The following is a 72,089-nucleotide window of genomic DNA, read 5'->3' as shown; positions in this document are numbered from 1 at the left end:
TGCTGGGCAAACAGGTTTTGCAGCCGTTTGAGCTAAGATTTTAAAATTATTCACATAATGAAAACCTATACTTTGTCTCGGGCGAGTTTCCCATTCAAATGCATGTAACAGTGAGAAACACACTGTCTTGGCGAAAGAAAGCGTTTTCGTACAACTTCATATAAATCGCTGTAACTTTTGATAGAAGACTCAGACAAACATGTTTATGGCTTTATCTTATAGAACTCAATATCCCCGTGCTGGGCAAACAGGTTTTGCAGCCGTTTGAGCTAAGATTTTTAAATTATTCACATAATGAAAACCTATACTTTGTCTCGGGCGAGTTTCCCATTCAAATGCATGTAACAGTGAGAAACGCATTGTCTTGGCGAAATAAAGCGTTTTTTAACAGCTTCATATAAATCGCTGTAACTTTTGATAGAAGACTCAGACAAACATGTTTATGGCTTTATCTTATAGAACTCAATATCCCCGTGCTGGGCAAACAGGTTTTGCAGCCGATTGAGCTAAGATTTTAAAATTATTCACATAATGAAAACCTATACTTTGTCTCGGGCGAGTTTCCCATTCAAATGCATGTAACAGTGAGAAACGCATTGTCTTGGCGAAAGAAAGCATTTTCGTACAACTTCATATAAATCGCTGTAACTTTTGATAGAAGACTCAGACAAACATGTTTATGGCTTTATCTTATAGAACTCAATATCCCCGTGCTGGGCAAACAGGTTTTGCAGCCGATTGAGCTAAGATTTTAAAATTATTCACATAATGAAAACCTATACTTTGTCTCGGGCGAGTTTCCCATTCAAATGCATGTAACAGTGAGAAACACACTGTCTTGGCGAAAGAAAGCGTTTTCGTACAACTTCATATAAATCGCTGTAACTTTTGATAGAAGACTCAGACAAACATGTTTATGGCTTTATCTTATAGAACTCAATATCCCCGTGCTGGGCAAACAGGTTTTGCAGCCGATTGAGCTAAGATTTTAAAATTATTCACATAATGAAAACCTATACTTTGTCTCGGGCGAGTTTCCCATTCAAATGCATGTAACAGTGAGAAACGCATTGTCTTGGCGAAATAAAGCGTTTTTGAACAACTTCATATAAATCGCTGTAACTTTTGATAGAAGACTCAGACAAACATGTTCATGGCTTTATCTTATAGAACTCAATATCCCCGTGCTGGGCAAACAGGTTTTGCAGCTGTTTGAGCTAAGATTTTAAAATTATTCACATAATGAAAACCTATACTTTGTTTCAGGCGAGTTTCCCATTCAAATGCATGTAACAGTGAGAAACACACTGTCTTGGCGAAAGAAAGCGTTTTCGTACAACTTCATATAAATCGCTGTAACTTTTGATAGAAGACTCAGAAACACATGTTTATGGCTTTATCTTATAGAACTCAATATCCCCATGCTGGGCAAACAGGTTTTGCAGCCGTTTGAGCTAAGATTTTAAAATTATTCACATAATGAAAACCTATACTTTGTCTCGGGCGAGTTTCCCATTCAAATGCATGTAACAGTGAGAAACACACTGTCTTGGCGAAAGAAAGCGTTTTCGTACAACTTCATATAAATCGCTGTAACTTTTGATAGAAGACTCAGACAAACATGTTTATGGCTTTATCTTATAGAACTCAATATCCCCGTGCTGGGCAAACAGGTTTTGCAGCCGATTGAGCTAAGATTTTAAAATTATTCACATAATGAAAACCTATTCTTTGTCTCGGGCGAGTTTCCCATTCAAATGCATGTAACAGTGAGAAACACACTGTCTTGGCGAAATAAAGCGTTTTTGAACAACTTCATATAAATCGCTGTAACTTTTGATAGAAGACTCAGACAAACATGTTTATGGCTTTATCTTATAGAACTCAATATCCCCGTGCTGGGCAAACAGGTTTTGCAGCCGTTTGAGCTAAGATTTTAAAATTATTCACATAATGAAAACCTATACTTTGTCTCGGGCGAGTTTCCCATTCAAATGCATGTAACAGTGAGAAACACACTGTCTTGGCGAAAGAAAGCGTTTTCGTACAACTTCATATAAATCGCTGTAACTTTTGATAGAAGACTCAGACAAACATGTTTATGGCTTTATCTTATAGAACTCAATATCCCCGTGCTGGGCAAACAGGTTTTGCAGCCGATTGAGCTAAGATTTTAAAATTATTCACATAATGAAAACCTATTCTTTGTCTCGGGCGAGTTTCCCATTCAAATGCATGTAACAGTGGGAAACACACTGTCTTGGCGAAATAAAGCGTTTTTGAACAACTTCATATAAATCGCTGTAACTTTTGATAGAAGACTCAGACAAACATGTTTATGGCTTTATCTTATAGAACTCAATATCCCCGTGCTGGGCAAACAGGTTTTGCAGCCGTTTGAGCTAAGATTTTAAAATTATTCACATAATGAAAACCTATTCTTTGTCTCGGGCGAGTTTCCCATTCAAATGCATGTAACAGTGAGAAACGCATTGTCTTGGCGAAATAAAGCGTTTTTGAACAGCTTCATATAAATCGCTGTAACTTTTGATAGAAGACTCAGACAAACATGTTTATGGCTTTATCTTATAGAACTCAATATCCCCGTGCTGGGCAAACAGGTTTTGCAGCCGATTGAGCTAAGATTTTAAAATTATTCACATAATGAAAACCTATTCTTTGTCTCGGGCGAGTTTCCCATTCAAATGCATGTAACAGTGAGAAACGCATTGTCTTGGCGAAATAAAGCGTTTTTGAACAACTTCATATAAATCGCTGTAACTTTTGATAGAAGACTCAGACAAACATGTTCATGGCTTTATCTTATAGAACTCAATATCCCCGTGCTGGGCAAACAGGTTTTGCAGCTGTTTGAGCTAAGATTTTAAAATTATTCACATAATGAAAACCTATACTTTGTTTCAGGCGAGTTTCCCATTCAAATGCATGTAACAGTGAGAAACACACTGTCTTGGCGAAAGAAAGCGTTTTCGTACAACTTCATATAAATCGCTGTAACTTTTGATAGAAGACTCAGAAACACATGTTTATGGCTTTATCTTATAGAACTCAATATCCCCGTGCTGGGCAAACAGGTTTTGCAGCCGTTTGAGCTAAGATTTTAAAATTATTCACATAATGAAAACCTATTCTTTGTCTCGGGCGAGTTTCCCATTCAAATGCATGTAACAGTGAGAAACACACTGTCTTGGCGAAAGAAAGCATTTTCGTACAACTTCATATAAATCGCTGTAACTTTTGATAGAAGACTCAGACAAACATGTTTATGGCTTTATCTTATAGAACTCAATATCCCCGTGCTGGGCAAACAGGTTTTGCAGCTGTTTGAGCTAAGATTTTTAAATTATTCACATAATGAAAACCTATACTTTGTCTCGGGCGAGTTTCCCCTTCAAATGCATGTAACAGTGAGAAACGCATTGTCTTGGCGAAATAAAGCGTTTTTGAACACCTTCATATAAATCGCTGTAACTTTTGATAGAAGACTCAGACAAACATGTTTATGGCTTTATCTTATAGAACTCAATATCCCCGTGCTGGGCAAACAGGTTTTGCAGCCGATTGAGCTAAGATTTTAAAATTATTCACATAATGAAAACCTATTCTTTGTCTCGGGCGAGTTTCCCATTCAAATGCATGTAACAGTGAGAAACGCATTGTCTTGGCGAAATAAAGCGTTTTTGAACAACTTCATATAAATCGCTGTAACTTTTGATAGAAGACTCAGACAAACATGTTTATGGCTTTATCTTATAGAACTCAATATCCCCGTGCTGGGCAAACAGGTTTTGCAGCTGTTTGAGCTAAGATTTTTAAATTATTCACATAATGAAAACCTATACTTTGTCTCGGGCGAGTTTCCCCTTCAAATGCATGTAACAGTGAGAAACGCATTGTCTTGGCGAAAGAAAGCATTTTCGTACAACTTCATATAAATCGCTGTAACTTTTGATAGAAGACTCAGACAAACATGTTTATGGCTTTATCTTATAGAACTCAATATCCCCGTGCTGGGCAAACAGGTTTTGCAGCCGATTGAGCTAAGATTTTAAAATTATTCACATAATGAAAACCTATACTTTGTCTCGGGCGAGTTTCCCATTCAAATGCATGTAACAGTGAGAAACACACTGTCTTGGCGAAAGAAAGCGTTTTCGTACAACTTCATATAAATCGCTGTAACTTTTGATAGAAGACTCAGACAAACATGTTTATGGCTTTATCTTATAGAACTCAATATCCCCGTGCTGGGCAAACAGGTTTTGCAGCCGTTTGAGCTAAGATTTTTAAATTATTCACATAATGAAAACCTATACTTTGTCTCGGGCGAGTTTCCCCTTCAAATGCATGTAACAGTGAGAAACGCATTGTCTTGGCGAAATAAAGCGTTTTTGAACACCTTCATATAAATCGCTGTAACTTTTGATAGAAGACTCAGACAAACATGTTTATGGCTTTATCTTATAGAACTCAATATCCCCGTGCTGGGCAAACAGGTTTTGCAGCCGATTGAGCTAAGATTTTAAAATTATTCACATAATGAAAACCTATACTTTGTCTCGGGCGAGTTTCCCATTCAAATGCATGTAACAGTGAGAAACGCATTGTCTTGGCGAAATAAAGCGTTTTTGAACAACTTCATATAAATCGCTGTAACTTTTGATAGAAGACTCAGACAAACATGTTCATGGCTTTATCTTATAGAACTCAATATCCCCGTGCTGGGCAAACAGGTTTTGCAGCTGTTTGAGCTAAGATTTTAAAATTATTCACATAATGAAAACCTATACTTTGTTTCAGGCGAGTTTCCCATTCAAATGCATGTAACAGTGAGAAACACACTGTCTTGGCGAAAGAAAGCGTTTTCGTACAACTTCATATAAATCGCTGTAACTTTTGATAGAAGACTCAGAAACACATGTTTATGGCTTTATCTTATAGAACTCAATATCCCCATGCTGGGCAAACAGGTTTTGCAGCCGTTTGAGCTAAGATTTTAAAATTATTCACATAATGAAAACCTATACTTTGTCTCGGGCGAGTTTCCCATTCAAATGCATGTAACAGTGAGAAACACACTGTCTTGGCGAAAGAAAGCGTTTTCGTACAACTTCATATAAATCGCTGTAACTTTTGATAGAAGACTCAGACAAACATGTTTATGGCTTTATCTTATAGAACTCAATATCCCCGTGCTGGGCAAACAGGTTTTGCAGCCGATTGAGCTAAGATTTTAAAATTATTCACATAATGAAAACCTATACTTTGTCTCGGGCGAGTTTCCCCTTCAAATGCATGTAACAGTGAGAAACGCATTGTCTTGGCGAAATAAAGCGTTTTTGAACACCTTCATATAAATCGCTGTAACTTTTGATAGAAGACTCAGACAAACATGTTTATGGCTTTATCTTATAGAACTCAATATCCCCGTGCTGGGCAAACAGGTTTTGCAGCCGATTGAGCTAAGATTTTAAAATTATTCACATAATGAAAACCTATTCTTTGTCTCGGGCGAGTTTCCCATTCAAATGCATGTAACAGTGAGAAACGCATTGTCTTGGCGAAATAAAGCGTTTTTGAACAACTTCATATAAATCGCTGTAACTTTTGATAGAAGACTCAGACAAACATGTTCATGGCTTTATCTTATAGAACTCAATATCCCCGTGCTGGGCAAACAGGTTTTGCAGCTGTTTGAGCTAAGATTTTAAAATTATTCACATAATGAAAACCTATACTTTGTTTCAGGCGAGTTTCCCATTCAAATGCATGTAACAGTGAGAAACACACTGTCTTGGCGAAAGAAAGCGTTTTCGTACAACTTCATATAAATCGCTGTAACTTTTGATAGAAGACTCAGAAACACATGTTTATGGCTTTATCTTATAGAACTCAATATCCCCGTGCTGGGCAAACAGGTTTTGCAGCCGTTTGAGCTAAGATTTTAAAATTATTCACATAATGAAAACCTATTCTTTGTCTCGGGCGAGTTTCCCATTCAAATGCATGTAACAGTGAGAAACACACTGTCTTGGCGAAAGAAAGCATTTTCGTACAACTTCATATAAATCGCTGTAACTTTTGATAGAAGACTCAGACAAACATGTTTATGGCTTTATCTTATAGAACTCAATATCCCCGTGCTGGGCAAACAGGTTTTGCAGCTGTTTGAGCTAAGATTTTTAAATTATTCACATAATGAAAACCTATACTTTGTCTCGGGTGAGTTTCCCCTTCAAATGCATGTAACAGTGAGACACGCATTGTCTTGGCGAAATAAAGCGTTTTTGAACACCTTCATATAAATCGCTGTAACTTTTGATAGAAGACTCAGACAAACATGTTTATGGCTTTATCTTATAGAACTCAATATCCCCGTGCTGGGCAAACAGGTTTTGCAGCCGATTGAGCTAAGATTTTAAAATTATTCACATAATGAAAACCTATTCTTTGTCTCGGGCGAGTTTCCCATTCAAATGCATGTAACAGTGAGAAACGCATTGTCTTGGCGAAATAAAGCGTTTTTGAACAACTTCATATAAATCGCTGTAACTTTTGATAGAAGACTCAGACAAACATGTTTATGGCTTTATCTTATAGAACTCAATATCCCCGTGCTGGGCAAACAGGTTTTGCAGCCGTTTGAGCTAAGATTTTTAAATTATTCACATAATGAAAACCTATACTTTGTCTCGGGCGAGTTTCCCCTTCAAATACATGTAACAGTGAGAAACGCATTGTCTTGGCGAAATAAAGCGTTTTTGAACACCTTCATATAAATCGCTGTAACTTTTGATAGAAGACTCAGACAAACATGTTTATGGCTTTATCTTATAGAACTCAATATCCCCGTGCTGGGCAAACAGGTTTTGCAGCCGATTGAGCTAAGATTTTAAAATTATTCACATAATGAAAACCTATTCTTTGTCTCGGGCGAGTTTCCCATTCAAATGCATGTAACAGTGAGAAACGCATTGTCTTGGCGAAATAAAGCGTTTTTGAACAACTTCATATAAATCGCTGTAACTTTTGATAGAAGACTCAGACAAACATGTTCATGGCTTTATCTTATAGAACTCAATATCCCCGTGCTGGGCAAACAGGTTTTGCAGCTGTTTGAGCTAAGATTTTAAAATTATTCACATAATGAAAACCTATACTTTGTTTCAGGCGAGTTTCCCATTCAAATGCATGTAACAGTGAGAAACACACTGTCTTGGCGAAAGAAAGCGTTTTCGTACAACTTCATATAAATCGCTGTAACTTTTGATAGAAGACTCAGAAACACATGTTTATGGCTTTATCTTATAGAACTCAATATCCCCGTGCTGGGCAAACAGGTTTTGCAGCCGTTTGAGCTAAGATTTTAAAATTATTCACATAATGAAAACCTATTCTTTGTCTCGGGCGAGTTTCCCATTCAAATGCATGTAACAGTGAGAAACACACTGTCTTGGCGAAAGAAAGCATTTTCGTACAACTTCATATAAATCGCTGTAACTTTTGATAGAAGACTCAGACAAACATGTTTATGGCTTTATCTTATAGAACTCAATATCCCCGTGCTGGGCAAACAGGTTTTGCAGCTGTTTGAGCTAAGATTTTTAAATTATTCACATAATGAAAACCTATACTTTGTCTCGGGCGAGTTTCCCCTTCAAATGCATGTAACAGTGAGAAACGCATTGTCTTGGCGAAATAAAGCATTTTCGTACAACTTCATATAAATCGCTGTAACTTTTGATAGAAGACTCAGACAAACATGTTTATGGCTTTATCTTATAGAACTCAATATCCCCGTGCTGGGCAAACAGGTTTTGCAGCTGTTTGAGCTAAGATTTTTAAATTATTCACATAATGAAAACCTATACTTTGTCTCGGGCGAGTTTCCCCTTCAAATGCATGTAACAGTGAGACACGCATTGTCTTGGCGAAATAAAGCGTTTTTGAACACCTTCATATAAATCGCTGTAACTTTTGATAGAAGACTCAGACAAACATGTTTATGGCTTTATCTTATAGAACTCAATATCCCCGTGCTGGGCAAACAGGTTTTGCAGCCGATTGAGCTAAGATTTTAAAATTAATCACATAATGAAAACCTATTCTTTGTCTCGCGCGAGTTTCCCATTCAAATGCATGTAACAGTGAGAAACGCATTGTCTTGGCGAAATAAAGCGTTTTTGAACACCTTCATATAAATCGCTGTAACTTTTGATAGAAGACTCAGACAAACATGTTTATGGCTTTATCTTATAGAACTCAATATCCCCGTGCTGGGCAAACAGGTTTTGCAGCCGATTGAGCTAAGATTTTAAAATTATTCACATAATGAAAACCTATTCTTTGTCTCGGGCGAGTTTCCCATTCAAATGCATGTAACAGTGAGAAACGCATTGTCTTGGCGAAATAAAGCGTTTTTGAACAACTTCATATAAATCGCTGTAACTTTTGATAGAAGACTCAGACAAACATGTTCATGGCTTTATCTTATAGAACTCAATATCCCCGTGCTGGGCAAACAGGTTTTGCAGCTGTTTGAGCTAAGATTTTAAAATTATTCACATAATGAAAACCTATACTTTGTTTCAGGCGAGTTTCCCATTCAAATGCATGTAACAGTGAGAAACACACTGTCTTGGCGAAAGAAAGCGTTTTCGTACAACTTCATATAAATCGCTGTAACTTTTGATAGAAGACTCAGAAACACATGTTTATGGCTTTATCTTATAGAACTCAATATCCCCGTGCTGGGCAAACAGGTTTTGCAGCCGTTTGAGCTAAGATTTTAAAATTATTCACATAATGAAAACCTATTCTTTGTCTCGGGCGAGTTTCCCATTCAAATGCATGTAACAGTGAGAAACACACTGTCTTGGCGAAAGAAAGCATTTTCGTACAACTTCATATAAATCGCTGTAACTTTTGATAGAAGACTCAGACAAACATGTTTATGGCTTTATCTTATAGAACTCAATATCCCCGTGCTGGGCAAACAGGTTTTGCAGCTGTTTGAGCTAAGATTTTTAAATTATTCACATAATGAAAACCTATACTTTGTCTCGGGCGAGTTTCCCCTTCAAATGCATGTAACAGTGAGAAACGCATTGTCTTGGCGAAATAAAGCGTTTTTGAACACCTTCATATAAATCGCTGTAACTTTTGATAGAAGACTCAGACAAACATGTTTATGGCTTTATCTTATAGAACTCAATATCCCCGTGCTGGGCAAACAGGTTTTGCAGCTGTTTGAACTAAGATTTTAAAATTATTCACATAATGAAAACCTATACTTTGTTTCAGGCGAGTTTCCCATTCAAATGCATGTAACAGTGAGAAACACACTGTCTTGGCGAAAGAAAGCGTTTTCGTACAACTTCATATAAATCGCTGTAACTTTTGATAGAAGACTCAGAAACACATGTTTATGGCTTTATCTTATAGAACTCAATATCCCCATGCTGGGCAAACAGGTTTTGCAGCCGTTTGAGCTAAGATTTTAAAATTATTCACATAATGAAAACCTATACTTTGTCTCGGGCGAGTTTCCCATTCAAATGCATGTAACAGTGAGAAACGCATTGTCTTGGCGAAATAAAGCGTTTTTGAACAACTTCATATAAATCGCTGTAACTTTTGATAGAAGACTCAGACAAACATGTTTATGGCTTTATCTTATAGAACTCAATATCCCCGTGCTGGGCAAACAGGTTTTGCAGCTGTTTGAGCTAAGATTTTAAAATTATTCACATAATGAAAACCTATACTTTGTTTCAGGCGAGTTTCCCATTCAAATGCATGTAACAGTGAGAAACACACTGTCTTGGCGAAAGAAAGCGTTTTCGTACAACTTCATATAAATCGCTGTAACTTTTGATAGAAGACTCAGACAAACATGTTTATGGCTTTATCTTATAGAACTCAATATCCCCGTGCTGGGCAAACAGGTTTTGCAGCCGATTGAGCTAAGATTTTAAAATTATTCACATAATGAAAACCTATTCTTTGTCTCGGGCGAGTTTCCCATTCAAATGCATGTAACAGTGAGAAACACAGTGTCTTGGCGAAATAAAGCGTTTTTGAACAACTTCATATAAATCGCTGTAACTTTTGATAGAAGACTCAGACAAACATGTTTATGGCTTTATCTTATAGAACTCAATATCCCCGTGCTGGGCAAACAGGTTTTGCAGCCGATTGAGCTAAGATTTTAAAATTATTCACATAATGAAAACCTATACTTTGTCTCGGGCGAGTTTCCCATTCAAATGTATGTAACAGTGAGAAACACACTGTCTTGGCGAAAGAAAGCGTTTTTGAACAACTTCATATAAATCGCTGTAACTTTTGATAGAAGACTCAGACAAACATGTTTATGGCTTTATCTTATAGAACTCAATATCCCCGTGCTGGGCAAACAGGTTTTGCAGCCGATTGAGCTAAGATTTTAAAATTATTCACATAATGAAAACCTATACTTTGTCTCGGGCGAGTTTCCCATTCAAATGCATGTAACAGTGAGAAACGCATTGTCTTGGCGAAATAAAGCGTTTTTGAACAGCTTCATATAAATCGCTGTAACTTTTGATAGAAGACTCAGACAAACATGTTTATGGCTTTATCTTATAGAACTCAATATCCCCGTGCTGGGCAAACAGGTTTTGCAGCTGTTTGAGCTAAGATTTTAAAATTATTCACATAATGAAAACCTATACTTTGTCTCGGGCGAGTTTCCCATTCAAATGCATGTAACAGTGAGAGACACACTCTCTTGGCGAAATAAAGTGTTTTTTAACAGCTTCATATAAATCGCTGTAACTTTTGATAGAAGACTCAGACAAACATGTTTATGGCTTTATCTTATAGAACTCAATATCCCCGTGCTGGGCAAACAGGTTTTGCAGCCGATTGAGCTAAGATTTTAAAATTATTCACATAATGAAAACCTATACTTTGTCTCGGGCGAGTTTCCCATTCAAATGCATGTAACAGTGAGAAACACACTCTCTTGGCGAAATAAAGCATTTTCGTACAACTTCATATAAATCGCTGTAACTTTTGATAGAAGACTCAGACAAACATGTTTATGGCTTTATCTTATATAACTCAATATCCCGTGCTGGGCAAACAGGTTTTGCAGCCGATTGAGCTAAGATTTTAAAATTATTCACATAATGAAAACCTATACTTTGTCTCGGGCGAGTTTCCCATTCAAATGCATGTAACAGTGAGAAACGCATTGTCTTGGCAAAATAAAACGTTTTTGAACAGCTTCATATAAATCGCTGTAACTTTTGATAGAAGACTCAGACAAACATGTTTATGGCTTTATCTTATAGAACTCAATATCCCCGTGCTGGGCAAACAGGTTTTGCAGCTGTTTGAGCTAAGATTTTAAAATTATTCACATAATGAAAACCTATACTTTGTCTCGGGCGAGTTTCCCATTCAAATGCATGTAACAGTGAGAAACACACTCTCTTGGCGAAAGAAAGCGTTTTTAACAGCTTCATATAAATCGCTGTAACTTTTGATAGAAGACTCAGACAAACATGTTTATGGCTTTATCTTATAGAACTCAATATCCCCGTGCTGGGCAAACAGGTTTTGCAGCCGTTTGAGCTAAGATTTTAAAATTATTCACATAATGAAAACCTATTCTTTGTCTCGGGCGAGTTTCCCATTCAAATGCATGTAACAGTGAGAAACACACTGTCTTGGCGAAAGAAAGCATTTTCGTACAACTTCATATAAATCGCTGTAACTTTTGATAGAAGACTCAGACAAACATGTTTATGGCTTTATCTTATAGAACTCAATATCCCCGTGCTGGGCAAACAGGTTTTGCAGCCGATTGAGCTAAGATTTTAAAATTATTCACATAATGAAAACCTATACTTTGTCTCGGGCGAGTTTCCCATTCAAATGCATGTAACAGTGAGAAACGCATTGTCTTGGCGAAATAAAGCGTTTTTGAACAGCTTCATATAAATCGCTGTAACTTTTGATAGAAGACTCAGACAAACATGTTTATGGCTTTATCTTATAGAACTCAATATCCCCGTGCTGGGCAAACAGGTTTTGCAGCTGTTTGAGCTAAGATTTTAAAATTATTCACATAATGAAAACCTATACTTTGTCTCGGGCGAGTTTCCCATTCAAATGCATGTAACAGTGAGAGACACACTCTCTTGGCGAAATAAAGTGTTTTTTAACAGCTTCATATAAATCGCTGTAACTTTTGATAGAAGACTCAGACAAACATGTTTATGGCTTTATCTTATAGAACTCAATATCCCCGTGCTGGGCAAACAGGTTTTGCAGCCGATTGAGCTAAGATTTTAAAATTATTCACATAATGAAAACCTATTCTTTGTCTCGGGCGAGTTTCCCATTCAAATGCATGTAACAGTGAGAAACACAGTGTCTTGGCGAAATAAAGCGTTTTTGAACAACTTCATATAAATCGCTGTAACTTTTGATAGAAGACTCAGACAAACATGTTTATGGCTTTATCTTATAGAACTCAATATCCCCGTGCTGGGCAAACAGGTTTTGCAGCCGATTGAGCTAAGATTTTAAAATTATTCACATAATGAAAACCTATACTTTGTCTCGGGCGAGTTTCCCATTCAAATGTATGTAACAGTGAGAAACACACTGTCTTGGCGAAAGAAAGCGTTTTTGAACAACTTCATATAAATCGCTGTAACTTTTGATAGAAGACTCAGACAAACATGTTTATGGCTTTATCTTATAGAACTCAATATCCCCGTGCTGGGCAAACAGGTTTTGCAGCCGATTGAGCTAAGATTTTAAAATTATTCACATAATGAAAACCTATACTTTGTCTCGGGCGAGTTTCCCATTCAAATGCATGTAACAGTGAGAAACGCATTGTCTTGGCGAAATAAAGCGTTTTTGAACAGCTTCATATAAATCGCTGTAACTTTTGATAGAAGACTCAGACAAACATGTTTATGGCTTTATCTTATAGAACTCAATATCCCCGTGCTGGGCAAACAGGTTTTGCAGCTGTTTGAGCTAAGATTTTAAAATTATTCACATAATGAAAACCTATACTTTGTCTCGGGCGAGTTTCCCATTCAAATGCATGTAACAGTGAGAGACACACTCTCTTGGCGAAATAAAGTGTTTTTTAACAGCTTCATATAAATCGCTGTAACTTTTGATAGAAGACTCAGACAAACATGTTTATGGCTTTATCTTATAGAACTCAATATCCCCGTGCTGGGCAAACAGGTTTTGCAGCCGATTGAGCTAAGATTTTAAAATTATTCACATAATGAAAACCTATACTTTGTCTCGGGCGAGTTTCCCATTCAAATGCATGTAACAGTGAGAAACACACTCTCTTGGCGAAATAAAGCATTTTCGTACAACTTCATATAAATCGCTGTAACTTTTGATAGAAGACTCAGACAAACATGTTTATGGCTTTATCTTATATAACTCAATATCCCGTGCTGGGCAAACAGGTTTTGCAGCCGATTGAGCTAAGATTTTAAAATTATTCACATAATGAAAACCTATACTTTGTCTCGGGCGAGTTTCCCATTCAAATGCATGTAACAGTGAGAAACGCATTGTCTTGGCAAAATAAAACGTTTTTGAACAGCTTCATATAAATCGCTGTAACTTTTGATAGAAGACTCAGACAAACATGTTTATGGCTTTATCTTATAGAACTCAATATCCCCGTGCTGGGCAAACAGGTTTTGCAGCTGTTTGAGCTAAGATTTTAAAATTATTCACATAATGAAAACCTATACTTTGTCTCGGGCGAGTTTCCCATTCAAATGCATGTAACAGTGAGAAACACACTCTCTTGGCGAAAGAAAGCGTTTTTAACAGCTTCATATAAATCGCTGTAACTTTTGATAGAAGACTCAGACAAACATGTTTATGGCTTTATCTTATAGAACTCAATATCCCCGTGCTGGGCAAACAGGTTTTGCAGCCGTTTGAGCTAAGATTTTAAAATTATTCACATAATGAAAACCTATTCTTTGTCTCGGGCGAGTTTCCCATTCAAATGCATGTAACAGTGAGAAACACACTGTCTTGGCGAAAGAAAGCATTTTCGTACAACTTCATATAAATCGCTGTAACTTTTGATAGAAGACTCAGACAAACATGTTTATGGCTTTATCTTATAGAACTCAATATCCCCGTGCTGGGCAAACAGGTTTTGCAGCCGATTGAGCTAAGATTTTAAAATTATTCACATAATGAAAACCTATACTTTGTCTCGGGCGAGTTTCCCATTCAAATGCATGTAACAGTGAGAAACGCATTGTCTTGGCGAAATAAAGCGTTTTTGAACAGCTTCATATAAATCGCTGTAACTTTTGATAGAAGACTCAGACAAACATGTTTATGGCTTTATCTTATAGAACTCAATATCCCCGTGCTGGGCAAACAGGTTTTGCAGCTGTTTGAGCTAAGATTTTAAAATTATTCACATAATGAAAACCTATACTTTGTCTCGGGCGAGTTTCCCATTCAAATGCATGTAACAGTGAGAGACACACTCTCTTGGCGAAATAAAGTGTTTTTTAACAGCTTCATATAAATCGCTGTAACTTTTGATAGAAGACTCAGACAAACATGTTTATGGCTTTATCTTATAGAACTCAATATCCCCGTGCTGGGCAAACAGGTTTTGCAGCCGTTTGAGCTAAGATTTTAAAATTATTCACATAATGAAAACCTATACTTTGTCTCGGGCGAGTTTCCCATTCAAATGCATGTAACAGTGAGAAACGCATTGTCTTGGCGAAATAAAGCGTTTTTGAACAGCTTCATATAAATCGCTGTAACTTTTGATAGAAGACTCAGACAAACATGTTCATGGCTTTATCTTATAGAACTCAATATCCCCGTGCTGGGCAAACAGGTTTTGCAGCCGTTTGAGCTAAGATTTTAAAATTATTCACATAATGAAAACCTATTCTTTGTCTCGGGCGAGTTTCCCATTCAAATGCATGTAACAGTGAGAAACACACTCTCTTGGTGAAATAAAGCATTTTCGTACAACTTCATATAAATCGCTGTAACTTTTGATAGAAGACTCAGACAAACATGTTCATGGCTTTATCTTATAGAACTCAATATCCCCGTGCTGGGCAAACAGGTTTTGCAGCCGATTGAGCTAAGATTTTAAAATTATTCACATAATGAAAACCTATACTTTGTCTCGGGCGAGTTTCCCATTCAAATGCATGTAACAGTGAGAAACGCATTGTCTTGGCAAAATAAAACGTTTTTGAACAGCTTCATATAAATCGCTGTAACTTTTGATAGAAGACTCAGAAACACATGTTTATGGCTTTATCTTATAGAACTCAATATCCCCGTGCTGGGCAAACAGGTTTTGCAGCCGTTTGAGCTAAGATTTTAAAATTATTCACATAATGAAAACCTATTCTTTGTCTCGGGCGAGTTTCCCATTCAAATGCATGTAACAGTGAGAAACACACTGTCTTGGCGAAAGAAAGCATTTTCGTACAACTTCATATAAATCGCTGTAACTTTTGATAGAAGACTCAGACAAACATGTTTATGGCTTTATCTTATAGAACTCAATATCCCCGTGCTGGGCAAACAGGTTTTGCAGCTGTTTGAGCTAAGATTTTTAAATTATTCACATAATGAAAACCTATACTTTGTCTCGGGCGAGTTTCCCCTTCAAATGCATGTAACAGTGAGAAACGCATTGTCTTGGCGAAATAAAGCGTTTTTGAACACCTTCATATAAATCGCTGTAACTTTTGATAGAAGACTCAGACAAACATGTTTATGGCTTTATCTTATAGAACTCAATATCCCCGTGCTGGGCAAACAGGTTTTGCAGCTGTTTGAACTAAGATTTTAAAATTATTCACATAATGAAAACCTATACTTTGTTTCAGGCGAGTTTCCCATTCAAATGCATGTAACAGTGAGAAACACACTGTCTTGGCGAAAGAAAGCGTTTTCGTACAACTTCATATAAATCGCTGTAACTTTTGATAGAAGACTCAGAAACACATGTTTATGGCTTTATCTTATAGAACTCAATATCCCCATGCTGGGCAAACAGGTTTTGCAGCCGTTTGAGCTAAGATTTTAAAATTATTCACATAATGAAAACCTATACTTTGTCTCGGGCGAGTTTCCCATTCAAATGCATGTAACAGTGAGAAACGCATTGTCTTGGCGAAATAAAGCGTTTTTGAACAACTTCATATAAATCGCTGTAACTTTTGATAGAAGACTCAGACAAACATGTTTATGGCTTTATCTTATAGAACTCAATATCCCCGTGCTGGGCAAACAGGTTTTGCAGCTGTTTGAGCTAAGATTTTAAAATTATTCACATAATGAAAACCTATACTTTGTTTCAGGCGAGTTTCCCATTCAAATGCATGTAACAGTGAGAAACACACTGTCTTGGCGAAAGAAAGCGTTTTCGTACAACTTCATATAAATCGCTGTAACTTTTGATAGAAGACTCAGACAAACATGTTTATGGCTTTATCTTATAGAACTCAATATCCCCGTGCTGGGCAAACAGGTTTTGCAGCCGATTGAGCTAAGATTTTAAAATTATTCACATAATGAAAACCTATACTTTGTCTCGGGCGAGTTTCCCATTCAAATGCATGTAACAGTGAGAAACACAGTGTCTTGGCGAAATAAAGCGTTTTTGAACAACTTCATATAAATCGCTGTAACTTTTGATAGAAGACTCAGACAAACATGTTTATGGCTTTATCTTATAGAACTCAATATCCCCGTGCTGGGCAAACAGGTTTTGCAGCCGATTGAGCTAAGATTTTAAAATTATTCACATAATGAAAACCTATACTTTGTCTCGGGCGAGTTTCCCATTCAAATGCATGTAACAGTGAGAAACGCATTGTCTTGGCGAAATAAAGCGTTTTTGAACAGCTTCATATAAATCGCTGTAACTTTTGATAGAAGACTCAGACAAACATGTTTATGGCTTTATCTTATAGAACTCAATATCCCCGTGCTGGGCAAACAGGTTTTGCAGCTGTTTGAGCTAAGATTTTAAAATTATTCACATAATGAAAACCTATACTTTGTCTCGGGCGAGTTTCCCATTCAAATGCATGTAACAGTGAGAGACACACTCTCTTGGCGAAATAAAGTGTTTTTTAACAGCTTCATATAAATCGCTGTAACTTTTGATAGAAGACTCAGACAAACATGTTTATGGCTTTATCTTATAGAACTCAATATCCCCGTGCTGGGCAAACAGGTTTTGCAGCCGATTGAGCTAAGATTTTAAAATTATTCACATAATGAAAACCTATACTTTGTCTCGGGCGAGTTTCCCATTCAAATGCATGTAACAGTGAGAAACACACTCTCTTGGCGAAATAAAGCATTTTCGTACAACTTCATATAAATCGCTGTAACTTTTGATAGAAGACTCAGACAAACATGTTTATGGCTTTATCTTATATAACTCAATATCCCGTGCTGGGCAAACAGGTTTTGCAGCCGATTGAGCTAAGATTTTAAAATTATTCACATAATGAAAACCTATACTTTGTCTCGGGCGAGTTTCCCATTCAAATGCATGTAACAGTGAGAAACGCATTGTCTTGGCAAAATAAAACGTTTTTGAACAGCTTCATATAAATCGCTGTAACTTTTGATAGAAGACTCAGACAAACATGTTTATGGCTTTATCTTATAGAACTCAATATCCCCGTGCTGGGCAAACAGGTTTTGCAGCTGTTTGAGCTAAGATTTTAAAATTATTCACATAATGAAAACCTATACTTTGTCTCGGGCGAGTTTCCCATTCAAATGCATGTAACAGTGAGAAACACACTCTCTTGGCGAAAGAAAGCGTTTTTAACAGCTTCATATAAATCGCTGTAACTTTTGATAGAAGACTCAGACAAACATGTTTATGGCTTTATCTTATAGAACTCAATATCCCCGTGCTGGGCAAACAGGTTTTGCAGCCGATTGAGCTAAGATTTTAAAATTATTCACATAATGAAAACCTATACTTTGTCTCGGGCGAGTTTCCCATTCAAATGCATGTAACAGTGAGAAACACAGTGTCTTGGCGAAATAAAGCGTTTTTGAACAACTTCATATAAATCGCTGTAACTTTTGATAGAAGACTCAGACAAACATGTTTATGGCTTTATCTTATAGAACTCAATATCCCCGTGCTGGGCAAACAGGTTTTGCAGCCGATTGAGCTAAGATTTTAAAATTATTCACATAATGAAAACCTATACTTTGTCTCGGGCGAGTTTCCCATTCAAATGCATGTAACAGTGAGAAACGCATTGTCTTGGCGAAATAAAGCGTTTTTGAACAGCTTCATATAAATCGCTGTAACTTTTGATAGAAGACTCAGACAAACATGTTTATGGCTTTATCTTATAGAACTCAATATCCCCGTGCTGGGCAAACAGGTTTTGCAGCTGTTTGAGCTAAGATTTTAAAATTATTCACATAATGAAAACCTATACTTTGTCTCGGGCGAGTTTCCCATTCAAATGCATGTAACAGTGAGAGACACACTCTCTTGGCGAAATAAAGTGTTTTTTAACAGCTTCATATAAATCGCTGTAACTTTTGATAGAAGACTCAGACAAACATGTTTATGGCTTTATCTTATAGAACTCAATATCCCCGTGCTGGGCAAACAGGTTTTGCAGCCGATTGAGCTAAGATTTTAAAATTATTCACATAATGAAAACCTATACTTTGTCTCGGGCGAGTTTCCCATTCAAATGCATGTAACAGTGAGAAACACACTCTCTTGGCGAAATAAAGCATTTTCGTACAACTTCATATAAATCGCTGTAACTTTTGATAGAAGACTCAGACAAACATGTTTATGGCTTTATCTTATATAACTCAATATCCCGTGCTGGGCAAACAGGTTTTGCAGCCGATTGAGCTAAGATTTTAAAATTATTCACATAATGAAAACCTATACTTTGTCTCGGGCGAGTTTCCCATTCAAATGCATGTAACAGTGAGAAACGCATTGTCTTGGCAAAATAAAACGTTTTTGAACAGCTTCATATAAATCGCTGTAACTTTTGATAGAAGACTCAGACAAACATGTTTATGGCTTTATCTTATAGAACTCAATATCCCCGTGCTGGGCAAACAGGTTTTGCAGCTGTTTGAGCTAAGATTTTAAAATTATTCACATAATGAAAACCTATACTTTGTCTCGGGCGAGTTTCCCATTCAAATGCATGTAACAGTGAGAAACACACTCTCTTGGCGAAAGAAAGCGTTTTTAACAGCTTCATATAAATCGCTGTAACTTTTGATAGAAGACTCAGACAAACATGTTTATGGCTTTATCTTATAGAACTCAATATCCCCGTGCTGGGCAAACAGGTTTTGCAGCCGTTTGAGCTAAGATTTTAAAATTATTCACATAATGAAAACCTATTCTTTGTCTCGGGCGAGTTTCCCATTCAAATGCATGTAACAGTGAGAAACACACTGTCTTGGCGAAAGAAAGCATTTTCGTACAACTTCATATAAATCGCTGTAACTTTTGATAGAAGACTCAGACAAACATGTTTATGGCTTTATCTTATAGAACTCAATATCCCCGTGCTGGGCAAACAGGTTTTGCAGCCGATTGAGCTAAGATTTTAAAATTATTCACATAATGAAAACCTATACTTTGTCTCGGGCGAGTTTCCCATTCAAATGCATGTAACAGTGAGAAACGCATTGTCTTGGCGAAATAAAGCGTTTTTGAACAGCTTCATATAAATCGCTGTAACTTTTGATAGAAGACTCAGACAAACATGTTTATGGCTTTATCTTATAGAACTCAATATCCCCGTGCTGGGCAAACAGGTTTTGCAGCCGTTTGAGCTAAGATTTTAAAATTATTCACATAATGAAAACCTATACTTTGTCTCGGGCGAGTTTCCCATTCAAATGCATGTAACAGTGAGAAACGCATTGTCTTGGCGAAATAAAGCGTTTTTGAACAGCTTCATATAAATCGCTGTAACTTTTGATAGAAGACTCAGACAAACATGTTCATGGCTTTATCTTATAGAACTCAATATCCCCGTGCTGGGCAAACAGGTTTTGCAGCCGTTTGAGCTAAGATTTTAAAATTATTCACATAATGAAAACCTATTCTTTGTCTCGGGCGAGTTTCCCATTCAAATGCATGTAACAGTGAGAAACACACTCTCTTGGTGAAATAAAGCATTTTCGTACAACTTCATATAAATCGCTGTAACCTTTGATAGAAGACTCAGACAAACATGTTTATGGCTTTATCTTATATAACTCAATATCCCGTGCTGGGCAAACAGGTTTTGCAGCCGATTGAGCTAAGATTTTAAAATTATTCACATAATGAAAACCTATACTTTGTCTCGGGCGAGTTTCCCATTCAAATGCATGTAACAGTGAGAAACGCATTGTCTTGGCAAAATAAAACGTTTTTGAACAGCTTCATATAAATCGCTGTAACTTTTGATAGAAGACTCAGACAAACATGTTTATGGCTTTATCTTATAGAACTCAATATCCCCGTGCTGGGCAAACAGGTTTTGCAGCCGATTGAGCTAAGATTTTAAAATTATTCACATAATGAAAACCTATACTTTGTCTCGGGCGAGTTTCCCATTCAAATGCATGTAACAGTGAGAAACACACTGTCTTGGCGAAAGAAAGCGTTTTCGTACAACTTCATATAAATCGCTGTAACTTTTGATAGAAGACTCAGACAAACATGTTTATGGCTTTATCTTATAGAACTCAATATCCCCGTGCTGGGCAAACAGGTTTTGCAGCCGTTTGAGCTAAGATTTTTAAATTATTCACATAATGAAAACCTATACTTTGTCTCGGGCGAGTTTCCCCTTCAAATGCATGTAACAGTGAGAAACGCATTGTCTTGGCGAAATAAAGCGTTTTTGAACACCTTCATATAAATCGCTGTAACTTTTGATAGAAGACTCAGACAAACATGTTTATGGCTTTATCTTATAGAACTCAATATCCCCGTGCTGGGCAAACAGGTTTTGCAGCTGTTTGAGCTAAGATTTTAAAATTATTCACATAATGAAAACCTATACTTTGTTTCAGGCGAGTTTCCCATTCAAATGCATGTAACAGTGAGAAACACACTGTCTTGGCGAAAGAAAGCGTTTTCGTACAACTTCATATAAATCGCTGTAACTTTTGATAGAAGACTCAGAAACACATGTTTATGGCTTTATCTTATAGAACTCAATATCCCCATGCTGGGCAAACAGGTTTTGCAGCCGTTTGAGCTAAGATTTTAAAATTATTCACATAATGAAAACCTATACTTTGTCTCGGGCGAGTTTCCCATTCAAATGCATGTAACAGTGAGAAACGCATTGTCTTGGCGAAATAAAGCGTTTTTGAACAGCTTCATATAAATCGCTGTAACTTTTGATAGAAGACTCAGACAAACATGTTTATGGCTTTATCTTATAGAACTCAATATCCCCGTGCTGGGCAAACAGGTTTTGCAGCTGTTTGAGCTAAGATTTTAAAATTATTCACATAATGAAAACCTATACTTTGTTTCAGGCGAGTTTCCCATTCAAATGCATGTAACAGTGAGAAACACACTGTCTTGGCGAAAGAAAGCGTTTTTGAACAACTTCATATAAATCGCTGTAACTTTTGATAGAAGACTCAGACAAACATGTTTATGGCTTTATCTTATAGAACTCAATATCCCCGTGCTGGGCAAACAGGTTTTGCAGCTGTTTGAGCTAAGATTTTAAAATTATTCACATAATGAAAACCTATACTTTGTTTCAGGCGAGTTTCCCATTCAAATGCATGTAACAGTGAGAAACACACTGTCTTGGCGAAAGAAAGCGTTTTCGTACAACTTCATATAAATCGCTGTAACTTTTGATAGAAGACTCAGACAAACATGTTTATGGCTTTATCTTATAGAACTCAATATCCCCGTGCTGGGCAAACAGGTTTTGCAGCCGTTTGAGCTAAGATTTTAAAATTATTCACATAATGAAAACCTATACTTTGTCTCGGGCGAGTTTCCCATTCAAATGCATGTAACAGTGAGAAACGCATTGTCTTGGCGAAATAAAGCGTTTTTGAACAACTTCATATAAATCGCTGTAACTTTTGATAGAAGACTCAGACAAACATGTTTATGGCTTTATCTTATAGAACTCAATATCCCCGTGCTGGGCAAACAGGTTTTGCAGCTGTTTGAGCTAAGATTTTAAAATTATTCACATAATGAAAACCTATACTTTGTTTCAGGCGAGTTTCCCATTCAAATGCATGTAACAGTGAGAAACACACTGTCTTGGCGAAAGAAAGCGTTTTCGTACAACTTCATATAAATCGCTGTAACTTTTGATAGAAGACTCAGACAAACATGTTTATGGCTTTATCTTATAGAACTCAATATCCCCGTGCTGGGCAAACAGGTTTTGCAGCCGTTTGAGCTAAGATTTTAAAATTATTCACATAATGAAAACCTATACTTTGTTTCAGGCGAGTTTCCCATTCAAATGCATGTAACAGTGAGAAACACACTGTCTTGGCGAAATAAAGCGTTTTCGTACAACTTCATATAAATCGCTGTAACTTTTGATAGAAGACTCAGACACACATGTTTATGGCTTTATCTTATAGAACTCAATATCCCCGTGCTGGGCAAACAGGTTTTGCAGCCGTTTGAGCTAAGATTTTAAAATTATTCACATAATGAAAACCTATACTTTGTCTCGGGCGAGTTTCCCATTCAAATGCATGTAACAGTGAGAAACACACTGTCTTGGCGAAAGAAAGCGTTTTCGTACAACTTCATATAAATCGCTGTAACTTTTGATAGAAGACTCAGACAAACATGTTTATGGCTTTATCTTATAGAACTCAATATCCCCGTGCTGGGCAAACAGGTTTTGCAGCCGATTGAGCTAAGATTTTAAAATTATTCACATAATGAAAACCTATACTTTGTCTCGGGCGAGTTTCCCATTCAAATGCATGTAACAGTGAGAAACGCATTGTCTTGGCGAAATAAAGCGTTTTTGAACAGCTTCATATAAATCGCTGTAACTTTTGATAGAAGACTCAGACAAACATGTTTATGGCTTTATCTTATAGAACTCAATATCCCCGTGCTGGGCAAACAGGTTTTGCAGCCGTTTGAGCTAAGATTTTAAAATTATTCACATAATGAAAACCTATTCTTTGTCTCGGGCGAGTTTCCCATTCAAATGCATGTAACAGTGAGAAACACACTCTCTTGGCGAAATAAAGCATTTTCGTACAACTTCATATAAATCGCTGTAACCTTTGATAGAAGACTCAGACAAACATGTTTATGGCTTTATCTTATATAACTCAATATCCCCGTGCTGGGCAAACAGGTTTTGCAGCCGACTGAGCTAAGATTTTAAAATTATTCACATAATGAAAACCTATACTTTGTCTCGGGCGAGTTTCCCATTCAAATGAATGTAACAGTGAGAAACGCATTGTCTTGGCGAAATAAAGCGTTTTTGAACAGCTTCATATAAATCGCTGTAACTTTTGATAGAAGACTCAGACAAACATGTTTATGGCTTTATCTTATAGAACTCAATATCCCCGTGCTGGGCAAACAGGTTTTGCAGCTGTTTGAGCTAAGATTTTAAAATTATTCACATAATGAAAACCTATACTTTGTCTCGGGCGAGTTTCCCATTCAAATGCATGTAACAGTGAGAAACACACTCTCTTGGCGAAATAAAGCGTTTTTTAACAACTTCATATAAATCGCTGTAACTTTTGATAGAAGACTCAGACAAACATGTTTATGGCTTTATCTTATAGAACTCAATATCCCCGTGCTGGGCAAAAAGGGTTTTGCAGCCGATTGAGCTAAGATTTTAAAATTATTCACATAATGAAAACCTATACTTTGTCTCGGGCGAGTTTCCCATTCAAATGCATGTAACAGTGAGAAACGCATTGTCTTGGCGAAATAAAGCGTTTTTGAACAGCTTCATATAAATCGCTGTAACTTTTGATAGAAGACTCAGACAAACATGTTCATGGCTTTATCTTATAGAACTCAATATCCCCGTGCTGGGCAAACAGGTTTTGCAGCCGTTTTAGCTAAGATTTTAAAATTATTCACATAATGAAAACCTATTCTTTGTCTCGGGCGAGTTTCCCATTCAAATGCATGTAACAGTGAGAAACGCATTGTCTTGGCGAAAGAAAGCATTTTCGTACAACTTCATATAAATCGCTGTAACTTTTGATAGAAGACTCAGAAACACATATTTATGACTTCATCTTATAGAATTCAATATCCCCGTGCTGGGCTGTTACGAACTTGTATGTCCATGTGTTTGTTTGTGCAGGTGTTGTGTTTTTTCTATGTTAATTTAGCTGTGCCAGGGCCCTGTTCCGATTGGTGCGTGGATATACTGCCCCGGCGTGATTGGATCCAGCTGGAGGACCCGCCTATTAAAAGGAGGCTGGAGTGCTACAGCGGGAGAGGTCCTCGCGTTTCTCCTCATCACCCAGCAGTAGTCCTGTGGTAGCCGCTGGCTGCAGTATACGCTTGACAGTTGTGGAAGTGGAGTGGGTAGGGGTGAGCTGCCGTTTCTTTTGATCACCCGTTTTCTCCTGTTTTGAGTTAGTTAAGGAGGTCAGACTGTCTTTATTTTTGACTTTGTTTTGGTAAGGTCAGGGGTGCGGGATTTGTGTAGGTTTGTTTTGTTTATTGTTTTGGCCTTGGCTCACCCTGAAGTGTTGACACTCCCGTTTTGGTTCTCTTTATTCACATTGTATATAAATCACCTCACATCTAACGGATTTGTTTCGTGTGACTGCTTGGGTCTTGGGGGGGAAGCGAGTGCCTCGCTCATGTTATGGCCTGGCCCTAGACGGGTCGTAACATGAATTGGGGGCCCGTCCTCTGCCTTTTTCTGTGGGTTTTCGCGTGTGTTTGGTCTGTTGGCAGTTTTCTTGGGTGTGGGGGTGGTAGGTGTTTGGAATTATGGAGTTTTCTTTGGATGATTTTGTTACTTCGCCTTCATGGGATAAAATAGTGAAGTGCAGGAAAGCGGATTTGCTTATTCAAGTGTCCTATGGTGCCCGCAAAGCGGAGGTTAGGGACGCTTTGTGTGCAGAGCTGGTGGAGCGAGGCATCCTTCCTGCCCCGAAGGCAGCTGTAGAGCAGCCTGATGGCGGGGGTGCTAAGGTGGCTCCGGAGGCTGAGCCGGGGCCGGATGCCAAAGGGCCTGTTAACGTGCTACCAGCCAAGGCGGACTCTGATGCAGCCGAGGCGGGCTCTGATGCAGCCGAGGCGGGCTCTGATGCTGCTGGGGCAAAGATTGAAGCAGCTGGGTCTGGTACGGCCGGGGAACCCCTGGCGGGGCGGTCTACGGAGGATCTCCGTTTGACCCTCCGTATAAGGGAGGTGGAAACCCGTGCTAAAGAGCTTGAGGTACAAGCAATGCACCTCCGTGTCAGAGCTTTGGAGCTGGAGCGAAAGCCCTCCACATCTGCCTCTAGTCATCCTAGTACGTCCACCGCTGTCCCAACAGGTTTTGACATCACTAGGCACGTTAAACTGGTTCCCCCGTTTCGTGAGGCCGAAGTGGATTCCTATTTTAACGCTTTTGAGCGTATAGCGGCCGCGTTAAGCTGGCCGAAGGAATTTTGGCCGCTGCTGTTGCAATGCAAACTGGTTGGCAAAGCCCAGGAGGTGTGTACCAGTTTATCAATTGAAGATAGCCTGGATTATGACATCATGAAGAAGACTGTGTTGCAGGCATATGAGCTCGTCCCAGAAGCCTACCGTCAAAGATTTAGGAAGTGTGAAAAAACCGCCAATCAGACATTTGTGGAGTTTGCCCGTGAAAAGAGTCGCTTGTTTGAACGATGGTTGCAGGCCAGTAAAGTAAAGGATCTCGAGGGGCTGAAAGAGCTTCTTTTGTTAGAGGAATTCTAAAAAATGTTTGCCGGACCAAGTAGTCATTTTTCTGAATGAGCAAAAGGTGACCTCACTTGCTAAAGCGGCAGTGATGGCTGATGAGTTTACTCTCACCCACAAAACTATATTTTCGGCCGCTGTCTCACAGAATATCAGGGTGGGACAGGAAAGGAAAATAAAGTCCCCAAAGCTAGGACCGAAAGATAGACAGGAGGATGGTGTTAATCATGTCGCGAACCCGGACATCTGATCGCTGTCTGTCCTGCGCTCCGGAAGAAAGAGCAGCGCAAAGGCTCTAAAAATCCAGCGGGCGTAGGTCTCATCAAAGTTGTCCCTTTGCCTAAATCGCATTCCACTCTCACCCGTGATTTGCACCATGCGGATGTGGAAATAGAGCCACGTTTTAAACCATTTATCACGAAAGGCTTTGTTTCTGTGACGGGAGAAGAGAGGGATAAAGTGCCTGTTACTATTCTTCGGGACACAGGTGCGCATCAGTCGTTTATGTTGGATAGTGTACTGCCATTGTCAGATAAAACTGCTTGTGATTCAGATGTGTTGGTTTGGGGAATTAAGATGAGCATTCTTCGGGCGCCGCTACACAAGGTGCATTTGCATTCGCCCGTGAAAACGGGGCATGTTAAAGTTGCGGTGAGTTCCCAGTTGCCTATTAAAGGGGTTTTATTTATTCTGGGAAATGACTTGGCTGGTGGAACAGTTTTTCCACCGCCTGAAGTGGTGGAAACGCCTATTTCTTCTGTCACTGATGTTGCCGCCCCTTTATCAAGAGTGTTTCCTGTTTGTGCTATTACTCGTGCGCAATCGCGCAAATTTGATGATGTTGTGGATGTTGCTGACACGTTTATGGCGACGCTAGAGGAAAGAAAGTCTCCTAGCCGTGAGAGTGGCAGAATAGGAAGCGGAAATGATGTGACAAAACTGATGGCAGAGCTGGATGAGAAATTGAATAGGGATGCATTGACAACCGCTCAGCAGAATGACTCATCACTGGCTCCCTGTTTTCTATCTGCAGCTAAGAGTGCAGGAAGTGAATCTCCCACTTCTTATTTTGTGCAAGATGGAGTTCTTATGAGGAGGTGGTCCTCTGACCGGTGTGGTTTGCCTGGTGCTACGCAGGTGGTGGTGCCGAAGCCACATCGAGGGCAGGTGCTTAGCTTAGCGCATGATGCCAGCATGGCTGGACATCTTGGGGTGAACAAAACTTATCATCGGGTGTTGCGCAACTTCTTTTGGCCAGGGTTGAAAGCTGATGTGGTGGCATATTGCCGTACCTGTAGCACATGTCAGATGGCGGGGAAACCTAACAGACCCATTCCACCTGCTCCGTTACATCCTATTCCAGTAATAGGTGAGCCGTTTGAAAAAGTAATATTGGCTTGTGTGGGTCCCCTGCCAAAAACTAAATCCGGACACCAATACATACTTACAATAATGTGTTCAGCAACAAGGTTCCCGGAGGCAATTCCACTACACACGCTGAAAGCAAAACTGGTGATAAAAGCACTACTTAAGTTTTTCTCTACTTTCGGGCTTCCAAAGGTTATTCAAACAGACCAAGGAACGAATTTTACTTCAAAAGTGTTTGCACAGGTTGTGGAGGAGTTGCACATAAAACATGTAAAATCCAGTCCATACCACCCAGAAAGTCAAGGTGCTCTGGAGAGATTCCATCAAACCCTCAAAGCTATGCTGCGCAAGTTCTGCGCAGAGTCTGATAGAGAATGGGATGAGGGTCTGCCGTTATTGTTTGCCGTCAGAGAAACCACTCAGGAATCCTTGGGCTTCAGTCCGATGGATCTGGTGTTTGGACACGTGGTCCGCGGTCCCCTCCGCCTTCTGAAGGAGAAGTGGTTGTCAGAAACTTCTGAAACCCAGCATAATGTTCTGGATTATGTTAGCGGACTTCGGGAAAAGCTTCACCTTGCATGTCAGTTAGCTCGAGAAAATCTGTCATATACGCAGGCAAAAATGAAAGCTCGTTATGATAAAAAGGCTGTTCGTAGAAGTTTTCAGCCGGGAGAGAAAGTGTTGGTGTTGCTGCCTGTGGTAGGGTCCAGTTTATTAGCTCAGTTCGCTGGCCCATATGTGGTGGAACAGAAACTCAGTGACAACAATTATGTGATCCAGACCCCAGACCGCCGGAGAAAGTCTAGGGTTTGTCATATTAATATGTTAAAATCGTATCACTCGAGGAGTCCTTCGGGTGCGCCGTCTCCAGTGTGCGCCGCTAGTGCTGTTTCTCCTTATGAACCCTCCGATGACGGGCTACTCCAGAAAAGTGAAGCGCTGGGTAGCGGCCGATTGAAAAATTCGGAGATCTTAAATGATTTAGACACATATTTAGCCCACCTATCTGAACCCGCTCGAGCTGACATCACTGATCTGATAAAGGATAATTTATCACTCTTTTCTGACCATCCTCGTCAAACTGCTGTCCTGTGCCACGACATTGACGTGGAAGGACATAAACCGATTAAGCAGCATGTGTAACCCTGGTTAACATAGCTAACAACAAATAAAAGCCTGTTAGTAAAAACAGTCATAAGAAATATATTACAGGTGATAAATAGTCAATAAATAGATCATAATGGTTAGAAAATTCATTAAAAACATCAGCAATGATATAATTCATGGTATAGGATTTCATTTGTGTTTAAAAACATGTTAAAAGGGTACAGAACTTGCTAATTCATGGTGTTTTATGTTAATTCAGGTAAAATGGCTAAAATATGTGTTGACTCTTATTGTGAAAGGGCACGCTGCAGCGTGACTCCTGTGATTAGCCACACCCAATCGGGTTGTTCCTTCTTTTTGATGCTCGAGAGGGAGAAATGCAGACAGTCCTTGCAGAGCTGCTGCTTAAATGAGTGAAAAAATAGTAAAAATAAGCCAAAAATCTACTTAAAGCCATTTTTGTACTCTGGAGAATGTATTTTTGTTTTTCCGACCTGTCCTTGCCTTGGTGACGTTGTGAACATAACCGAACGGGACTTGGTGAGTTCAGAAATTGTCTTTTATTTCATGCAAGAAATTTTTGTTGTATTATATTGCTCATTTCATGCAAATGGAGAGCCAAGGTAGCAGATTTATGTTGTTTTATGTTAAAAACGGTGGATTCGTGCTTAAACGACACACAGGCTGCAGTTCAAAGGCCTTTGACGGTGTTTCAGCGCGCCATATTGGCATCACCTCATTTACGGCTAAATAAGCTGGAAAAAACGGACTTTTACTGTTATTTAAGGGCTACCCGTGTGTTATTTTCGAATGTTTATGCACTTTATTTTGTTGTTATGGTAGGCCATTAAGGTTTGGATCGGGAAATGCTGAGCTAGAATCGGAGTTTGATTCGCTGAGCGAGAAACAAGATGGCGAGCCACCCACGGACCCATTGAACTGTACCGAGCAGGAAAAAGGAAAACGCCCCCTGCTGGACGTTGAGCTCTTTCGCTGATAAAACTGGTAGGATTAATCCATACACCTCTGCAAAAGAACAGCGGACTTTTCAAAGCACTGGATAATCATTCGGAGTAATTCCAGGACTAATAGTTAAAGGACACAAAGACAACTTTATTTTGTTTATTTGTTTGTTTAAGGGATTTATTCAGCCTTTTGCTGAATTGTTTTCAGTTTTACATTTATTTATTTATTTTTGTAATTTATTTTGGTCAACCTTACATTTTAATGCTGTAATGGTGTTAATGGAAGTGTAAATAATTTTGTTGGGTTAAAACAAAATAAGAACTGGTTGAGAATTTAAAGGTGAACCTAGACCAAGATTAAATTAAATCTTGGGCCTAAAGAACTGAACTTGATTTAAAATAACACTGATCTATTTGCATTAACACTAAGGATAAACTTGAACTTAGAACTTGAAATAAATAAAACAATAACCTAGGTTGAGAATAACATCCTTCTAAAGCCAAATAAAAGGTTTTGAGATAAATAGGATGAACTAACAGAACATACTGAACTAAGAAGGGGAAAGAAAACATCTTGTTTTCCTTAAATGTGTGATGTTGAATGTTTTATGTAATGTGTCTATAACTGTCTATTCTCTGTCTTCACAAAATAATAAGCCGGCAATTTAAACGTATTTACTGGTCTGTGGTCTTTATTACATGCTACGCTCATTACTGCTCTAGTAGTCGAACCTAACTGGTCCTAGTATACTGTAACGACTCCAGAAGTGTTACACATGCTTATCGAGTGAACCCAGTGAAAAGAGCGATAATGCAGAAGGAAGTTGACTATCTCTTAGAACACGGTTTAGCCTTTCCGAGCGCCAGCGCATGGAGTTCACCGTGTGTGCTAGTACCAAAACCTGACAACACTCCTCGGTTTTGTAATGATTACAGGAAAGTTAACGCTGTTACCAAACCTGATTCATTTCCTCTTCCTAGAATGGAGGATTGTATTGATAGAGTGGGATCGGCATCTTTTGTAACCAAACTTGATCTGTTAAAAGGTTACTGGCAAGTACCTTTAACTCCCAGAGCCTCTGAAATATCTGCTTTTGTCACGCCAGATCATTTTCTCCAGTACACGGTTATGCCGTTTGGGTTGCGTAATGCACCCGCTACTTTCCAGCGCCTTATGGCCAAAGTACTGGCGGGCGTGAGTAACTGCGATGCCTACTTGGATGATGTTGTCATTTACTCATCCACCTGGTCTGACCACTTACAAACACTCTCCCTCGTTTTCAGCCGTTTTCAGAAATCCTCGCTTACACTAAACCTAGCCAAATGTGAATTTGGCAGAGCCACCATCACATATCTGGGAAAACAGGTGGGTCAGGGACAGATACTGCCGGTGACCGCGAAAATACAGGCGATCGTTGAGTTTCCAGTCCCACAAACGAGAAGGGCGCTGCGCCGATTTCTAGGAATGTGTGGTTATTACAGAGGTTTTTGTAAGAACTTTGCCACTGTTGTCGTTCCTCTCACCGATTTGATCAGTCCGGTGAAGCCTTTTGTGTGGACGCCTGTTTGTCAGACTGCTTTCGAGTCCGCGAAAGCATTACTGTGCAGTTCCCCTGTTCTTACGGCACCAAATTTCATGTCCCCTTTCAAGCTCGAGGTTGACGCTAGTGCGGCTGGTGCAGGAGCTGTCCTTATGCAGGAGGACCATTGCGGCGTGGATCGCCCAATTTGTTACTTCTCAAAAAAATTCAACAAACATCAGATGAACTACACTACTATTGAAAAGGAAGCCCTTGCCTTGTTGTTAGCCCTACAGCATTTCGAAGTGTATATCGGATCCAGCTCTATCCCTGTACAAGTGTTCACTGACCATAACCCATTGGTATTTCTCTCCCAGATGCAAAACTCAAATCAGAGACTTATGCGTTGGTCCCTTCTTTTGCAAGACTTCAACCTGCAGATCAAGCATAAGAAAGGGACGGAAAATGTCATCGCGGACGCCCTGTCGAGAGCAATTTTTTAGGTCAGGAATTAAACAATATGAGGATTGTTTAATTCTTATGGAAGGGGGTGTTACGAACTTGTATGTCCATGTGTTTGTTTGTGCAGGTGTTGTGTTTTTTCTATGTTAATTTAGCTGTGCCAGGGCCCTGTTCCGATTGGTGCGTGGATATACTGCCCCGGCGTGATTGGATCCAGGTGGAGGACCCGCCCATTAAAAGGAGGCTGGAGTGCTACAGCGGGAGAGGTCCTCGTGTTTCTCCTCATCACCCAGCAGTAGTCCTGTGGTAGCCGCTGGCTGCAGTATACGCTTGACAGTTGTGGAAGTGGAGTGGGTAGGGGTGAGCTGCCGTTTCTTTTGATCACCCGTTTTCTCCTGTTTTGAGTTAGTTAAGGAGTTCAGACTCTGTCTTTATTTTTGACTTTGTTTTGGTAAGGTCAGGGGTGCGGGATTTGTGTAGGTTTGTTTTGTTTATTGTTTTGGCCTTGGCTCACCCTGAAGTGTTGACACTCCCGTTTTGGTTCTCTTTATTCACATTGTAAATAAATCACCTCACATCTAACGGATTTGTTTCGTGTGACTGCTTGGGTCTTGGGGGGGAAGCGATTGCCTCGCTCATGTTATGGCCTGGACCTAGACGGGTCGTAACATGGGCAAACAGGTTTTGCAGCTGTTTGAGCTAAGATTTTCAAGTTATTCACAAAATGAAAACCTATACTTTGTTTCTGGTGAGTTCCCCATTCAAATGCATGTAACAGTCAGAAACGCACTGTCTTGATGAAAGAAAGCGTTTTTGTACAACTTCATATAAATAGCTGTAACTTTTGATAGACGACAAAGACACACATGTTTATGGCTTCATCTTATAGAATTCAATTTCCCCGTGCTGGGCAAACAGGTTTTGCAGCTGTGTGAGCTAAGATTTTCAAGTTATTCACATAATAAAAACCTATACTTTGTTTCTGGCGTGTTCCCCATTCAAATGCATGTAACAGTGAGAAACGCACTGTCTTGGCGAAAGAAAGCGTTTTTGTATAACATAAGATAAGAGAACTTTATTAATCCCTCGGGTGGGTTCCTCTGGGAAATTCGTTTTCCAAAAAAGCACAGCACCGACAGAAGTTAGAGTTACAGAATATTATATATATATATATAAAAATACAGAGACAATATAAATAAAATATACGAAGGGGATAAATAGGAATAAAAAATAAAAATAGAAGTGAATTGCACATTTCAAGTATTGTCTATTGCACTGTTGACTATTTACAAAAGTATTGCACAGTGAGGTGAAGAGGCACTACAGCTTAGTTGTTCCCCTCTCCTTTGTCCTCCTGTTTCCCCTCCCTCTCCCCTCCAGAGAGGAGTTAAACAGTTTGATGGCGTGTGGGACAAAGGAGTTTTTAAGTCTGTTAGTTCTTGTCTTTTGGAGAAGCAACCTGTCACTGAACAGACTCTTCTGGTTGTTAATGGCCGTGTGCAGAGGATGCCTGGCATTGTCCATAATGTCCATCAGTTTCTTTAATGTCCTTTTCTCTGCCACTGTCACCAGAGTGTCCAGCTTCATGCCGACCACAGAGCTAGCCCTCCTGATCAGTTTCTCCAGCCTGGATGAGTCCTTCTTTGCTGTGCTGCTCCCCCAGCACACCACAGCATAGAAAAGTACTCCAGCAACCACTGACTGGTAAAACATCCTCAGGAGCTTCCTGCAGATGTTAAAAGACCTCAGCCTCCTGAGGAAGTACAGTCGGCTTTGTGCTTTTTTTATACAGGTGCTCTGTGTTGCATGACCAGTCCAGTTTATTGTCCACCCACAGCCCGAGGTACTTGTACTTGTTGACCACCTCCACCTCCTCCCCCTCTATCTGAACCGGCAGTGGACCTGCTCTAGACCTCCCGAAGTCCACAACCAGTTCCTTAGTCTTTGAGGTGTTGAGTTGCAGGTGGTTTGTGTGACTCCATGCGACAAAGTTCCTCACCAGACTTCTGTACTCCTCTTCCTGATCATCCCAGATACACCCCATGATGGCTGTGTCGTCTGCAAACTTCTGAATGTGGCATAATTCAGAGTTGTAGCAGAAGTCAGAGGTGTACAGGGTGAAGAGAAGAGGGGACAGCACTGTTCCCTGTGGTGCTCCTGTGCTGCTGACCACTGTGTCAGACGTGATGTCCTTCAGCCTGACGTACTGTGGTCTGTCGGTGAGGTAGTCGGAGATCCAAGCGACCAGGCAGGGGTCCACCTCCATCCTGTTCAGTTTTTCCTGAAGCATACAGGGCCGGATGGTATTAAAGGCACTGGAAAAGTCAAGAAACAGGATCCTGACCGTGCCTTTTCCCCCATCCAGGTGTGAGTGGGCTCTGTGTAGGAGGTACAGGATGGCATCCTCCACTCCGACACCCGCCTTGTATGCAAACTGTAGTGGGTCCTGGGCATGTTGTACCTGTGGTCGGAGGAGGTTGAGGAAGAGCCGCTCTAGAGTCTTCATAAGATGTGACGTCAGTGCCACCGGTCGGAAGTCATTCAGCTCATTGGGCCGGTTCTTTTTGGGGACTGGGACGATGCAGGATGTCTTCCATAGGGCGGGCACTCTCCCCAGTCGCAGACTGAGGTTGAAGACTCGTTGTAGTGGCTCCCCAAGTTCAGCAGCACACGCCTTTAGCATCCTAGGACACACCTTGTCTGGGCCTGCTGCCTTTCTGGGGCGAAGCTTCCTCAGTTGTCTCCTGACCTGATCCACTGTGACACTGGGAGATGTTTGGGAGGAGGGGAGGGGGGGAGATGTCTTGCTGCTGAGAGAGGGATTGGAGGAGGGGGGTATCATGGTGTCAGGAAGGGGGGGAAGGTAGGAGAGTGGGGATTGGACTCTGTAGTGAAGGTGAGGGTGAGGGTGGGGGGGTTGTGGGCTGGTCAAACCTGTTGAAGAAGTTGTTGAGTTCGTTTGCCTTCTCCACAGTCCCCCCCACTGTGCTTTTCTTGGTGTTGTGGCCTGTGATGGTTTTCACCATTCCAGACCTCCTTCATATTGTTCCTCTCCAACTTCTGTTCCACCTTCCTCCTGTAGGTGTCCTTTGCTTCCCTCAGGCAGCGTTTCACCTCCCGCTGTGCTGTTTTCATCTCCTCCTTCACTTTGCTCCTGAAAGCCGCCTTCTTCATGTTGAGGACAGCTTTGACTTCCTGTGTTACCCACGGTTTGTTATTAGGATAACACCGTACCGTCTTAGCAGGGGCGACCGTGTCCACACAAAAGTTGAGGTAGTCTGTAAGACAGTGTGTCGCCCCCTCTATGTCCTCACCATGTGGGCTCAGGAGCACATCCCAGTCTGTGGTGTCATAACAGTCCCTCAGAGCATCCTCCTTTTCTGGGGTCCACCTCCGGATGGAGCGCGTTGTGACCGGCTGCCTTTGGACGAGGGGTGTGTATTGTGGCTGTAGGTAAACCAGGTTGTGGTCTGACTTCCCTAGTGGGGGGAGGGGGGTGGCTCTGTATGCATCTCTCACATTAGCATACAGTAGGTCAATTGTCCTGTTGCTCCTTGTGGGACAATTCACAAACTGGTGAAAAGCAGCCAGAGTAGAGTCCAGTGTGGCATGGTTAAAGTCTCCAGATATAATAATGAAAGCCTCTGGGTTTTGTGTCTGAAGTCTTGCTGTGATTGTGTGTATTTTCTCACAGGCAGCTGTTGCGTCGGCCCTCGGAGGGATGTAGACACACACACAGATCACATGACTGAACTCCCGAGGTAGATAATATGGCCGCAAGCTAACAGCTAGCAGCTCCAGGTCCGGACGGCATACCGAAACTTTAACGGAGACGTGTCCAGGGTTACAGTATCTGTTGTTAACGTAGACAATGAGTCCCCCCACCTCTGCTTTTTCCGCTGGCCTGCGTGTCCCTATCATAACCAGGTGAATCAGGTTATGATCTGACCTATCAAGTGGGGGGAGGGAGGAGGAGCTGTATGCATCCTTGACGTTAGCATACAGTAAGTCTAAAATTTTCTCTCCCCTGGTGGGACAGTCCACATATTGTTTGAATGTTGGTAGTGTATTGTCCAGTGATACATGGTTGAAGTCACCCGAGATCACAATAAAGGCACTCGGGTGCTGAGTCTGTAACCGAGCTATGGCAGAGTGGATAGTGTCACATGCAGCTGTGGGGTTAGCAGAGGGAGGAACATAAACAGCCACCAAGATGACGTGAGAGAATTCCCAGGGTAAATAATACGGCCTGAGTCCAACAGCACACAGTTCAGTGTCCGGGCAACAAATCCTTTCCTTGATTGTTATGTTGGCAGGGTTACACCACCGGTTGTTAACTAAAACAGCAAGCCCACCTCCTTTCCGCTTACCACTAGCGATGCTGTCCCTGTCCGCCCGAACAGTGTGGAAGCCTTCCACGGAAGCATTCTCATCGGGAATGTCCTGGTGCAGCCATGATTCGGTGAAACACATCAGGCTACAGTCTCGGTATTCCCTCTGACTCCGTACCAGTGCTGAGAGCTCGTCGATTTTAATTTCCAACGATCGCACATTTCCCATCACGATAGACGGCAGACACGGTTTATACCTCCTCCTCGCTTCGAGCCTCCGCTGTCTCACCGTCACCTTTTTTCTTCTTTTCTGTCCTTGACCTCTGCATCCCCGATGTGTTTTCCTCCAAATTTCAGCTGGTACTTCTGCGGGCCTGGCCAGCGAGCCGGCCGGCATCAGGGCGATCAGCTGATAAGTTGAGTCATGCGCTTTTGTATTGCAATAGCACTTTCAGTTTTGTTTAAAAACTGTTAGGTTGAATGCCAGTGTGTTTCTAGGTAATGCTGATACTGTGTGGTTTGTTCCATGCTGGAAGCCGATCCTGAGTTCAGTATGATTGAAATGGTAAAACAAATAAACCACAAATGCAATATACAGTGGCTTGCAATAGTATTCGGCCCCCTTGAACTTTTCCACATTTTGTCACATTACAGCCACAAACACAAATCAATTTTAATGGTAATTCCACATGAAAGACCAATACAAAGTGGTGTACACATGAGAAGTGGAACAAAAATCATACATGATTCCAAACAATTTTTACAAATGAATAACTGAAAAGTGGTGTGTGCGTAATTATTCAGCCCCCTGAGTGAATACTTTGTAGAACCACCTTTATCTGCAATTACAGCTGCCAGTCTTTTAGGGCAGCGGTCCCCAACATTTTTTGCGCCACGGACTGGTTTATGCCCGACAATATTTTCATGGACCGGCCTTTAAGGTGTCGGGGATAAATAAAACAAAATAAAACTAGTACCGAAAAAAAGAAAATTTATTCATAACACACGTGAAAAGACCAAGGAAAACCGAGTTAACAATAAAAACGATAACAAAATAACGCTGAAAACCAATAAAAACCCTGAAAACTATACATTTCACATCTGAGCCTCAACTCTAGCGGCCGGGTACCAAACGACTCACGGACCGGTACCGGTCCGAGGCCCGGGGGTTTGGGACCGCTGTTTTAGGGTATGTCTCTACCAGCTAGAGACTGGTAGAGACATTGGTCTTTCACGTGGAATTCCAATAAAATTGATTCATGTTTGTGAATGCAATGTGACAAAATGTGGAAAAGTTCACGGGGGCCGAATACTTATGCAAGCCACTGTAGTAATTATTTTGTCATCAAATTCGTAATGTTGGTTAACACCCCCCCCCCCCCCCTCTTCAGGTGCAGTGCGAGTTTTGTCTCAGATGGGCACATTTTGGATGTGCTCAATAAGAGAGCAGCCTGGTCAAGTACTTGTGTAAAAAAATGTGCATAATTTGTTATGAATACTGTTTCTTTTTCAGTTCTTTCTCCCTGTGTTCTGTTGGATCTATAAATGTCAAATATATGTATCTGTAAATATATTCAATAAATATATACTGTAACCATAATGGAGTGAGTTCATTGTCAAAGTTTATATAGTCAGGTGTTCCAATCACTTCAATGGTGACAGCTGTATAACTTAAGTACCTTGGCATGCAGACTGCTTCTACAAACAAGTGCCAAAACATGCTAGCTTTATTATAAACTAGAAGCATGCTCTGATGGGAAGAATTACGTGCCAAAACATGCTACCTTTGTTAATAAGAGCAAGAAGCATAATTCTGATCGGAAGAATTACGTGCCAAAACATGCTACCGTTGTTATTATAAACTAGAAGCATACTCTGACAGGAAGAATTACGTGCCAAACCATGCTACTGTTGTTATTATAAGCTGGAAGCATACTCTGATGGGACGAATTACGTGCCAAACCATGCTACCTTTGTTAATAAGAGCAAGAAGCATAATTCTGACAGGAAGAATTACGTGCCAAAACATGCCACCGTTGTTAATAAGAGCAAGAAGCATAATTCTGACAGGAAGAATTACGTGCCAAACCATGCTACCGTTGTTATTATAAGCTAGAAGCATACTCTGATGGGACGAATTACGTGCCAAACCATGCTACCTTTGTTAATAAGAGCAAGAAGCATAATTCTGACAGGAAGAATTACGTGCCAAAACATGCCACCGTTGTTAATAAGAGCAAGAAGCATACTCTGACAGGAAGAATTACGTGCCAAACCATGCTACTGTTGTTATTATAAGCTAGAAGCATACTCTGATGGGACGAATTACGTGCCAAACCATGCTACCTTTGTTAATAAGAGCAAGAAGCATAATTCTGATGGGAAGAATTACGTGCCAAAACATGCTACCTTTGTGAATGTGACCTACAAGCACACTTTAATGGGTAAAAAGAAGTGTCAAACCGTACTGGCTTTATGAATATCAGCATACTGTGATGGGCAAAGTTAAGTGGCAAACCGTCATACCCTACTTAAATTTGTGCTGGAATTATTGTTTGGCAGCAGAAATGTGCATAAATTATGTACAGTAGGACATTTTGCCAAAGTAGGGCAGTTTGTCATAAGGCAGCGTAAAATTATCCTACTGTTAGGACGGTTTGCCAAAGTAGGACTGTTTGTCAGGGGACACTGTAAAATTATCCTACGGGTAGGACGTTTTGCCATAGTAGGATGGTTTGTCAGAACACCGGCTCGAAGAGCCATTTCGTTCGCAACCGACCCATCACTAGTAAACACAGCACACCGGTGGGATGTGCAGCATGAGTGCTCTCTGCTCCTCACAGAGAGCTGACTGTGATGATTCCTGAGGTCCAACAGACACCTGATGATGATGGTGATGGTGAAAAACTCTTTCGCACATTTACAGATTGGTGATTTCTGGGTCAGTTTGACTGGGATCTAACATCATTGACATCAGTAAGTCTCAAGTTGATCCATGACTGATGTATCAGTTTTGATCTCTGTCATATTTTGTTTTTTCTCACAGATTCTTCCTCGATCACTGTAATAGCTGCAGTAGTGGTGTTGGTCTTTGTTCCTTTCGTTGCTCCACTGTGCTGCTTGACGAAAAAGACAAGAAGAGGTACCTTTCACATGTGGTTTAATGTGTGTCTTATTGTAATGCATCTCTTTCTATTAACATGATAATGATTTATGACTCCAAGAGCCTAAACCCACATCTATCCAGTAATAGCTGCAGATATTTATTTAAACTACAAATCCTTCTATCACTCAGTGATCTTTAGAGGAGTAAAACAGCAGAAAAATCAACCAATAACATTCATGGGTAAGACTGTTTTCCTCACTCAGTTTAGTTCAGTACATTTTAAATATATTTGGGTTTTTTTGGGTTTTTTTTTTTTATCTGAACAATCAGAGCACCTATGAAGAAGAATAACGACAAGGTGAACAAACACCAAATTACAACAATCCAAAAAACGATCAACGTAAGCGTGTTGCTTACAAGACGTAAGCAACACGCTGTGGTGAACACACAGCTCACAGCAACACAACTGTTTAATATGAACTTTCTGCCAAGTGAGTTGATCTTAACAAATGCACCAGACACAGAAGCTAAACGCACATAAGCTAAAGGAATGATGTTTTACTGTGAGTGACAGAACTTTTGCACAGCTCTCTGAAGATCCCACTACAGCATTTGAGTCAGTTTGAGCTCTTGACTTTGGGTCATTGCAACACCCCGAGTCCTTTATTTTTTAGACATTTGCTTGGAGATCTGTTAAGGCTCGTTGTGCCTAAACATGACCCAGTTGGGGCTGAGCTTTAGCCACTCTTCCAGATTTCAATTGTTAATTTTTATTTTTTTAATGCTGATATTTCTGACACTTTATACTTTAATACTAGATTTTTTTTAATATTTGTCTGTTTTGTTTTGAATGTCACACTCCAGCGCTCCGTCCTCGCACAGTCACAATAAGGCTACGTCCACACGTACACGGGTATTTTTGAAAACGGAGATTTTCCGTTTTCATTTTAAAAAATAATCCCGTCCACACGTAAACGCAGAAATGAAGGAAAACGCTGCTACGAACATGCCAAAGCAACAGGTGGCGATATATTCCTAACCGTGTAGAAATGTTGGCCAATCAGAAGTCTAGAAGCCTCGGTGGGAAATAGTAAACAAGGATGGGGCATAGAAGCAGAACCGAGTCGTATGTGTGGAGGGACAGCAACTGTGTGTGTATATGTAAGCATTTAAACACTGCAGAGAGTACAATTAACAGTAACAGTATTGTAGAAATTAATTTCACCAAAACAACGTGGCGCACAGTGTGACATCAAAAAAGGCGCACACCTTTGACACTGCGTTTTCTCCGTTTTTCTCGTCCACACGTAAATGCAAAAACGGAGTTTTCAAAAATATCCACCCTGGCAGGCGTTTTTAGAAATCTCCGTTTTCAGTGACCGAAAACGCCGTTTACGTGTGGAAAAAAAGGTGCAAACGCATAGAAAAATCTGCGTTTTCAAAAATACCCGGGTACGTGTGGACGTAGCCTCAAGCTGTTGAATCCTAAATTGTTTGTTTGTTTGTTTGTTGTTATTGGTTTATTTTCATTGCAAAAGTGTAACCCATTGTGTAACCCATTCAATCAGGAATTATGACAACCTCAATCAGGATTTTTTCTTTAAGTATTTTTATTCATCTTTTCATGCCTAAAGATTGAGGTTGTCATAATTCATGCATGACAGGATGAAATAACAATAATTAAAATGACACATGTCGTACATCTATAGTAACATTAAATGACCAGAGTTGTGATGGAGTGACACATCAGTGTCCAATGTAGTGGTTTATGTGCAAGTACACCATCAACACTGACACAAATACAAGCAAACAGCCTTTGAATAGCTGTTCACTGTAGTGACCTCTATGCATGAAAGGGTTAATGTAATTAACTGTATTTTTAAAAAAAAATGATTTAGTTATTGTCAGGGGGAAATTGTATATAGTGTGATCAGCTTCATGAAATGTGTTCTTTTATTGAACACTAAGCAAATGTCTATGTGACTTTTGACATGAACTCTTGTGTGATAAACAACTAACAGCTTCCTCTTTCTGTAAGAACATGCAGACTTAGAAAAGGGGAACCTCAGCTCTGAGTTCTTAGAATAACTCTGTTATCTTTGTACACACAGACACAAGCTTGTATAAATAAAGAACGCTGACAGTGATACAGCGCGAGTCCGTGAGTGCCTCCTGCAAGGAAGAGCGCTCTGTGACCGTCCTCGCAAGTAAAAGACAACTGCAGTGTTTGTGTTTTCTAACTCAGGTGTCTCAGCTGAAGAACTGCGGGGTGATGTTTAGAAATCCCCTGTCAGTTATATTAGCCTATATTACAGGATTAACTCGAACATGAAGCCGACTACAGACTTAAACATCTAACACTAACATTGTTTTCATATTAACTAAATGATAGCAGATTAAACTGCAGTGGACATACAATCTAAATTAGAATCTGAACTTGTGCTGCTGTTGTTGTTCAGTCCTGTAAATTACTGAACAAGTCCTGATGTCGTCTCTGGTTAAGATGATTGTTTTGGAACAAAGTAAACAGAGACTTTAGAGGATAACTATGCTGCTTCATAGTTATGTGGAGATGGAGGATGTTTTCTCACCTGATACAGTGATATAATGGTAGAGTTACCGAAGCTAATAGGCATCACGTTGGCTCTTTATGTCAAGGCTGTGTGCAGGCAGGCAGTATGGAGGAACCAAACGCAGGACTCATAGAGGCAAACCGTGAAGTCAAAACAGCTTTAATGCTGAACTCAAAAGTAACAGACTGAAAATACAAAAATAACCTTACACAGGCAGGCAAACAGAACACACAGCATAAGATGAGGGTACAGCGTGACGCTGAACACTGGAGGACACACACTATAAATACACAGGCAGGAACATGAGGGAACAAGGAACGGGTGGGAACACAGTCGGGAGAAGTTAGACCTAACAAGACAGAGCAACCGAAACTAAAAATACTGAAATAGGACATGGACCTTCAAAGAAAAACAGGAAATACACAGACTGGACTCAGAGACGCTATACAGACAGAACAGAGGGAACACACGGGCAGACACTAAACAGAGGGAGCACAGAATCAAAACCCTTGGAACTAAAAAGTCTAATAAGAATAAGCTAGAACGCAAGAACATAATAATAGTAAGAAACACAAACCGCTGGGTCAAAAGACCCAGGACCGTGAAACTTTAAATAAAAATACCCTACAACCAAAGGCCTCCTCTGCATTAGACTAATGGGAACTTGATGCAATAGTAACTCTAATTATTAGGCGAAGAAGCATGAAAAGGGAAGAAACACCCACGCTTGCCTGTGAGTGTTAAAGCTTAGTGTTTCTTGTGTAGTCTGTGTCTATATTTACTTTGTTTATCTCTGAGTGTTATGCCCAGAGCACTTTAACTAAAACTTGACCATTTGCAACAGTGATGGCACATGGTCACATTTCTACCGCTGTTTAATAAAGTTGATTAAAAAGCTGTGGCTAAAAACACATAAGAGGGTCAAAGGTTTTAACATCCAGCCTTTTATGTTTAAAATGATACAGAGTGCTATAACAGAGCTTATTCATATTCTATAATAGTAAAACATCTTTATTCTTAATCAAAGATAAATTGAGTCTGCATAAACTGAATGAAACATGAAGTTTGTCAGTCTGTGCAAATATTCACGTTAGAAACAAAATTATAGAAACAGACCCATAATGAACACAAGTGCAGTCATACAGCTCTGCGACACCACAAACACATAGTTGGTTTTCTTCGTTCTCAGATATCTGATATACAACATTGAAATATCTGTTTTAATGCAATAATTAATGAGACTCAGAATGATCCAAAGAGTCTCAGATTAATGTCTGCATATTACAGTACATAATGCTGACTTTAATAATGTGACAAACAGCAAAACCACGGTCATGTGTGCGTGACATCAGGTCACGACCAGGCCATAACTGATGGGATAATTTGTTTGAGGTAATATTTTTTGCTTTTTGGCATTCCTGTTAAAAAGCATGTTTTTTGTAAACTTGTTGAGGATCTGATACAGACTACTGAGAAAGCACAAGGAAGTGATCTGATGCAGATCCCTTCCTTGTGTTAAAAAAAAGAATTGAAGGAGAAGTCAATTGTTTTCGTTCAGTTACTTTTTAACTCAACTGTGAGTGTGCGGTATGTCTGCCCTGATTTCTGTGTAGTTTCAGTGTGCATTTATTCACTTACTACCAACCTTTTACACCTTTTGATATCCAAAAAGGTCTCCTATTCATCTCAAACGTGTTACTTTGCAATAGCGATGGCAGATTGTGTGCTTGTGTATCTACTTTTTGTGTGTGGAGTCTTTCAAACAGGTAAGGAACAGATGCTTCAGTAGCCAGTCTTTCTGTTTGCTGATGACTGATTCATTTTTCTCTGTTAAAGGTGCAGCAGCAGTGATCCAAACACAGCAGACTGTGATGGCAGCAGTGGGAGAAGATGCTGAATTGAGCTGTCAGCTCTTGGAAACTAAAGACGTCCTTCAGGTCACATGGCAGAAAAGTTCAAATGATGTGGAGACAAATGTTGCCACCTACAACAAGTACTTTGGCCAGAGAGTGAATGACGGCTTTACAGATAAAGTTAAGTTTAAACATGCTGGTCTATGGAACTGTTCCATAGTCATCAGGAATGTGACAGAGCAGGATGAAGGATGCTATCGCTGTCTGTTTAACACTTATCCTGAAGGAGCCTTTATTGGTAGACCCTGCCTCCAAGTCTATGGTAAGAACTTTTACCTTCTTCAAATTACAATAGGCTCCAGCAAAAAAGATAACAAATGAAAATTTGTCAGATGTTGATCGCATTTTAAAATCATTTTTCTTAAAGTGTTTGTTGATCCTTCACAGAGCTACACGAACCTGTTGTTGATGTCAGAGAGTCAAACTCTACTGAAGAGTGGGTTGTATCTTGTTCAGCCACTGGTCGACCTGCTCCCACTATAACACTCAGTGTCTCACAACAAGACCTCAACTTCTCACAGTACAACACTGTCAATGTTTCCAACACCAACGCTACATTCACTGTCACCACTACAGCTGTGCTCTCAGGTTCACTTAAACAGAGCACACAGGTGGGATGTGCAGCACGAGTGCTCTCTGCTCCTCACAGAGAGGTGATGGTGACGGTTCCTGAGGTCCAGCAGGTGTATGCTGCTGCTACTGCTGATTATAATGGTGAGAAACTTTTTCAAAGTCACAGATTTATAGAGTGATGCTATCTGAGTCAATTTGGAGCTAATAACAATGACTTCAGTAGGTCTACATTTCACTGTGATCCATGATTGATGTGTCAGTGTTAATCAGTGTCATATTTTTCCTGCTTTTCTCACAGTTTCCTTCTGGATCATTGCATCAGGTGTAGCAGTGGGGCAGATAGTCTTTGCTTGTGTAGCCACTTTCATAGCTGTCCTGCTTAAAAAAAAGACAAGAAGAGGTAACTTTCACTCTTGACTTATTTTGTGTCCTATTTTAATGTGTCTCTTCCTATTAAAACAGAATGCTTTATGACTCTTATATGTGACCTACACTGACACCTGTCTAATATCTGCAAATATTTATTATTTAAAAGTTTGAAATCCTTCTGTCACTCAGGGACCCTGAGAACAACAAATAAAATACCACAAAAATCAGCCAATGACATTATTGGTAAGACAGTTTGATAAATATCCATTTTCTACATGTTTATTTAATAATTCTTTGGAAGATAAATCGATGTGTCTTTGTGTAAGTATTAATTTTCCTCCCTCGGTTTATTAAATCTGCACCACATAGACACCAATATTGGGAGATGTTTGCTGGGTTCAAATTTGCATGTATGGATTCAGTGTGTGTAGAATCTCTAGATTCGCTGACTCTTTAGTTGACTGAACCCCCAAAATGTTTCTTTCACAGACTGATGACCCCTCCACATCTTTACTTCTCTAAAACTCAGCTTCCATCTAAGGCTCTTTACATACGTTTTATACAGCTCACTGTAAAATGTTTATCTTGTTTTAAGCACTTCAAAAAAAATACCAATCTTTTGTTGCTGCTGTCTAAAATGTTCTGCATTATGTTGCTAAAATGAAATAAATTTTTTATAGCAATAAAATATCTAAAATATAATATTTTATACCTTGCCGTTATACCATGTGAGTTACATGCACACTTTAAATGCGTGGCATTTTTTTTTACTGTTAAACTGAATACAGTCTAACAGCAGTTAAATACAGTGCAACAAGGATCACCTAAAACCATCAGCTGTAACTCAGACGTAGACATAAATACATGCCTCAGAGTAACACAGAGTTGGAATGTGAACATGTGTAACTTCTGGTAAAATTATTTTTAAAGATGTACCTGACATATATCCTATATCCCATCCTCTGCTCTGTCTAAAGCTGTAGAAAGATTAAAATAATTTGGCAGAGGACTGATGATGGTGAAAATGATGGTAAAATGATTTCCACTTCACTAATATTCTACTTTGTATTCATGGTGCTAAAATAATTCAGTATACAAAGGAGTTTGTGGTTGACTCAGTGACTATGAGCTGCCAAGGGCCCTGTACTGTGAAGCTAGTTTAACATACCCAGGATATCTTTCAGTAACACAAAGCTGGTCATGAACTTGCTTAGCTAATCAAGGGTTTCCCCTACACGTTCACATGAAAGGGATGGTGTTGGAAACAGTTTAAATCCACCTCAAAAATATGAAGAGGCTACACACATACCACAGACTGAAAGAAACAAAAGAGCTGCAGAAAAAGCGGCGGTGTGAGGTTACGGTCACAGGTACATTTTGGTGAACGTAGCTTTGGCCTTTAGTCTGAACGTAAATAGTGTTTTGGTATCAGTAAAATAGGAGCTTTTCAGAAACTCCTGCCAGCCCATTTATCGCGTAAACATGCAAACAAAATTCCTAAAAAACATCAGTGTGTGTGGACATAGTTTGAGTTTAAGTAAGAGTAAAAGCATAGCAGAGTAATATTTTAAAAGTGAGTTCTTTAAGTGCTTTTGTCAGTATGCCTGGAACAGAGTTACAGTACTACATTAATAAAGTTGAGACTACTTGAAGATAAGATAAAAAAAAAAATAAAAAAAAGTGACAGAGAGAGATTGAGCTGGAAAGGATGTGCAGCTGGTTAGCGTGGTTAACTATAGGTTCAAGGTTCTTTATTTGTCACATGCATAGTTATACAAGTATAACACACAGTGAAATGTAGCCTGACACGCTCCTCGACATGTGCAAAAATTGGGGGGGGGGGGGGGGGTGTAGAGGAAGAACATTATATATATATACATGTAGTATGTACACTGGGTGAATGTGCAGTAGTGCAGTAGTAGCAGCAAGCAGGTGAATTCTGTACATTAATATGAATAGACATCTGACATCTGACTATTTTACAGGAGCGATTAACTACAGCGAAAACTGCTCAGTAACAAGGAGTACTGTTAGGAGATAATGAATGAAGCAAGTGGCAGAGCAAGGTAGAGTGAATCAGAGTGTTAATGAATCAGAGAGTGGAGAGAATTAGTAAAGAGGAAGTGAGGGCAGCTATGATGAAGACGAAGAGTGGAAGGCCATTGATCCTGATGACATGCCTTTAACCAGGATCAACCGCAGGTATGGAAGTGTCTAGGACAGACAGCGGTGGACTTTTTAGCCAGACTGAGGATGCCTAAGGAGCGGAAAAGAAGTGTACTGGTATCAGTTTTCAAGAACAAGGGTGATGTGCAGAGCTGTAGTCACTACAGAGGAATAAAGCTGATGAGCCACACCATGAAGATATGGGGAATAGTTGTTGAAGCTAGTTAAGAAGAGAAGTGATGATCAGTAAGGAGTATGACTTTATTCTGAGAAAGAGGAATACAGATGTGACGTTTGCTTTGAGAGTGTTGATAGAGAAGAATATAGAAGGACAGAATGAGTTTCACTGGGTATTTTTGGATCTAGAGAAGTATGTGAGGATGGGCCAGGTCATAAGACATAAGGATGTGAGGCAGTGCTGAAGCGAACGTTTTAGTGACAGGTAGGTTCAGGAAATGAGATTACATCAGTGATCAGCTCTGAGCTCCTTCTTGTTTGCAATGGTGATGTGGCTGACTGATGAGATGAGGCAGAAGTCTATGTGAACTATGATGTTTGCAGATGATACTTTGATCTGTAGTGACAGTAGGGAGCAGATGAAGAGCCTGGAGCAGTGGAGGCATGCATTGTAGAGAAGAGGAATAAAAGAAAGACAAAATACATGTGTGTGAATGAGAGAGAGAGACAGGTGGAAAGGTGAGCATGCGAGGAGTACACAACTGGGGTCAGCCATCAGGTGGACTTGCAGAGTGTTGGTGTGACAGAGGAGGATGCTGGCAATAGACGGAGCTGGAGGGAGATGATCTGCTATGTTAACCTCGAACAGGAGGAACTGTTTTATGCATGACTGTAGTGAAAATATTTTTCATGTTGTTATCTTTTATACTTTTAATAAAGGATATGTACTTACCTCTGTCTTGTTTTGAATCTCACACTCCAACGCACCATAGCTGTAACTTTGCCATAACACAGTGACAATAAACCTGTTTAATCTTGAATTTTTTTGTAAGGACATGCAAGTTGGTTGTGTTTTATTGTGTGGCTCGCAGTTTTTGAAGCACTTTAAATTCTAATTTAATAAGACAATATTATTATTCAACGTTTAAAAAAATATTATAAAAGATAAAAATGACACAAAATGAGGAACATAAAAGATTCTGCATGTCGTGTGTCATTCTGCAGACCCACCATCTATCCTGCTGCTGTTTAATGAAGGTAATCAGGTGGGACAAAGGTACATCAGAATAATATTGCTGACAAACCCCTGATGGCATTCACTGACACAATTCTCTGTTTATTAACATCTCCCATAATTAAAAGTTGCATTTTATTCTACATGAACACATTTCATCATGACTAATTGGATAAATAGTTTATGTAAGGTTTTTTCTTTCCTGTTAAAAATTCATCATGTGCGATTGCTCAGGTTGTTTCAATGATCTTTACTTGAGGATCTGATACAGATTACTGGGAAATGGCAAAAATATAAATGTTTCTCTTGCTTTTCACTTCCTGGGGATACAAAAACAGAAAGAAAAGCAACTTGTTTTTCTTCAGGGTTGTTTTTTTAGACTTGTCTGTGATTGTGTGGTATGTCTGCACTGAGTTTGCATATATTTTTTCACTATAAACTTCTTCATTGTTTTATACCCATAAAAGTCTGCAGCTCAACTAAAACAATGTCACTTGCAACGATGATGGTACGTTGCGTTCTTGTATACTTGCTTTTTGTGTGTGAGTCCTTCCAAAACATAAGAAGCGGATGCTGCTGTAGCCAGTGTTTCTGTTTGCTGCTGACTGATTCATTTTTCCCTGTTAAAGGTTCAACAGACACAACAGACTGTGCTGGCAACATTCAGGAGACAATATAAGATAAATCATTTCATGTAATTTATTTCATAAAAACACTAAATACTGCTTTGTTTTGTTATTTTATTTAATCCCACAAAAATATGGCTGATTTTCTTTGTGGCAAATTAGATATGCTGAGGAATTATTCCACAATGCAAACAATGCGTGAATTTCTTCTATTTCTTTCAGCAGCAGGTGCTCAGCTTGGCCACTGGAGGTCTCTGTTTCTTCAGGTTTCCCAGAGTAGAGTTGAGAGTTTTGTAGACATCAGAGACTGAAACTAAACAGAAGAGAAACAGCATCAGACCATTCTGCATTTAACTGATGGGAACCAGAAGCGGCACAGTAATGAATGCATATCATTTTCTCAACAAAGTCTGCTGTGCAAGTCAGGTCTCACACACAGTCACTGTCACGGTTCGGGGCAGCGGCCGTGTGAAGAGTGGAAGGACTCAAATGCAGCACTTATTCAGATGTGAAGGGTGATTTATTAACAATACCAGACATAAAGTGGAGATGGCAAACAGAACTAAGGACGAACTAAACTGGGATAAACTACACAAAGGAGTGGCAAACCTGAACATGAAGGGAGAACAGCAGGGAGAGCACGCAGGGGATTTCACAAGGTATGAATACAGACGACGCGACGAGGAACAGAGGCAAACACACACTATAAGTACACAGAGAGACACTGGGAAATCACACACAGGTGGGAGACACAGCTGGACCTGATTAACCTGACGAGACAGGGGAACACTAACACCAGGGACCAATAGAGGGAGCACAAACCCAAAACCCAGTATCTAAAATCCCAAAACACAAACCATCCCAAAACAGCCCAAGAATAATAAAGAGAATAATAACAATAAAGAACACAAACACAAAGTTACCGAGTCATGGTCGCAGGACCATGACAGTCTCGTTTGGTGCCAGCTCATATAGTTCGGTACGCTTGGGATGTTAAATCTTCAGGGATGAATATTTAGAGGTGGTGTAACTTAATGCATTTTGTTTAAAAAAAAGTGAGCAATTTGTATGCTTGTTGTATGGCTTGTTGTATGTAGTATGTTTGTTTGTTTTTAAACAGTGTGAAACAGACAGAGGTATACCATGAAGTTGCTCGTCACTTCTTTTGTGGTGTGACACCCTACATTTTATTCTCAGGAAGCCAAACTAGCTTTGCAAAAGTAAATAAAAAGCAGGACGTTTTGTTGCTTTTAGTGATTTTAAGTGCTTTTTCTGCGTTGGCTTTGAGCGTGGGAGTAAATGTGGTCACATTTGCTCAAAATAAAACTTTTCCATTTTTTTTTTTTTTCGCACTCAGGAATCTGCAGTTCAGCTACTTGCAGCAATGATGCGACAGAATGTGCTTGTATATCTGCTTTTTGTCTACGGAGTCCTTCCAGCAGGTAAGAAGCCGGTTCAGCAGTAACTGATGTTCACATTAGAGGTACAACAGGTGAAACGTGTTTGCTTTTGTCTATCAATCTTTGAAAAGAAAAGAAAAGCTGAGGGAGGTGGCATCTGTTTCTTTCACTCAGTTTAAGTTTGTTGCATGAAATTCTTACTGTTCATTTCCTCCATGCAGCTCTAACAGCAGTGATACAAACACAGCAGACTGTGCTGGCAGCAGTGGGAGAAGATGCTGAACTGAGCTGTCAGCTCTTGGAGACTAAAGACATCCTTCAGGTTGCATGGCAGAAAAGTTCAAATGATGTGGAGACAAATGTTGCCACCTACAACAAGTACTTTGGTCAGAGAGTGAATGACGGCTTCACAGATAAAGTTAAGTTTAAATATATTGGACTACAGAACTCATCGTAGTCATCAGGAATGTGACATAGGAAGATGAAGCCTTCTATCACTGCCTGTTTAACACTTATCCTGAAGGCTCCTTCACAGGTAAACCCTGCCACCAAGTTTATGGTGAGAACTTTTACCTTCTTTAACCAACAACAAGTGCCTCAAGGAGGACATAAATGTGTAGGCAGCTTGTGTGTTTGTAAGAGCATGTTGATAATATTTCCTGATCCTTCACAGAGCTGCATGAACCTGTTGTTGATGTCAGAGAGTCAAACTCTACTGAAGAGTAGGTTGTTTCCTGTTCAGCCACTGGTCGACCTGCTCCCACTGTAACACTCAGTGTCTCACAACAAGACCTCAACTTCTCACAGTACAACACTGTCAGTGTGTCCAACACCAACGCTACATTCACTGTCACCACTACAGCTGTGCTCTCAGGTTCACGTAACAACAGCACGCAGGTGGAATGTGCAGCACGAGTGCTCTCTGCTCCTCAGAGAGAAACGATGGTGATGATTCTTGAGGTCCAACAGGTGCATGGTGGGAATGACGATAATGATGATGGTAAGATGGTAAAGGAAGGTACCTTTTTCAAAGTCATTATATATATTAGGGTTTGTCACTACTCTGTAATCCTCATGTCTAAAATTCTAGATTTTAAATTAAGTCTAATATTTCCTGATTTCTTTCAAGTGTTTTATGTCACATTTCCATTTGTTTTCTTCCAGATTTTACTTGGATCATTGTGTTGGGTGCAGTGATCTGCGTTTGTGTTGTTGCTGTTGTCACTATTCTTACAAACAGGAAAAAGGTAAGTCTTTTAAATGCTATCTGAATTAATCTAACACCTTTGCTACTGTAGCCTAACTCTTTGGTTTGACTCCTTTGTTTTGTCCTGCAGCTGCTCTAAAATATATGATGTGATTCAATCCGCAATCAAAAACACATATGGCTAAGATACCTTTGTCATATTGTTATTAGAAACCCTGATGCTCTCAAGTTTTTTTACTATATCTGAAACCTATTGGCTGTCTTCTGTATTTTTCTAGCAGACAGCTGATCATTGTATACTTAACATACAGTACTTAACAAAATGCATTTAATCAAACTGAATCAGAAGGTCTGATTGTGTTTAATGTGTTCTGAAGCTTTGAGAGTTTGTAATTAAATTTAATTGTCTGGATGCATGTTTGTAGCTGTGTGTCTTTATTTTTTTGTCTGTGTGTTTATTTTTTGTAATTTTTGTTAATACAATTTTCACATTGATTTTTATTTTATTTTCATGTTTTCTGTTCATAAAATAAATCATTTTATATAACTGCTTCCACTTTGTCCATGTAATTGTTTTCACCTTCATATTTACTGCTGCTTTCGGTTACATTTAAAAGATGTATATAATGTAACAAAGGTTTAGGCCACTAAAAAAACAAAAAACAGGTTTGGGGTCATGACCTTTTTCAGAATAATCTAAAATCCAAATTCAACAAAGAACAGAAAAAAGGTTTTTAATAACTCATAAATATTTTTAATTTTCCCTTTATTAAAAAAGACGACTTAGTCTACTTGAATAAACACTTTAAATAAAATAAATTAAGGTTATTTTTGAGCTTCTTTGTGGCAGATTAGCTCTAATAACGAATGGTTGAACCTGTGCAGTTGATTTCTTGAACTGCAGTTGCGCCATTCGGCCTCTGGGGGTCTCTGTTTGTTCATCTTTCCCGTCCTCAGAGGGTCGTTTGCAAAGTTCATGGGCTGAAAAAACGCAGAAGGAAACAACACGCTGGAGTATTGGTTTAATGTACGAGCTGTGGATTATACTTTTCCAGTTTCACCTCACCTGACGCACAGGGCGAACGCCGGGTCCCATTTGTCTTTGCGGATTAAACTCTGTCAGCAGGTATTTATTTATTTTTATTTTTTTCCTTGTAAATTCTGAACAGTTTTAAGTAAGCACGTGCGGAAGGACTGAAATATTTTTAAAGGTTAACGCTTGCATGCTTTGCATTTGTTTCTTTGAGCGTTTAAATTGAACCCACCTGCTGTCAAATTCTTCACAGCATCTCTAACTTTGACCTTAACCTTCATAGCGAATGACTGTGATCGACTTAAAATGACTTGGATTAATATAAACTCAAACTTTATCACACTTTTCCTGTTTTGCACCTGTGACTAAAGTATTTTAAAGGATTGATATTTACTTAGATATGCTTACTGATATTTACTGTGCATTTTTCATGCATTGCACTAATCTGTCCCTATTATTTTATACTATAGTATTATATAGTATATTATTAAGTACAGTGATTTTCTCATGAAAAGAGAATTCGTTTTGTTATTTGAAAAATAAAAATGTGATAACTTTGTTTTTAAATGTGGGGGAAATTATCTTTGTGTGTGTGTTGTTGTTGTTGTTGTTGTTTTATTTATTTATTTATTTATTTTTAGAAATCTGTTCAAGATGTGTTCAGTCTGTCTCCTGAGGCTGGATTTTGGTTGGCACCCAGGTTTCACTTCCTCACTTGTTGATCTTGAAATGTTGTTGTCAGTCAACTTCTAGCTCCCTCGCTGTCTCTTCCATTGATGACTTGCCTTGGATGTGAAGAAAATTAGGCTGGACTTTCACAATAAAAGCCTACATCTGTTTGGCCTTGTTGACTGAGTCTCCCAGCCTACTGTGAGACATCAGTATGGCTTTATAGTGGAAAAGTGATTTAACTGTTGCCCAACAGGAGCAGGCAGCTTGTTTGAAGCCAGATGGCTGACAGTGTAAATGGTGCAAAATAATGCCCGTAAAAGCTGTGAGGTCTGGACGTGGTCTGTCTTGTGGTTTAGGCAGGTTTCTCTTTACCAGTAAGTCCACTTCACCTGACTCAGAGCAAGTTTAATCAAAAGTCACTTTGTGCCAAATTCCTCCAGCCTTTTTCTCCAGGATGCGGAGAGCTGATGCAAGCCAAGTACAATTCACAAGTAAAGCCACAGTGGTGACTTTCTATTGTCTCTGTGAAACAATGAGAGCAGAGCTATGCCAGAGTATGATGTTTACAGCTTACTCACTGCTGGGCTCGGCTGGTGATTGCACACCCTCTGCTTTGCATGTCCTTGTGCATGCTGTGCTCACCTTAATGACTCCCTCCAACCTCCATCTTCAGCATCCGGCCACTGTAATTCCTTTGTGGTTGCAGGTATCGATGTCGAAACCTCAGGGCTTGATGTTGTCTAGACATGTAAGAGGTGTGCTTGTGTTGCGTTGCCAGATAATTATGGGCTCACCGGAGTGAGCGCATGCTGTTGATTAAGATATAAAACCCCCTATTAGACCCCAGGTAATGTTCCTTGAATCAGCATCTGTTGTTGTTGATGCTTACAAATCGCCATAGCAGCAACTTTTAAAGGAAACTAACCGTGGGATGCACAGATGTCCAAAAGAAAAAAGAATACTAAAGAAAAAGTTTAATTTCTTATGATGCTGACGTCTTTGCTAATGTCCTCCTCTGGCTTTTCCATTACAGCTGACAGCTTCCCAAGAACATGCAGGATCTACAGTTCTGACCAGCAGCGGCTCAACAAGTAGAGCACTGGACAGCTGACAGGGGTATGATTTTTAGGAATATTATTTCCTTTTTTCTTTGTCCTGTTTATTTAGCCAGAAGCTGTAAAAAGTGCTTAACCTTGAGGTTTCCCCGCTGCGATTAAGGTTGTGGTCAAACTCCCTGACTGCGTTTGTGTGTGCAGCTGCAGTCTGGATGTAAGATTGGGTCAGTGCTTGAGTCGGTTACCCTGCTTCAGTGTGCGATGTGTGGGTCCTCTATCCCGCTGCGTCTGCTGCTCTGGATCGTAGGAGCAGCTGTCTCTACGACGCAAGGTATTCCAGATACGTGTGCGTGTTTAATTTTTGAGTTTCTTCTTTTTTTCTGTGTTTTTGCAAAATGATTATAGCCTCCTTTTTTACATGATGATTACACTTGCTGCTATAACCAAAGTTTCACAATGGCCTAGGCTGTTTTCAGAGCAGACTGTTAGCTTACAAACTGTAGGCATGAGATTGCAAAAGTCAGAAAGAGAAAACTCTAACTTTATTGAGTTCGTTTTTGTTTAATGGTGAGCTTGGTTTTGCATGGAATTGCCTCTGCAAGAAAGTAACTGCATATGTCCTGGTTTGTCTTCATATTACTCTTGCTCTATATCATAGCTGTAATTATTTTTTATTTTTAAGAGTTAAAAAAAATGCAATTATCTAAGATTGAAGCAGTTGTGCCCAACCTGTTTGACTTCTGTTTCGTGTCGCTGATGTGATTATTTCTACATACCTTACTAGACTCATTAGTTCGATGCATAATTGCACAATATTTTTGCACAGCAGCAAATGTGTTTATCAAAAGCTGTTTATAAAAAATGGAATTAGCCATCGTGTCATCACCAGTTGGTTGTGGATTTTATTCTAGGACTTTTACCCATTGCTGTTTTATTTTTTTAACCACATCTGACAAGTTAGAAGCCGAGCACAATGCACTGTCATACAATAGCAATGAGGTAGCCTCACACCACGGAAGACAGTAATTGATAGTCTACCCTACTAGCTTACTCTAAGTGGGACCAGAATTTAATAAATGAGTTCCACAATGTGTCAAATAACACTTGAAACTAGGGATCTGGTTGGTTTATTGGCGTGCTTCAATAAACCAACCACAAAGTCTGTACTGACATATCAGTAAAATTTGAAAAACCCTAAAGAAAATTTAGGGAACCCTATTTTTTTAGGGTTCAGAATAAAGATTTTAAATTATATTCTAATTTTATTCCATCTAGTCATAGAGTTCAGGAATCTGATCTGGAGGTCCCCTCCTCCTTCTACTTGTGATGTGTAATGAGTATGTCCTGGGTAAACCCAGGACACATTGGTGAGATTATGTCTCTTGGCTAGCCTGGAAACACCTCTGTATTACCCCACGTGATCTAAAAATGGATGGATGGAATTTTGTATTTTTGTGTAAACTTCATTGTAGGTTCTCCATTACCTGGGCATTAAAAAGGCCAATCAGACCACTTTTAGTCAAACATAAAAAAAATTTTCCAGAAAAAAACAAGTCCAGATGCCCCCTTTTCAAGCCCTCACAACTTTGTAATGCAATAGGGTTTTGTTTTTAAATTCAGTGTTACTCTTACTTCCCCACATAATTACCAGTGAAAAAGTCTTTAGAGTTACAGGAGCTGACTCTGTGTTTGTGCCTTACGTCAGGTAAGGTTTTAGGTCCCGCTAATCTGACCGCAGAGGCAGGTCGTCCCTTACTGCTCGGCTGCAACATCACTACGGAGCCAGGTGATATGGTCTACCAAGTGCGCTGGCTCAACAAGCACCACAAGCTCATTCTGGCGTACGAACAGGGGACGTCGCCCCACATCAGTCACCAAGACCAAAATGTGCAGCTCACTGTCTCTCATCACAACGCTAGCTACATAACCTTCATGAAAGTGCAGGCTGCTGACAGCGGCTGCTACCACTGCATCTTTGATGTTTACCCCAAGGGCACGCAACAAGGCTTGGCGTGCTTCAATATCATCGGTGAGAGTAAATCTTACAAATATGTCTAAAATGAGCTTTAACCTCAGAGCCGTTTTTAGGAATGTTCCCATTCTGTCATGTCTGTGGAAGTGACTGAACTTTGAGTTTCTTGTAGGTGTTTAAGCTCTCATCTGAGAAGCTTCTTCAGTTCTAAAACCAAATGATGGAGAGTCTCAGGTATTTAAACCCTAGTGGGACTTGTTCTCCTGGAACTGAAGAAGCTTCTTGATTGAGAGATAAAACCTCTTCACTAGCCTCCAAGCTCCTTAGACCCATTCTGCAATAATATCCTTACTGGTGGTTCTCATAACATCCCCTTGATTCTGTTTTCTTAAAAACAACAGTCTTCGGTCTGCATTTTTCAAGGTAGCAGCTCCAACTGACATTTGAACTTTTGTGCCTTTATGATAAAGTCAAAGCCTCTTTTGCAACTGTGTTTATTTGTGGAAGTCACATTGCACAGTATAAGCTTTGTTTTGCCTGAGGGCAGCAAAATCCTGTAAAACCGGAAGTAGCAGGTTAAAGTCTGAACTCTCAGATCAGCAGGAGCAGGAGAGCCCACCCAGGCTGCTAACCTTAGTGCTTTCTGTTGTTACTGCTAAATGTGCTCATACATTATTCTTATTTAAAGACCATCTCTTATACCCTAAAAGCTGCATGGAGTTAATGAATATCAGTGTAGACAGCTACTTTTCCATACTAGATGACTATAAAACACTTTGGAGCAACTCCTGTTATTTTAAAATCTGCTGTATAAATAAAAATGACTTGATTTGGCTACAATTTTCTGTGTACCAGGAAAAGTGCATTTCGATGGCAATAAGACTGCCATAAGTGGAAAGCCGACCACCCTTTCATGCTGGTACAGCCTCCCTGGCAGGGTCCGACAGGTCTTGTGGAGGAAGACAGCCGAGCAGGGTGACACCACCACTGTTGGCTCCGTTGCTGAAGGCAACCATTACAAAATAGAGGAACAGTTCAAGGGTCAGGTCAGCCTGAGCCGAACCCTGGGACACACTGAGTTGACGATAAAGGCTGTCCGAACGGAGGACGAGGCCTGCTACACCTGTGAGTTCCACACGTACCCAGATGGCACCCGGGCCGCCACCACATGCCTCTCTGTTTATGGTGAGATCTTATTTTTTTGTTTACTTGGTTGTTTTGTTTTGTTTTTTACTGTATTTGGTCCTTGGAAATTGTTCCCTATTAGGTGATGAATTCTATGTTATCCAAAGTCTGTCATTACATATAGCTGACAAAGTTGTCATGACATTTAGTCATTAGCAACTCAGTAGCCATATTTAATCAGCGCCTCTATATATGGCTAATCTCCACAACCCCAGCTTTGAATATACTCTTCAAAGTTAAACTACAACCCTCCTCGCTCGAATTGAGACAAGCAAGGATCATACACTGGATGATTGCTCAGGCGCTATTTCAGGCAGGCAGTAGCCATGATAAGTAGTCATGGTAGCTTATCTTATTACCATGCCATGTCAGCTGATACCCTTCTACACATCTTATTGGTAAATCTCATATAGAGCCCCCAATTTAAGTTGCCTTAGCTTGACAACAGCTGCTACCCACCTGCAAGCCACTTTGCAACCCATATCTCCCACAGAGCCTACTTTCATGCTTGTGAGTGTCGTACCTATTATATGTGTTGGCCCTTGCTGCTGCTCTCCCAGCCTCCAGTTTTCCATATATACACATAAAACGATTGGGAGATCCCACAACAGAGCAACGGCAATCTTCTCATTGAAATACACAAAAATCTCTGTCTGTTAGTTTCTTTGACCACCAACTTGTCCTTCAGAATTAAGAGTTGAGGAACCAAATTTGTCACACAGGTATATCTGAGACCCCTGATTGTTCTTATCTATCTCATATATTGTGGCATAATCATGTTGCCGTGCAACTACCTAGCAACAAGCTAAAATTGCATGTTTTTGTTGTTTTGTTTTTTTTGCCTTGTTGCATCTATAGCACCTTGTGAAATTATCCTTTTGCTATTTCGCACTAACATATCAATTATACCCACAAATCCTGAAAGATCTAGCAATGTGGGTTTTTTTCTTTTTTGTGTTTAGACACATAGAACAGCTTACAGGTACAAACAATACTGGAGCATGAGCATTTGCTAGCAAATATAAACTAGAGCAGATTAAAAAAAACAATTTTCTTTTAGCTTTAGTTGTATTAGGAGGCACACCTACAATTTTCATTTTATAATGGGAACACTTAATAATAATAATAATAATAATAATAATGATAATAATGATGAAGATGATGATAAGACTATTTCTGGACATCTGGAAATGACTAATGTGAGCTGTTTCCAGGAAATGTCAGATAAATATTTCGCTGGGTGTTGACATGGAAAAGTGTTTCCATCCTTTCCATCAATCTGTGCCCATTGTTAGTGTCATTTAGAATAAAAATAATATGTTGGAAAAAAATTTAAATGGCATGGGACCTTGAACTGACCAAACTGATCATTCCAGTTCAATGAGTAGCGCTATTGTTAATTTCCCACGCGGAACATGGATCTCTGAAAGTAAAACATATTATTAATATTACCAATCCTGTATTTGTTTACAGGAACATTTATACAGTATGGGTTAGTGTCACATGCTAGAAAGTTAAACTAGTTTTCTTCCCTAAACCTGCTCCTAACTTTAACCCAGAACATGATACACAAAAGAGGAAAAACAAGGTGTGGCTGTAAAGTTCGGGCTAAATACACTGGTGCTGGCGCCTTTCTATGGTCTCTGCCTTATCTTTCACCCTCTCGGAAAAGGGTCTTGACATGTACCACAATGAGAATATACTGAGGGCTGAGAGGAAATGTGTACTAGTGTATGTGTGTGTGGATCCTGTATATAGCTCAGGAAAAGGAAAAGCAGTGTATAAACAAACCACAGGCAGCTCAAAGGTGAGAGGTACTGGAGAGGGTCATTAACTACTGTTCTGATCTATTTTTCCCCTCAGTGAGAGAGAGTTGCTTAGACCACTATTACACTTTTACACATGAATTATACTTCTGCATCAGATCTACTCAGTAACTTATGCCAGAACCAGAGTCCCATTTTAATTGTATGCTGTGAGCTTCCACGTAACCTGGCCTGCGCCTCCTGAGAAGTGTAACTGCATTGGATCAGTGTATACCACAACTTGACTTGAATGGTGTGCAAGATTGTGGTATAGAGAAAAAAAGGAGTTTTGGGTTAAAACGTCAGTTGGGACGTAGATTTCCATCAGAAGACTAAATGTAGCTCTAGTGATCATGAGCAAAAGTTCCAGGAGTGAGAGTAGTTGCTGATCTTCCTCTGTGAGTGCGTGTGTGGGTGCTTTTGGAGTGATAATGAGAGAGGGGTGTCACAGAGGGGAAAGTGGTGATTAATGTGGGATCAAGCCCAGGGGATGAGTGGTTTACTGTTTCCCTAGACACAAAGCCTAGTGTGTTTGTGTGTGTGCGTATGTTGCTTTCCTAACAGGCTTTGCTTTTGTCTGAACTGTTGGAAGCAGACACCAGATCCAGACACACACATAAACACACACACAGTCAGTAAAAGCTGCTCTGGCTCTGTTCTCCGTCTGGCTTTTGTTTCCAGGCCTGTCGGAGGACGACTTGTGTCACTGTGTCGTCGGGGCAGAAAGATTGACAGGCGATGTTCTCTGTTTGTCCATCTTCATTAGGAAGGCAGATGAGCAAATCTTTGTTTTCTGTGGTGTAACTAAAAGAATACCAAAAAAGAGTAACACAGAATGAAAAAATGACCTAAGAAAAATTGCAAAATAAACTTCAAGCAGCCATTAACTCAGTCTGTCTCTCTACAGTTTTACCCAAACCAGAGGTGAGCCAGGTGACCTCACCTTCAGGGATCACTGAGGCCAACTGCACGGCCAAGTCCCGGCCTGCAGCGGAGATCATGTGGAACGTCGGCAGTGACAACCGAACCCTAGGCCCACCATTTTCGTCGGCCTACGAACAAGGCGACGGTACAACAATAGTGACGAGCACGCTACTCTTCCAGTCTGGGCTGTTCAGCGACCTGTCCATCAAGTGCATCGTGCACCACCCGGGTTTGAATAAACCCCTGTTGATGTCCCTCAACACAAACAGTGAGGACCTCCTGAATGATGTCTTGTCCTGTCACACATTATAGCAAATATAATATGCCATAATGTGTAAAAGCTCCTTTACTAGGAACAGGAGCTTTTGTTGACAAATGTGAATTCTCTGCTATTTTAGTGCTGGGTAATTATGGCTGCTTTGATGGGGTCCCGAATCCTGTAATGCCACATAGTACGGGAAGGATTATTTTTAGTACAGAGAACCTTTCTTGTCTTACCACATCACCTAACATGTTTATTCCAGATGTCATACATAATATATATCCTACTTTTAGACATCATCTGTGTTTTGGAGGAAATGTGAGCTTGTGTGTTTGTGTGCCACAGTGGGTCCAGCCATGGTTATCCTCATCTCTGTGTGCGGTGTGGCAGCGGTCCTCCTCTTGTGCTTGTGTGTGTGTCTCTGCAAGTGCTTCATCTGTACGGATGGTGAGTCTAAAATCTAAGCTTTTTTTTTTTTTTTTTAAAAAGCTTCACATTTGCATTTCTTAAATAGCATTCAGTTACTGGAGTGCTAGGATTTAGCTTGACGCAACAAGGCCAGCTTTGCCGTTTAGTGGTGTCAAAAGGCATTTCAGAAATGCAGTGAGTGTAGTTTTTGCAATAATAAATTACAGCCTGTCATCAAACATAGACTAACTTCTGTTACGAGACCATATGAAGATTTCCCTTATATGGTTGGCACTCTCAATCCTAGTAGCTCCAGAAAACATGGCTGAAGAAAGTCCATGAGAAGCCCTTTGAGGTATTCCCTCAAAGTTCAGCAAAACAGTTATTCTGGGAAGCCTTTATGAGGAACCATGTAATTATATATGTCAAGCAGAAGAAATTACCAGACTTTTTTTTGTTGTTGTTGTTTTGTTTTTTTTTTATTAAATTCTGCTTTACTTAAGGTTTTCTAGGCTTTCCTTTATCACAGGATGTCCATGATGTGAGAAAAACCCTCAGTGCATATGCAGTGTTTGTCTAGTGGCCTGCTGTGCTGGCCAAGTTTTGAGTGCCTCTTGTCACCGTGACTGTGATAAAGTGTCCACATTTCTTCTGGTTACATGAACAGAAAACATCTTGGCATTTATGGACTGTGACATACCAAATCAGCCTCCAAGAACTACAGTGGCACAACTACTGCTTCAAGGACTGACAGATAAAACTTGTTTTCTTTTCAAAGTTAAACCTAATTATTTTGTCATTTGTAATTTTGAAAATGAACAAAAAGGGGGAAAATTATTGAATGCTTGTATATAAAGGAGGTAGATCATATATCATTACCATTAACATTTTAGCTAGTTTTAGCTCAGAGTTTACTCTCGTCACCCCTATTTTCTAACATACTTACATACTTACTATATATATATATATATATATATATATATATATATATATATATATATATATATATATATATATATATATATATATAATTATTTTTTTTTTTTTTAAGATTGTTGGTGTCTTCACTACCAAGTTGAAACAAATGTGACTCTAACTTACTCTAACGTAGTAAAGATTTACAACACTGACAGCAAAGATGTAAATATTTGTTTTTGTAGCAATGGGAGAATAAATAACTTCTCAAAATGATGAGCAAACATCAGGAACTGAAAAACAATTTCAAGAAAGACATAAAAGCAGCTCCTCAATTGACCACTTCAATCAGCCTTCAAAGTGGGTCAGTTCCCAAAGAAATATCTTTGGAGCATAAAACAGTGTTGGTCTCTAGAGCTAATTTGCCCCTTCTTGGTGACAATGATAAGTTACCAATTTCTGATATTTTGATTCTGATAACTCATTTGTGTCTTTACTAATTTTTTTTTTCAAGCCCTGTTTTTGATGAAGATAGAATCCCATTTTATACCACAGATAGTATAAAAGTACAGATGTACCTTACTAACCAAGCTAACTAGCCAGCATTAGTTGGTGACAGTTGGTGATGTCACAGTGGCATCTTTAACTTAGTCTTTGGAGTTCAAGTTGAACTAATTAGAAATTAAGAATGTGGGTTTTTGTATTTGTATTTGTTTTTTGTTTTTTTTTTAGTTCCCATTGGGCATAAAAAATGTGATTCTTTTAGCTGACATTATTAATCCATTGTGTTTTGCAGACAGGGAAAATAATAGGAATACAAGGAAGCATAAATTGCTTATTAACAATAAATGCATAGCCTGAAAGATACTTAGCTGCCAGGAAGGAAACCATTCACAGCTTAGTTCTGCCAATGTTAATAGCTGTGTCTGCCAATTTTGATTACAAAAAAGGATATTACAGTTTATATTTTTTATATATATAATTACAGTTAAGTTGGAGATTTCTGATGTTTCAGCTGTTTTTATTATAACAAAACATGAAACACACTAACAGTTACCAGAAAACACCCTCTAAAGGTCAATATTCAGCTTCTTTTCACACTTAGGCGACATGGCAGATGCCTTCTCCGAGGTCATTGACACTACCTTCTCTGCTGTTAACACCTTTCCCACAATAATGACTGAGTGAGTTGCCAATGTAATGTGGCATGTGGGTGGTTGCCCATTTCCCCCTTATGATAAATTACCTCCACACCAAAGGGAGCCAGGGAAACTCTGGCTTGTGCTGTATTGACAGAGGCCTTGGCTTGAAGCTGGTGTTCTGGCTGGCAAAACAAAAGCTGTAAAGGAAGAAAAACAAAAGTGGAGCTGATGTGTCAAGGTTGGGTCACATGACTGTTCTTGACATCCATAGCTAATACAATCTCACGCATCAACAACAGTCAAAAAACTATAATCCATTATAGCTTAAATATGCCATCCCCTCATGGACATTTTCATGTTTGATTTTTCAAAGATTTTTTTTTCAATTTTTAAAAAAAGTTTTCAGCGATGTTGTAAAGGTGGGAATTCACTGCACTGCACCCTTGTCACCTCTTCATGTCAAGTTTCAAAGCTAGGTTTTGCCCACACAAGAGAGTCCCCATTCATGCTGCTGATATAAGGGTGGTTCTGTTTTTGTCAGGAACACTCTTAAATACTATGTTAGCAGTGTGATTGATTGTGCCATGTTTGACCAGAAAATTGAGCTTGGGATATGTTGAATAGATTGCAGTGGCTTCGTTGTAAAAATAGATTTTTCCCAGGAAATGAAGCCCTTGTTTCCTTGAAACATTCCTTGAACCACAAGTTTCCTTGTTTTCCAACTATGTGGGACTTGAGCAGAATAACAAGTGATTGTGCCGATTGTCTGGAGTTAGCAGGCAGAAGAAAAGACCCTCTTTCTTGGTCTAATCCCTGAGACTAAGAAAGAAGGCAGACATTAAGGGGGCCTGGATGAGGGAACTGTGACAAGTCCTAAGCTGAAAGGCTGCCCAGTTGATAACAACGTCCCCTCTCATACTCAGCTGTACAGACACACTCTTACCATATGTATTTCCCAGTCTTGGCCAAGTTGGGATGTGGAGCAAACACAGGCTTTTACTGTGATGTGATTCAGATTGCAGTTAAAGCTGTGATGCAAAGTGTCTTTGTTTTTACTTTTAGATAACCTGACAAGTTTTGTTTTATTTTTTAAAATCAGACAGCTTCATGTATACTGATCATTTAATGATTTTATGATATCACCTGATGACACAGTGATTAAGCCAAGATCATCGCTGTCATTAATAGAAAATTTAATTCTAGTTACAGGATCAATTCACAATATAAGCATAGTATCACGTGTAAAAATTCAGCTGCAATGCATCTTTCCCATACTTGGATCTAGTTTATACATATGGATCAAGAGTTATTTGCATATGAAAGTAGAGTACTGTGAAAAACTCTTGACACACAACTTTGCAAAAACAATCTTAAATAGTATCTTTAGGTAGATTGTTGCTAGTATTTTGCAAAACAAAAAAACAATTTCTTTCCATTTCTTTTGTTGAATCTGTGAAAAATGCCAAAGATAACACAGTTTGAAGGGCAGAAAATAGTATTTTTGGTGACTACCAAGGTGATTCCCAAAGAGCTATTAGCTGAAAACTGGTTATGTCTGCATGGTGTATGGTGTGCAGTGTGTCCTTAAGAAATCTGAGGAAATTGGACAAGTGGAGGACAAAAGAAGAAGTGTCATGCCTGAAAGACTATACAGCAGATGAACAGTATCTGAATGTTGTCTCCTTAAAAATAAAAAACAAATCACACAGAACCTGAGACATCTGACTCTTCAGAAGGCTCATCAGAAACGATCTCAGTGGAAGGTTAGCTCAAGTCACGGTCTTGAGGAAAACTGGGAGTAAAAGCTGAGGTATGCCAAATTACACAATAACTGGACTGAAAATTAGTGACAACAGGTCTGATGGAGTTAAGAGTTCAAGTTTGAAATTTTTGCTTCAAATCATTATCAATATGTACAGAGGGGGGCAGCAGAGAGGTAAAATAGTGCATTTCTACAGCCATCTGTAAAAGTCCCAGGCACAGTCATAGTTTGGGGACACATTTCAGCCAGTAGTGTTAGTGATCTTGTCAAACTTGATGGAAGTATGAAAACAGAAGAGTACTGTCAGATTGAGATTGACCATGCAATACCATCTGGAAAGCATCTGGTTGGAAAAAGCTTCATTTTTCAGCACGACAAACACAGTGCCAATGCCGTAAAAAGGTATCTTCATAGAAAAACACACAGTGGAACACTCAGTCATGGATTGGCCTCTCCAGAGCCCAGACCTCAACATTATTGAAGTACTGTGTCATCATGTTGACAAGAGAACAGAACAAAAGGCAGAAACATCCAAAGAAGAGCTTTGAATGTCCTTTAAGAAGTCTGGAAACCTATTCCTGAAAACTACTTAAAGAAATTACTACAAAGCTTCCTAAGAGAGTTCAGGATATATTTAAGAATAAAGGTCATCATACAAAATACTGACTTTCAAGGTGATTAGAATGGTTTCTGGTTTCCCTTTGTAGCACATTCAGTGCGCATGCGCCAACCAGCGTGCAGCCTGTTACAGTCGCTCCTGCACAAATAATTTCCCCCAGGGATCAATAAAGTATTCTGATTCTGATAGTCCACTTGAAGTCCAAGTTCTTTTGACCAGCTGTTTTTGAAATGGCGTTGGCTGCATGAAGGTTAAAATCTTGTGTAGAGAACAAGCAAGAGATTTAATTTGATTAAACGCAATCTAGAAACTCTTCTCATGGTAATTTAGTTTTTTATTAGCTATTGTAAATTTATCTGCTTTTGTCTCCTGGCACGCAGGAGAGGGAGTCTTCAATCGGGTATGAGCTATCCAGACATCCTGGCAATACTGGAAGCATAGAAAAGCTAGTTACTTTCCCCAGCACTATGCCAGCACACTATTCAATGGGTTTTCAAATTGGGCCAGTTGTAGTTTACAAAGAATGAAACAAACATGAGTGACATTCCTTTTACAAATCAGAACGACCTTCTGCTAAGTTTGTCTGTGTTTCAGTCCTGCTAAGGATCTAATATTGCTTGTTAACATCCACCTTGTAATTGTAATCTTGTCTGTCATTTTTGTAGGCATGGTCGCTGCATGTGATTTGTCGGATTTAGCTACACATAAGATGCTAGGGGACCTGGCTGTACTCAGCTTGCACTGTTATGAGAGCAGAACTGTTGTTAATGAAACCATGAAATCCACCAAAGAAATAGTCTCCATGCAAGTCTTGTTTTTACATTACTTTTCCTAAATATATCTGTGGAAAAATAGTAACAACCACAGTTAAAACATCAGTTTATGCATTAATTAAAAGTATTAATCTAATTTATAAGGACTGGGAAGGATATTAACAGCATAATCACCCAAACCAACAAGAACCATCATGTTTTGATTCAAATCTTGCTGAGTGCTGGAAACAAATTACAAAATAACCTCTTTTGGTGAATAACCAAAACAAAACAAACTATAGCAGGTTACCATGTGTTTCCAAAGATGCTCTGACTAACAAAATTAAGTTTATGGCTTGTAATGTAATTTGCCTTAATATTTCCTACCATGTCATTTTTTTAAGCAATTCACCTCAGGACATCTGTACTTCCTCTCTGAGTTAGAGGAAAAGCTGAAAATCCTGCACTGTGCACCAGCCGGTCTCTAAAACTATTGCTGACAAAAGTCTCTGAAATGCCCAGTTCCAGAGAAACCCACTGTGAACCCATTGAGGTACTGTAATGTCTGCGGTTGAAGACAGACCATGAAAAAGCCACAAATAGGCCCCGGTAGTTCCTGCTCAAACAGTGGGTGTAATTCGCACTCTGCCTGCCTCGATCTCAGCTGGGAAGAAGGACCAAGGCCGGGGCCTCTTCCAGTAAAATGTTGCTGGTCTATTTGGGGCAGTGTTTGCATGATTTTTGTCGTGGTTGGGTGGTGATATGTGGACCGCAAGGTCTGCCGCTGGCTGAACTACAACTAAAGATAAGAGTGTGAAATCTTTAATCATGGAAAGAAAATGTTTTCAGTGGCATCTTTTAATCTGAGGCACCAGAGGAAATATGGGGCTGGCACCACATCCGGTCCAGCACACAAACACAGTTACCACTTGAATCATGGGGGCAGAACTGATAGCTCCCAAGATATCAGAGGGAGGACAAAGGAACAAACTTTAGTCTCATGTTATCTTAAAAGGAACACAGCTTCCTAATGTGGAGAAGGTGACACCTACTGGTTGCCACACTGAAACAACAAACAGCTTTAACAAGCATTAATTTCCATCTGCACTAATGATTTTCCACTAACTCACAGCACAGTTAACCTGTCGCTGATGCTCTAATTGTCTTTTAGCCTCCATGTGTCGATTTTGCAGTGGTGCTATAGACTTTCCTAAATAACTCACATTACTGCCACATGTAGATTTAGGTGTGGCAGGCAATTATGTCTGTGGAATTCATGCAGTGTTTCATTATTTTGTGTATGTGATCTTTTTAGATATGAGGGGGCGTTTTGGGGATTTTGTGAGTGCACAGACGTGTAAGGGCTTGCTGTGTTTCTTTTTGCATTCCTGAGTGGGATTTATATCAAGTTAATACACCCTGTCGCCGATGATATTGTGACATTTTTACATTTAGAAATACTCTGAGGGCTTCTTTTTATAGACTAACCTCAAACTCCGATCTTGATTAATAAAACTGGATGATCAATCAAACAGTTATGTATAGCCACAGCTTAAGAGCCACTTTGGATTTAAAATTACAAGACTGAGTTTATAAACAGTCCAGTTACTGACAATGCCATATAGACTGGGATTTTTTTGGTCAGCTTGTGTAACTCCTTTCAATGTCTCAACCGGTATTTTTGATGGATTGACATGAATGTTGCTCATGTCCTAGTTGCTACACCCATCTTTCATATCATGCTCCTTTTTCAGTGGTCTTAAATGCACATACTAAAAACTACGTTTCCATAAAGCTATGTTTTATGAAAATGGCTATAGACTGGTCCATTAGCTTTTCTTAACCCATATAATTATCATAGCATATGTATGCATGTCTGTTCAAGACTTCTCCTAGACACATTACACAGTCTGGATGGAACTTTTTACCAGGATTATAAAAATCTATTTAGCTTCTGGGAATTATGTTTATAATTCTCAAATCCTAATAGATCATCAGCTGATGTCAAAATGAGCAAATGTTACGTATACGTGTACCTTGTTGTCATTACCTGTACGTGTACATGTATGTGTTTTTATATACATTTTGCGAACTTTTTTTAGGCCAGTGAAATGTTTCGCTATTCAATACCTGTAAATAAGCATTTGTCAAACAGTGACACTAATAGTGCCTGTCACTGACTACTTTGTCTTAGACAATATGAAACTTGCAAAGAAGAACAATAAGTACATGTTTTTATTATTCATTTGCTTGGTTAAGGCGATCGTGGCTCAAGAGTTGGGAGTTCGCCTTGTAACCGGAAGGTTGCCGGTTCGAGCCCCGGCTTGGACGGTCTCGGTCGTTGTGTCCTTGGACAAGACACTTCACCCGTTGCCTACTAGTGGTGGTCAGAGGGCCCGGTGGCACCAGTGTCCGACAGCCTCGCCTCTGTCAGTGCGCCCCAGGGTGGTTGTGGCTACAATGTCGCTGCCATCACCAGTGTGTGAATGGGTGGATGACTGAACGTGTAAAGCGCTTTGGGGTCCTTAGGGACTAGTAAAGCACTACACAAATACAGGCCGTTTACCATTTTGGTGTTGTGAGTTTTTGCATTCTCACTTCATACACTTCATACATATAATGAAGATAAAAATGATAACATGATAAACTGACATACACACCTGTGTTTTCATGCATGATCTAAATGAACAAGTGCTGCAGGTCTGGAAAAAAATACCAATAGGGTGGGTTTTGGCCTTAGTGTGGTTGGTTTCTTGATAGTGGTTTAAAATCGATGGAAAACTTAACGAGTGACTAATGGACCAATGTCCTAGAAACCTGATGTTGCCCTCATCAACCTGAAAAAGTCTCTTTACTAATGAAATCTAAACAACATCCTACCAGGAAAAGGCGGTTACAGTCTGAACAGGACATGCAAGGCTGTCAAGGAAGGATTGTGTGATAGATTTTGAAGTGGAAAATTAAACACTGAAAATTTTCCGGTGTTCTTGGGACAAAGGTGCAGGCATGGCAAATAACTTTGTGTGTCTGTCTCTTTCTATCCAGACTGATTTGGAGTCTGCCCTCACCGCTGCTTTGATGAAGGTCCAGTGAAGCTCTGAGCCTGACCTAGCTGCTCAGCACCGTGCCCTTCAATTCAGTATTCAGAGGAAGGAGGAAGGGAACAGAGCTGAGCCAACACTGGGCTGAGCTGGGAGGGTACTGCTAGTGTGGACACCAATTTACTACAAAGTAAACAGAACTAAAACCACATTATTTAATGCTAGTTATTATACTTACGGTAGAGCACTGGAGATGTTTGTTGATGAAACCCTTTTATATAAAAGATAGCAAGGCTGAGAGATGCAGAAGTAGATGTGGCAAAATGGAGCTCCAGTGGTGAGATTAAACAGTGCTTCCTCTCTTAAGAAGTCGTTGTAGTGTCTGTACATGTGTGTGTTTGTATGTGTGTTTTAGTTATTCTCTGATGTCAGAAAATGGTGTGATGAGTTATATATTTTTTCAACTTTCAGTAGCTATATGATTGCATGAAGTGTCATGTAAATTTACAGTTGTGGTCAGAAGTTTACAAACACTCATCTAGGGTATGAATGTCATGGTTATTTGAGGATTATAATGATTTCTTTGAACTTTACTTTTTCCAGGGTGGAATGATTGTGCAATATAAATCTTTAATTACTTTAAAAAACAAGACTTGAGTGAACAAGTTTGATCTGATTTTGGATTTTCTTTAATCCACACAGGGTCCAAATTACACAAAGCTTGAAACACCATACTAACATTTGGTTAAGTGTCCTTTAGCAAGTTGCACTTTAGCCAGATGTACTTGGTAGTCATCAAGAAGCAAAAACCGCTCTTGTTGCCAAAATTTGTAGACTTCATTTAAGTTGGTTGGTTAGCTGACACAGACCTGGCTTTAAAGTGTTGTTCACAAATTTTCAGTATGGCTGAGGTTTAAGAAGACCATTCCAACAGCTTCTTGTCAGCCCGTTTATACCTTCCAAAACCAGTTTTGATGTGTGTTTCATTGTCCTGTTGGAACACTCAGTTGTGTTGTCAGTCAACTAAATGTTGATTTGAGGTGAAGTTGCAGAATTTGGAGGTAGTGATTCTCATTCATTATTACATTTACTCTGTGGAATGCCCCCAGTACCACTGGCTGCAAAACAGTCTCCATGCCTTGTGTCATTGTGGCTAGACAGCTCAATCTTTGTCTCATCTGACCATGAAACTCTTCTCCAGAAGGCATTTGTTCCATGCGGGCTGCTACAAATTTTAGTCGAGCTTGAAGGTGTCAGTTTTGGAGCAGAGTTGGCATCTTAGTCCATGGTGATGTAAAACTGGCCTCACTGTGGACAGTGTTGCTGGTGTTCCAGTAGTTTCCAGCTCATGGCACGCTTGAGCCTTGATGTTCCTGAACATCCTAAGCAAATTCCTCAAATCTGATGGTGACACTTTTGGTCTTTTTCCAGATCTTGGCAAAGTGGTGATGCATCTGAATACCTTGTACTTACTTGCTTGAACAGTCTGCAGTTGTTTAAAAACGGCTTCAAGAGACCTTCCCAACTTGTAGATATCTACAATTCTCCTACTTAGAACTTCTCAATTTTTACAATATTGGTAAATCCAATGAGTGCTGAAAAAACAAATCCTTTTTTTGCTAGCAATTGAAATTACCAGTTGTAGTCAATTATGATGACTAGTGAGACGTTAACAGGCTTTGCTCTTGTCAAGTTAAAGACAATGTAAAACCTTTAGCGCCACTTATTCAAAGATTTAAATAAGGAAATGTATGTATATGAGTCTGTATGCATGTTTGAGCCTGTGTGGATTAGAGAAAATCCAAAATAAGTTCAAACTTATGGAATCCTGTACAATCATTCTACCCTGGAAAAAGAACAGTTCAAAGAAATCATTGGAAGCCCAAAATTACTATGACATTCATGTCCATGATGAGTGTTTGTAAACATCTGACCATGACTGTAACTACACTTTTCTATATATATATATGCATATATATGCATATATATCTCTAAAACCCTTATATAGATCACTAAACTAGAAAAAATGTTGATGTCACATATATGTAGGTGTCATCAGATATTAACTGAAAATCTCTTCAGAATTGGAAGACCAGAGGCACAAACAAACGTGACACAGAAAAACCGAAACCACCAAAACCGTTTGGACTTTGTAATTGTGAAAATACTTTGTTTCTGAACCTTTTAAGGTGGCTGAACATTTCAAGCCACATCACTTGCTCTTTGCCTGATTGCTGTGGGACACCAATATCACCACTGCGAAGCTGTTGCTTCACCTGACATCCCTCCATTTGTGGTTGTGATGTAGAGAAGAACGATGGCTAAAACGGCACCAATTGTGAACTTGCAAGTTACGGGAAAGTAAAAAAAATCTGACTTTTAGTAAACGGGCCCGTGTGAGTCACCCTGAAGGATGGTTTGTGGTGGAAAAGAATGAAAAGTTTGTTATTTTTAGCTGCTGCCTGCAGGACAGAGACGGGTGGTCGACCTGTAACCTTTGTGTGCTCGGTGGTTAACACCGCCCAAACAATTTCTGTGCACATGAATCCTGAGAATTACTGTTTGCATAACTGTCTGAGAGATAGAAGGCGTTTGTGTGTCTTTCTATGTGTCTGGGTGAGTAATCTGAGTTCAAAAGAAACACAGAGTGCATCTATGTCTATGTGTGTGTTTGCATTTGCTGCCATTGCTGTACAGTATTATAATTTACAGAGTTAAACTGTAGGGAGCACCAGTGCTAGGTTTATTGGCCTGCATGGGCAGTTATTGGTTTATCATAGAAACTCAGAGTATAATGCTACAGTGAAGTCTGTTATCTTTATATATAAACACAGTTTGAAGGTTTAAATATTAATAAATGTCTTTGATGATAAGAAGCTAACAAGCTGATTGTGTTGCTTTTACAGTGTTTTTCCTTTTTTGTATCAATAAATCTGTTAAATAGTGTCCTGCACTTGTGCTGCAAGATAAATCTTAAGCTAATGTGGATCGGCACTGGGTTAAATAAATAAAAAACTTTATCTGCTGTCTTTTCGCTGCTTCTTTTAATTGATTTTGCTGAATATCACAATAGTATGAAGTGATACCCTCATACTAGCTTGGATTCTTTTGAGATTGTTTGGCAGTGATGTATGGGGACCGTGGGTGTTACATACTGAAACTCATTTCCTCCACAGCCCACTGCTGTGACTGTACTGTTTTACTTTCAGAACCTGTGAGTGGTATAACGGCATCTCCTTCTTTGGAAAAAAAAAAAGAACAAAAGAATAAATCTGTGACTAACCAATGCAAATATTTTAAGATTAAAATAGCTTTAACCAGTTTAAAAATTTTTTTTTTTTTTTCGAATATTATTTAAATGACTCACTTGTGAGTCAATTTTCACACCAAAAAAAACCTGAAAGTGTGCATTGAGTTAACCCTTACAGTTTGTATGCTTTTAAGCTTAAACTGGATTTTGGTTTCATTTTGAATTCAATTACCACGTATAAACTAACATCATTGGTTTCCTATTATTTTGTTTCAAAACGGCTGCTATGAAATAGGTGCATCCATCCACTTTCCACTCTATCCAGTCTGGGAGACGAACAACCATATGCCAAATAACCTAAACAAGCATTTCTTTGGGCCGTGGA

General features: G+C 39.6%; 2 protein-coding genes and 1 pseudogene across 4 annotated transcripts; all 3 read left to right on the top strand.

Moving 5' to 3' along the window:
- Positions 1-43,172: 43,172 nt before the first annotated feature.
- LOC146642370 (nectin 1a-like) lies at positions 43,173-49,688 on the top strand. The gene is made up of 7 exons (XM_085399296.1): positions 43,173-43,227; positions 43,298-43,636; positions 43,762-44,088; positions 44,246-44,347; positions 44,506-44,559; positions 47,665-47,716; positions 49,658-49,688. The coding sequence occupies exons 1-7, from the start codon at positions 43,173-43,175 to the stop codon at positions 49,686-49,688; spliced, it is 960 nt and encodes a 319-aa protein (XP_085255422.1).
- Positions 49,688-51,046, top strand: LOC146642369 (OX-2 membrane glycoprotein-like; annotated as a pseudogene).
- Positions 51,047-51,901: 855 nt separating this feature from the next.
- LOC146642368 (nectin-3-like) lies at positions 51,902-71,473 on the top strand. Of its 3 annotated transcripts, none has more exons than XM_085399230.1 (8): positions 51,902-52,033; positions 53,646-53,728; positions 53,869-53,998; positions 55,373-55,696; positions 56,495-56,824; positions 59,537-59,821; positions 60,161-60,262; positions 68,459-71,473. In XM_085399230.1, exons 3-8 carry the CDS (start codon positions 53,929-53,931, stop codon positions 68,461-68,463), a joined length of 1,116 nt encoding a protein of 371 aa, XP_085255356.1. In that variant the 5' UTR covers positions 51,902-52,033; positions 53,646-53,728; positions 53,869-53,928; the 3' UTR covers positions 68,464-71,473. The 3 variants fall into 3 exon arrangements, with proteins under 3 accessions (XP_085255356.1, XP_085255355.1, XP_085255354.1); XM_085399229.1 differs by lacking the exon at positions 68,459-71,473 and adding an exon at positions 60,891-61,138 and having other exon boundaries at positions 53,831-53,998; XM_085399228.1 differs by lacking the exon at positions 68,459-71,473 and adding an exon at positions 60,891-61,137.
- The last annotated feature ends 616 nt before the right edge of the window (positions 71,474-72,089 follow it).

The sequence above is a fragment of the Rhamphochromis longiceps genome, linkage group LG23 (genome assembly GCF_057381845.1).
Source record: "Rhamphochromis longiceps isolate RC_006_pf linkage group LG23, R_longiceps_female_GT1.1, whole genome shotgun sequence".
Taxonomy (NCBI): domain Eukaryota; kingdom Metazoa; phylum Chordata; class Actinopteri; order Cichliformes; family Cichlidae; genus Rhamphochromis; species Rhamphochromis longiceps.
Note: the sequence above shows the minus strand (reverse complement) of the source record. Positions and strands in the feature narration are given on the sequence as shown.

Bases quoted from the DNA above. Each gene is read 5' to 3' on its own strand.
- LOC146642370 (XM_085399296.1), top strand. From the start codon at position 43,173: ATGGCAGATTGTGTGCTTGTGTATCTACTTTTTGTGTGTGGAGTCTTT. The intron at 43,637-43,761 runs GTAAGAACTTTT...GATCCTTCACAG, and splicing joins ACCCTGCCTCCAAGTCTATG to AGCTACACGAACCTGTTGTT. The intron at 47,717-49,657 runs GTACATCAGAAT...TTTCGCACTCAG, and splicing joins GGTAATCAGGTGGGACAAAG to GAATCTGCAGTTCAGCTACT.
- LOC146642368 (XM_085399229.1), top strand. From the start codon at position 53,929: ATGTGTGGGTCCTCTATCCCGCTGCGTCTGCTGCTCTGGATCGTAGGA. The intron at 53,999-55,372 runs GTATTCCAGATA...GCCTTACGTCAG, and splicing joins AGCTGTCTCTACGACGCAAG to GTAAGGTTTTAGGTCCCGCT. The intron at 60,263-60,890 runs GTGAGTCTAAAA...TTACATGAACAG, and splicing joins GTGCTTCATCTGTACGGATG to AAAACATCTTGGCATTTATG.